Genomic DNA, 72,089 nt, shown 5'->3' on the forward strand with positions numbered 1-72,089 from the left:
TGAGAAAACAATATTTTTTAAAGTTATAATAAGGTATGACTGTTTTTCATTTTTATTATTAGGTAAGAGCCCCGGTCCAGAAATTTTCATATGGACCCCTTATTATCAAGCTGTGCCACTGAAAAGGAAATAGAAGGATAAGGGGAAAAGGTTGAGTTTGATCATTGAAATGGTAGATACATTTTTTTATATCTAATTGTTCACTTAATTTTTTTTTTGCAGTTAGATTACTAAAGATAGAATAAACAGAGTAAGTATGACCAAAATAACAACTTAATGTGTAAGAAGAGTCTTATTGATGTTCAGAGTACAACTTAATTAAATTTGTACACAAAAATAAGACAATTGATACAAACATTTTATGTTATGATCAAAAACATTAAAATTTAACTACTTGACTATTTTACATAAATCAAAAGGTTGAGTTGCACTTATGATTCATATTAATATCAATTCCAATCTTGGACAAATAAATAATTCTTATATTCATAGACAGATATCAGGGGGAACTTAGAGGGGCTTAGCCATTTCAATAGCTCCCCACCCAAAAAAAAATTGAATGTAATATGTTATACTTATGTATAGAAAGAGGGTACGGAGTTATATTACATTAGATTATTATAGCTCCCCTAAAAATTCACACAAGTGTCTACCTGTGTTTATATTGAAAGTACTGATAAAAAAATCACAATCCTGTCTTAAAATCTACTATTATAGATATTGCTTTATAAGTAAAACTTATATATATATTACATTTATTAAAGTTTATTGTGTATTGTGAATGAGTAAAAATATTTAAGAGGCCGCTACACCAGCATTTGTTTTCTCTGTCTATCTCCCACATAATATAGAAACAAAGATATTCCGCATTTTCATGATTACGACTATCTGGTTCAGTTTAAAGCAAAAGCACCTATTTTATATTTTATAAAGAAGAGTATTTCCTTGTGCACTGACCAGATAGATTTTTAATATTTACATTTTTGAATAAGTTAAAAATAATTGAAATTATTTTAAATTAAAACATGCTTTATTGTATTTATAAAAAATAATTGGTGCTTTTGCCCTAAACTGAACCAGAGAGTCGTAATCGTGGAAAACGAAGTACTTTGTTCCTATATTATGTGGGAGATAGACAAACAAGGACACCCATTAGGGGGTGCAAGAGGGTGAAATGTCACTCCCCTAGAATAGTAAAATTATTGTTATTATTTTAGTTATAAATAATAAATTAATTTTTCTAATGATAATATTACAAAAATTTACTTATAATTATGATTTTCACCCCCCTAGATTTTGACAGATGGGCGCCCTTGTAAAAATGTTTAAACACATGATTTGTAAATATTACACTAACTACTTCTCCTTTTACTTAAACGATGTACATATTTTATTTCTTTAAATTCTTAGGCGTAACTAGATTTCATCCGCAGTGGCAGCAAAGCTAATTACCAGCGCCACCTTAATGAACCAAAAAATGCCCAATTCCTCTCTTAAATTGCTATACGGTTTTTTTTCTAGAATAAGTTGTAAACCACTAGATTTAAAACTCGGTTGATTAGCTCCTTTAAAAAATTGCAGGAGCAGCCCAGCCACCCTAGGCTGCCACTGTAGACACACCTATGCCTTAATTATATAATCTGTTCTTGAATTAAATATAGATATATTTTTTTTATTCTCAATTTATAAATTTAAAATATTTAAAACCCACACAACATTAAATAAGTTTAAAATTATGAAATCCATGATTATTGAAGCTCTAGCATACTATTAAATATTTGTTTAGTCAAATTGGTATAAATAAGTTTAACATTTTTAATACTAGATACTTAATAATAAAGGTGTTGATTATTAAAAAACAATTATTTTTTATTGTAATTCATTGTTTTCTTTACATTTTTATTTTAAATATTATTTTCAGCATTTAATTTGAATTGTATAAAGCACGTCAGTGTATCCAAGCAGAACCTTCTATTATCTAATTCACATTTTAAAATGTATTTTATTATGGTTATTAATAAAAAAAAGAAAATTGTTTACAAAAAAATTAAGTATAAATATAATTAATAAACTGCCTATGTATTAAATATGAACAATTTCAGCTGAAATATTGGTCTGAGTTGACCAAATACCATCTCTTGGAGAAGCTATTTTAATATGGCCATATGTTCCTGGTAATACTTGTTTTTGGGAGTTATGCTTGACTAACTGTCCAATGTTGATAACCATACAACCATCAACTACCTGAAATATATAGTGATTTAATCAAAAATAATCAAACATACTATTACTTTTAAATTACAAAAAGAATAAAAAAAATTAATTTAATATGTATTTAACATAAATTATTACTCTTATAAATGTCCGGAGTTGCGAAGATGTTAATATAATGTGTGGAGTGTTTTGTTGCAACGTACAATGTTGCAACCAAAGTAGATGGTCCACAGCGACATTAGGATTAGCAATGTATGACGGGTGTAAACATCGTTGCCATATAATTTGTCTTGCTAGTTTAGTAAACAATTCTTCTCTATGAAAAAAAAAAAAATCATTAGAACACTCAAAGCTTAACTAGAATGAGTTTATCAGTGTTAGAACAAAAAATTAAAAATACAAATTAATAAAATATAAACAGATTGGAAAAATTAAAAAGTGTTATATAATTTTAGGCTTTTTAAAATTTAATTTAAAAAATATTGGGTTTTTAACCACATGCGTAAAGTTGGCTCGTTTTAACCTTTTAAATATCAAGATATATTATTAACTACTGTTAAAATTAGAATATATTAAAATGTATAAGAATATTTGAAAATAATTAATTAACTAAATGGAAACTTTAATTATTATTTATTATTATTGGAGACATGTTGCTAATTTAGAAAATTAAGTTTAGATATAAAAAAAAAATTTCATAAATTAAAATGATATTTTATTTATTTACCAGATATTTTTTCATTTTGAATCAGGTATAAAAGAACAAAAAAAAAAAACTGATTTTATATTAATAACTGTTATTATTTTAAAAATAAATTGTGTTTGATGTTTTTCTAATTTAAAAATGTTTGTTATACACAAACACAAGACAAGTGTTTATAACAGTTTATACATTCCAGCTCTGATTTAGGAGTGCTAAATATATAAATGCTCATGAAACTAACTTAGTTTGGTTGATTGCCGAAACGTGTAGACCCATAAGAGAATCGCTTGAATTACCGGCAAATATTATGTCGTTGACAGAAAACACACTTGGGTCAGATAACATGTAAACATTGTTAGGAAACATAGTTGGCAATACCGACTCAGTATTTGGAGGCGTTGGGTAGAAAGAATAATTTTCAGAATCTTTCCATGAACTTAACATCAACACTTTTAGGTTTTGAGTTCCAGGATTGCTAAAATTGGATAAAAACACATTATAATAAATTTACTATTTTTGTTTCTGTACACAAATATAACATAAATATAAGTAACGGACTTAAACAATGGTTTCAGAGTAGCTTCTAACACTTCGTCATAACATTGTTGAATGTCTTCTGATGTCCTTCTGTTTAACTGCATTCCAAAATCTCCATCAAATATTGGGCCCAGCAATATCAGCAACTGTACATCCATATCGACTGATTTTTGTATCAGGGATTTTAATAACTTTCCGTGTGGAGACAATTCAGTAAAAAATGGTCCTGCGGCGGCCATTAAGTTCAAGTTACCTGCACAAAATATTTCACGTCACAAAATATCTTCATTTATTTTAAAACGGGTTTTAATTAGAAGTCTACAATTATTCTAAACACTATGACAAATGCATTTTATTGCCAAGAAAATATAAATCTATAACAACAACCTTTTGAAAAACTTGGTAATTTGTTTGATAACGGCAGCGAAGCATCGGTATAAAATCGTTTGACTTTGAAAACTTTAGTATTAGGATTGATCCCAGTAACGACTAAAATCTGGTTCACAAATAATGATTTTATTGGTTGTTCGGCTTCGGACATATCTAGTTTTATAAAACCGTGCAAAGAATCGAGAAACAATTCTTTTTTTATTAACCGTAGACTGCCAGAAATGGTTATTTCTGTCTGAAATATCAAATAACATATATAAACTATTGTTTATTATAATATTACACTGTACATTGGCATTGTTGTTGAAGATAATTATATTACTCCGCTTTAGTAAGCATTATCATTATTCATTAGAAATTCATACACATACATAGTTTTTCTCCAATAAGGGAAATACTATTTGTATAATACTTAGTAAGAATTCTTATGCTAATTGTTTCATCAGAGCGAGAGACGGCATAAGACAACTTATTATTATCTAATTATTATTTGATATTGCTATTAAAATTAGATTAAATTTTAAATTGGAATTCAATATAAATTAACATAGATCACAATACATTTTTAATTTCATATTATGAGTCAAAATTTACTTACGAGTTATAAGTAACTTCAAAATTAGATATATGCATCAAACTACTCAGAAACATATTCTGATTAGGAATATAAAATTAAAAATGTATATTACTCGTAAAGTAAAAAGGAAAAAATTATAATACTAAAATAAAATTATATATATATATATATATATATATTTAAATTTTTTTTTAATATTTTATCAAATTATATAAAAAAATATTTTCAAGGTATAATCAATGATTATTGTTAAAATAAACACCCAGTACACATTGGTATAGTATAAACACTATAAACAATAATGCACAAAGTAGTATATACTTACATTGTTTCCACAGTATAATTCAGACAAAGATGTAACAGGTTTTAGGTCATTCTTTTGGACGATATCATTCACTAACTCCTGGACATGTTCATCAAATTTTTGATAATTTACATGACCAAATACGAAGTTCTCCCATAAGTCTTGTTTCGTTAAGCCCAATTTTTCCACGCAAACCGGCGGATCGTTTTTGTTAACATTTTCTAGTCCAAAATTGCACGTGACATCTCCAGTAGTAGAAAATTCATTTTCTCTAAATTATAATAGCAATATTAATGGTTTTACATTAATAAATCTATGTTTATTTTGATTTTGTTTATTGAATGGGTATTACTTATTGATTTTGTATTAGGTTAGGAATTAGGAGTTTTCAAGGGTTTATTATTAAGTATACCATAAATATGATGTCTATAAAGCAATTGTCTACATATTATATATTATATTAAAGTAAAAAAGAAACTTCTTGTAATATGTACAACTGTTTATACTACCTAGAAGTTTTGTTTTAAACTTACCTGCAAGTTAACAATAAGGAATATGTTCAATATATTTATCAATAAAATGCCCTTCGTGAAAATACATCAAAAGTTGAGAGCAGTAGTAGTAGTAATACGCAATTATAATGACACATTTTATAATACCTAATACAATTAATACATAACAATATTATGTGGGTATGGATTAAGTAAATGAACACTTGAACCTATATATAGCGTACAAGTACATCATGAGCATGGTCAGAGGACAGATGTAACATGATGTACAAATCAGCTATAGCAACTGATGAACATATATAAATTTTCATTTAGAAGTCTAATGCCAGGTACTTGTATATTAATCAATAAATATTAGGTCATATAAAGTAATTATTATAAAGTAAAAATTATAAATCAAATTCAGGTAAAAAACTATATTAAAAAGTGAAATTTGAATAAAATTTTAAACTTTGGAAAATAACAATAACATTAAAATATTGATCTATCAAAACTAAATAATTTGTAAATGTTCGTGATTATGACGAATTCTATCAAAATTTAAACTTCTAACACCCATAAAAAATGTACAAGAAATCTTGCATTATACCTAAAAAAATAAATATACCTCATACGTATTAGAATATATTATATACAATGTATATTATACAGGCATCTATCATGCTCAACCAGATTTTATCCTTTAGTAAAAAATGTAAAAAAATTCTGTTTTTAGAATGGAAACTACCTTTTTTATGTAAATTATTTAGTGGATACATTTTTAAAAATTCAATGTAATTATCTATCTACTTTTTCAGTTATTGAAATTTTTATACCAAAGAAAATAGTCTTTAAAAATGATTTTATAAAAATATAAAATACGTCATATTAGATCTAATATTTATTAAATTATAAATTTTGATATCATTATACCTCCCTTATCTTTCAAACCCATTATCGTGGACCTATTAACCTTCATACACAAAGTTAAGTAACTCAAAAGTTACACGTTCAAATTTTTATTTAGATTTTACGTAAATATTTTTAGAAAAATTATTAATCAAATAATTTACTGTAAAAAAAAAGAGTTATTTGAAAAGCAGAAGTTTTTATGTTTGCATATTTTAATACTCCTTAAGTAGTACAACAAATATGAAAAAATGGTATTAATAAGTGGGTAAGTAAATTTAAAAATTTAAAAAGTCAAATTTTGATTAATTGTATTATTAAAAACAGGAGACGAGCGGTGAATCATTCTGTGAATAAATAGTTCAAATAATTACGAATCTTTTATAAAGAATCTGGTTGAGCAATTTCAAATTCAAATAATGTACACAAAATTGTTTTTCATTTTACAGATAGAAACTATATAATATATAGACTTATAATCACACCCATATATATATATATATATATATATATATATATGCGCACACATTTACGGCAGCAAATATTTTGTGTAGCACTTGAATAAGTAATGGTTATTATCTACACAACTAATTAACATAAATAGCAATATAATTATTAAAGTTTTAAGCACACTATGTCTCTAACCAAATTAAATTCTAAACTTGCAAATACGCATTTATTAAAATTATTATTAGCAGCAAGAGAGTTGTACTATTTTTACTTACATTTAATACAAATGTTGATACTTATACAATATACATATAGCCGACTAGGTTCACCTTCCAACTATACTGGCTATAGCCAATATATCGAACCAACGTGAATAATTTATTATTTAAATTGAATTAAATAACATAAAAGCAAAGTACTTAAACTATCAATAATAACAAAAGACAGTACTTAAATAAAATTATACTTAGTATACATACTCATTTATATTATCTTCATCAATAATGTCAGACACTTTGAATTCGTTTTCGATTTGTATAATATTAGTTCCATGTGTACTCTGAAACGTAACAAGCATATTTGTCAATTCAACATAAATTATGACTTTTAGAAAGTATAAATCATACATTATTATTTATTATTTAAAAAGATATATAAATATATAACGACTAAAAATTATAATATCATTCAATACCCATATTATTTAGAAAAAAATTCAATTTAGTAGGCAAATAAAGCCATTTGACTATGGCGTATTATAATACTGTAACTGACATAAACATATTTTTTAAGTATTATAGATAAATCAGAGTATTAGACTATCTCAAATCTATCAAAATATAAGTTGATTAAAAAAGAATTCAAGTTGTTTACAAAATATAACTTACTAAGTAATGTAGTTTCCAAATTATAAAAAAAAAATTAATTGATTTTTTAGAATTACGACATTAAAGTTATGAAAAAATTAAATTAAAAAGTGGTAAAAACTAAAAACTACACATTTTTAACATTTATTTTTACGCTGTATTTTATAATTAAACGCCCATGCAGTTTAAACACATTAAAAAATTGAATATGTTCAAAATATAGTATACATAAAATTTGTTTTAAAACTATGAAGACAATTTTAATCCGTAGATCGTACACTGAATTCATTTATAGAATTCACAAAATAGATCATTAAGATGTCGCATTTTATACTATGGTTTTATTGGTTTTACTAAAACACATTTACCTACAGAGGTATGGTGTATCAGATATCTACAGTATTTTTTGAAATTTCAGTTTTTCGTGCTAAACTATTTATAAGTATATCTTAATTTATTCACTAATAATAAAAGCTATAACAACACATCTAAAAAATAAATAAAAAAAACCAATCAGATTATTTTTAATTATATGCACACGATACAAATCTCGTTCAAAAGGCACAAGTTCAATAAACTCATAAATAAGTTTTAAAATCCTTGACAGTTTTGTTATTTTAAAAGTATAAGCTGTTTATAGACAAGAACATAAAATGCGAAAATGTACAATTGTATGATATCATCTCTACACTATTATTTGCTGCAGAGGGATACGTCAGCAGTCCTCATCAAATTGTTGAATTAAATCAAAACCAGTTGATTCAATGAACAGTTTTTTTAATTATATCATAGGCGGTCGGATTGTGATAATTGGTTGAATTGATTCCATAAGAATAAATTATAACTCTTAACGAACGTGGCCTGTATATCTCACAAAGTCACAACTGTTAAAGTCGTTAACGAATGAATAAAGAAAACATTATTATTTAAAATGTCTTGTTGCGCAGTATTTATAAAATTTTATTAAATTATTGTATTTTGTACGTACTTTGTAAACACCAAATTAAGATGATGAAAAAATTGAACATTCTTAAAACCTTCACAAGATATAAAAAATATACATCGTCGACCTTACGTACTGAAGTCTCAAATCAATTATAAATCATTAGATATTGTAGCCTATTATTTAAAAAATATAGAAACAGTAATGTTTTCAACTCTAATATACTTAAACAAAGAGTCTTTGTAAAAAGGTTCTTATCGACTAAATTATAATATTTTTAACACACATTAGCATATTCTAATTGTTATTATTTTTAGCATATTGTTCCATTTTATTATTGATTTTTATTAATATACTACCAAATAATAACAAAACTAGCAGTCCGCTAAAAGTCATCAAGATTTATCACTTTTAAGCTTATACATTTTTATATTATGTTAACGTATACATACATAACTTAATAAGGGTTTGAATATCAACATACACGCATTGAAAACTAACAGAACTTATACAAGTCATTATTAACTTATATATTCAAATATACCTCTAAACATTATAATATAATCTACATTTGAATACCAATTGGTTAATTTTAAATTTTAATTATTCCATTGATAATCTAAATTATATTTTACTGAATAGTGAATATTAATCAATAATCACTATATGATTTACTACAAAGTTTTATTTAATTTATGTTTCATTTTTCATTATATTATAGTTAAGTTATAAAAACAATAACAAAAATACGATATTAATATTTTTATATATAGGTTCCTATCTAAAGTATTTTAGACCTAATAGACCCAAGAAACAATGAGAAGTCCTATAAGGTATATAAAGTAATTTAGATACATTCTACAGTCCTTACCCAAGTTAATTTAATTTATATTACAATTTTGTATACGTATAATTATTTAATTAAATATTTATTATTAATATAAAATTACTGTAGTTTTCGATCCTTCATTTTCCGTGTATGCCGAATCAATTTTGTAATCTAGAGAATGCCTAATCAACTATAAATAATGTATATTTTATTACTATATTCATACTACACACAATTTATGGATTAGGATTATGGCATCATAAACGTTTGCGTTCAACCAACAACTCACTCCAATTCTTTTTAGTTATTTGTGTATATTTAATTTAAACGACATAATAATATTAGGTATAATACAAGAGGTATAAAACAATAATAAATGCATAAAACATAATATTTGATAAAAATAATAATTCAAGAAAGATATCTTTATAGAGAATAACATCATAACAATAAATTACAACAATAATTTATAAATAAGTTTTGAATTATTTCCACAATTGACGTTATATTTTTATTTTACACATGCAACTGAAAAACGACACCGTATAAGACATAACGTATTACGTAATAAATATATATTATGTACAAAAATATAGTTCCAAGAAATTTTCAAACTCACAAAAAACATACACATAATAATTGGAACGAAATACACAAGTATAATATTAAAAATGATATATATATATATATAAACAAGGTGTATACCCAATTATTTTACAGTAGAGTGAGCGGAGTCACAACCGCAGAAAAATAAACAAGATGCACGTAAGTTGTCATGAAACAGGTAAGCAGTTGATGAGTGTAGATCTAGTCACAGCTTTGAATATTCAGTGTCGACTAGAAAAACACCCACGGACCGTCTAACCATTGTACATTACGCATCGTTTACATCGCTGTCACACGCTGGGCGGCGGCGGCGGCGGCATGTATCCGTGAAAAACAAAAACCGTTTACGTCACACATATATTGTATTATCATTGTACTTACACACTACAAAGAAAAAATTGGTATTACAAAAGACTAGGTTCTTGCGAAAACGACATCTTTATATACACCCGGCTTAACGTATCGGTAGAGAAAGGCGTGCAGCATAAATACAAAACGAAACAAAAAATGGTAATCACGTAAGCAACAAGTACAACGACCGTAGGTAATAATATTTCTACACGTGCTAAAGTAATAATACTATCATTAAGTTAATAGTTACACGCGAGTCGTGTAATAACGCGACGAAACTACGGACAACACACACACGGCAAAGGTATATGTTGAAATGAAAAAATATTGTTTTATTAAATCAATAATTGAACCGGGAATGAAAAGATTAAAAACAAAACGACATCGTAATCGTCTATTTATGTTTCGATCGTGACACGACGATGTTATATCGAAATGCAGTGGAACTACGTCGAGAACGAGAGACCGGACGACAGAAAAAAATCGTGAATCGGATTTGAAAAAAATTATAATATATCGTACGCGAAAAGAGAGCGGCGGCCGAGGGTTCTCGCTCGTTACGTGTGTGCGATACTGCAACGACGACGTGCGCGCGTCGCGTACTGGTACTGCGGGCGAACGAGTGCCGGACACGCCGGTGTGGAAAGAGTCATTACGTGTGTGCGTCGTACGAATTAAATAACAACAAACAACGTTCTACTTTCCCTCCACAAACGACGACAATTATTACTATAATAATAATTATTATTACCGACTGGCGTGTGTGTGGAGAACGGGTAGGAGAGCCGGCGGAGCGGCAATTGATTGCGGCGGCGGCGGCGACGATTACGAAACGTACGGGCCACCAAAGGGGGAAATCGTTATTGCTCGTCCTACGAGGGGAAACGCTGCGACGGCAGCAGCGTCGTCGTCGTCGTAGCGTTTTCGAAAAATTAACGAAATATCGTTTGGCCCGCTAAAGCGGATACGAGCCGGGAAAAAAGAGAAAAATATGTATTGTGCGTTTACCGTTAGCAGAGACGTGCGGCGATCCAGAAACAGCGGCGCGGACGACGAAGCGGACTTGGTACCGACGGGGAAATGAACCGCAGAGACGCAGACGCCAAACGGCCAACCGGCAAACCGGCGGCGACGTAGGGAACCGACATTCGACGCCGCCACTGGAAGGAGTAGTTACACTCGCGCGCGCGCACACACTCAGCCGAGCGGGATAAAACACAACCGACTCTCCGCGGCGTTTTGGCCTTGAACGATACACACACACACACGCACACACACACATAAACATATAGATGAGTGCGCGCGCGCGCAAAGACGACAACACACGGTAGAAAGGTAAAGAAGAAAAAAAACCGACCGACCAATCGGGTGACAAGGAGGGGACCGCCGCGCAAATGCCGTCAGGTAGGATGTGGCAGCGGCGGCAACCGGTGGATTCCAGTCGGCTTTCCAGCATAATAATAATAATAATATAATACATTATTGTAAGCGTGCGCCGCGCGCGCGCGCACACACACACAAACACCACAGAGTTCCCCATTCCACGCACACGTTATAGTACACCCAAATCAAAATATCTAAGTACCACAAAGTATAATATTATTCTACAACTGTTATTATTTGGCTAATTATCCGGTCGAACCCGGTGGGGCGACTAGCGGGAAGTCGGGAAAGTTGGGTACGTGAATCTTCGAGAGCGCTGAGGTACACACTACATGGTAAAACAAAATTGTATAAGTCGAAATGAATACAAATTGAAGATTATAAAATTACTTCAATTTTCATCTAGTAACCTAAAAGATGTGTTGTTTACACGTAAATACGATGCATTACGATAAATATACAAAATGACGTATTTCAAAAATATAAGTTGATTTTCTTTGATACTTTCAATTGTATATATTTTTGTGTATTTAAAAAGCAGCCAATTAAACAAATGGCCGTAAGTATTTAGATAAAATATAGGTATAGTAAGAAATCTGTTATTTTTTGAATTTTTAGTTCATTTACATTAACTAATAATATTTTGTGTAATTAAATGAAATACCACTGAATCCTATGGTTAGTGAAATAAACTATACCAAGGAAAAACAATCGAACATGCTCTCACATGTTCTATATACTACTTCTATTATGATTTTGAGCAGAACTATAAAATTTGGATTTAAAGGTAAGTGACACAATAGACATAGTTGTGCCACACCACTGCCAGTGAATTCTGACCAGGATGATGATCGCCCTGTGCACCGGAGCGTTTCTTTTCACGGCCCGTTATTTTATCGTCAACATCGCCATCATTATTATTATTATTCCGACGCACGAACGAACACCGCGCACACCGTTCACCACGCTTTTGTGTTACGTATACCGCCACCACCGAGCCCAAACACCCGTCTTTTTATATTCGTATTTCCGAACACGATTCAAAATTGTATACAACAAAATATCGTGTACCGGTGTGGCGATGTGTTATATTATACGAGGACGATACACGCGCGCACGCACGCGAATGCTGATATAGATAATAATAATTTAACCTTCGATCGATTTCGGTTTCTCAGATTTCACTCAGACAAGACAACCACCAGCACCACTTGTTGGCGGTGGTTACGGCCCGCTGAGCCGGGTGACGTTTTTTCTTGTACCGGTATCTCCACGCGCGTATTCAAAAATAATACGATACGATTACTGACATACTGTACACTATACAGTTTTATTTATAGCGTGACTTTCATTAGAATTCCAAAGTTAAAAATCCAATAATATTTGTATATAACTTATTGTTTTGTTAATTAAATGTGCACCAACGAATTCTGAACAGACGGATCTATGCTCTATTATGTCTTTATAATCGCGAGACAAAAATCACATTCATCTATTGATTTATTGTACGTAAAAATAAGCAACATGACATCAGTACTCAATTTTCGCAATACGGAGAAATTATTTAATGAAAAGCTATAAAATACAATCAGTTGTTACCAACCATTTGAATATTTTGCAATTTACGTACCTATCTTGTATTACTATATAAATAAACAGAGTATACCACTAGATACACCATAACTCCATGAAAGAACATTTGTATCTTCTTGAAGGCTTTTTTACTTAAAGAATTTAAAATGTTTAAATTTTAAATTTTAAATTTTATATTCAAAAAATTGCTTAGGAAATAGATATTAATATAAGTTGTTATAAGTTCAATATTATTTTTATAAAATAAAATAAATTGTATGTTTTGCTCACAATAATTTGAGATTCTTTTACTAGTGGAAGAAGACCAGAATAATTGTTTTAGGGTTTGCATTTTACCAATGAAATATAGACATGTCTAAAGCCTACATTATAATATAATCGAATCGTCAAGTAAAAATGTATTAAAAATAAATAACACAATAGCATTTAATATTTATACTAACTACGATAATAACATGTATATGTTTTGGGAAAAAGATTATTATGAATATCAATAATCTGAATAAGAAAACACTAACATTAATACTTTGAAAAAATGATAAACTAATAATAATTTAATCAGAAAATCAAATTTTTAAAGATCTAAAACAAATCGAAAATAATTATTTTATTAAACATTAAGTATGACTACCTAATATTAAAAATAAAGAGTGTTACAGTAGGTTTTCAGAGTAAGCTAATATTTTTCGGAGTATCCCCGGAGTGTGCTGTCTTTGTCTTTACCCTAAGGGCCACGTGCCCAAGGCGCCAAACTCATTGGATTCTCCAACCAACGGAGGCTCTGAAAAATATAGTTTACATCTTTGCGTTGTAAGTTTGTAACATATGGATGCGACTGAACTAAATAATAAATATTTGACCGTCAGGCTTAAATAATAAGTTATAATTTAAAAATAATATTAAATAATATTTAGCTCAAAATTGAAATGCTATAACTACGATGATTACTTCTTTAGCGATAAAATTGATTAACAAATTATCAACGTACAGTGACAGGCGGTTACAAGGTTATTTATTATTATATTTCCGTAATAAAATAATATCGCTGATACGTTTTAAACAAAGAGGTATGTCTAAAAATATAATATAGAAACCCAAATGTTTGTTCTAATTTGGAAATTGGTAAAACGTTTTAAAATCGATGTAAGTTAAATTTAATAATTATTTGTACATAACTATTTATGAAAATAAAATAATTTTATGAATAACTTATAATCTATACATTGTTTAAAGAAAAATAGTTTAATAAATCAATAATATATATATATATATTATACGACTTAAATGGACTACGTAATATGTAATTACGAAGTGACTTAATTTTTTTTTTTATTATTTTAATTTTCTTAATATGTTAATATTTGAATTTCAAAAAAATAATGTAATCAAACAAAAGAACATTTTGATGTTTTCATTGGCATTTTTTTATTTTTGCTCACCAAAATTTTAAACACTTAAAATTACTCGTCCAAATTTTGATTTTTTGTATCTACATATTCCAAAAATATTTTGCTTCAATTAAAAATGTAAGTCATTATTCAAAAAATAAAACCTTAAAAAATATAAAAAAAATACTTTTTTTAAAATTTTGTTTTACTTTGTTAATTATAAAAAAAAATAATATTTTTTAAAAATGTTAATAGTTTTTTAAATAATAAGTGATTCATGATAAAAGATTATTAATCACCTTGCATATTAAAGAACAAAATGTATTACATAGGTGAAATTAGAATACAAGAAATTCATAAATTCAAAATATTATAAAGAATTATGCATAAATAAAGTTAAAACCAAAATAAAAAATTTAAAATATCACAAATATTAAGTTATAGTAGAGAAAGAGGAATGAATAAAGTAAAATATCTAATATAAGTTATAATAAATATAATTATACTTTTATATTTTAATTTTTTTGGGGAATATAAATTGCGGTGTTAGGAGGGCACTTTCGTGGCTCTTTAGTGTAGCTGGAGACATTTGTACAAAAAAAGAGCATGTATAACTGATCAAAATTTTGAAGATACATTATTGTATAAAATAAATATAAAACATGATTGATTTAAAATAGACTTTTCTATGAAACTTAAATAACATAAGAGTAATGTCATTGTAACTAGTTACTTTTGAGTAAAAAAAAGTAATGTAACGCATTACTTTTGTTCTTAAGTAACTAACAAGTAATCTAGTAACCTTGTTTATTTTGTAAATTGTGACGTAACTTAGTTACTTTTAAAAAGTAACTTACCCAACACTGAGTAAACCAGTGAATAACATAGTTAAATTAAGCAGAATCAGTGGTAAATTACAATACACTAAATAATATTATTGCTTTTGTTGTTGTATTATTAGTTAAATTTTGTTATTAAGTTAAAAATAGAAACAATCAAACATGAATTAATATATTATTTAAGTTCTTATTAGTAATATATTTTTACTTTAAACCTATAAACGTATATATATATATATATATATATATAAGTGAAAATATGTAAGAAATTATAAATTTGTTTAATAATAAATGATATAGTATTTAAACTCTGTAAAAGGAACATAATTTCCTTTCAAATTTTTTGTGGTTACTTATTTTTAATTGTTGCCTTATACTTTAAAAACATTAGAAATAAACATATCACTTTTATGTTGTATATTAGGTACTACAGAGAACTTAACTTTACATCCGTGATGAAAAAAAAAGTCAATATTACACAATTTTCATGAAATAAAAACTTTTAATGCTGTACTTTATATAATAATTTAAATTTAAATTTGTTATAAATTTGACAAATGGCTAAATATTCTAATAATAATGAAAGGTTATTACTTTTTTCATTAAATAACAAAAAAACTCCTTTAACATCTATTGTATTTTTGTGTTGTTAATAGTTTTAAAATTAAATTTTACAATATTTTCAGACAATCATTTAAACATTTATTAAAAAATTGAAAGAAAAAAAAATTAAGACATATTATAATACTCACAAATAATGAGTATTAATACATATTTAAGCTGGGCATTAGTACTTAAAGACCAGCATTATTTATGTCCATGAGGACTTTTTAATATTTTATGACAAAAAATTCTACTTATTTGTTAAATCATATTTTAAGGTTAACAACTACAATATTATATACCTACTTTAAAATTTACCAAACTAACTAAATATTATTGATTCATAAAATTGTAGATTAAAGCATTTAAAAAATATCAACAATCTGCCTCTGTTAGTACTTACACGGTAAATACATAATAAATATTTGTTCTATATAATATGTATCTACATATCGACATTTTAATTTGCTGTATAAAACAATAACATTGCTTTTTTATACTCATTAGATTAGTAAGTTCTACGCATAAAAGTAACATGATGTATAACAGTTAATATGTGTTTTTTTCATTTTTAACGGTGTAAACATTATTTTGATAAGTCAGTACTCAATACTATAAATAAGGAATATTTTTTTCAAAAAGAACTACAAAGCATAATTATTTAAAAACGATAAAAACTCAGTGAATATATGTATATGAGTTTTTTTAGCAATATCATGTTATTTAGTATTTAGTGATGTTTAAGATGAAGTACTTTAATTGAATATTTTTAAAAAAAAAATAACCATTTAAATTAAATACGTTATTTTATATACAATGACTAACACAAATATCTCTATCGTGTTTATATAAAATATTTCAAGTACCACTATCAACATATTTAAAATGATAATGGTTCATTCCAAATAATGTCTCCAAGTCATTAATAATATACTAATTAATTTGCGATACGACTAAATAGTTGCATGTCAAGAGGTCAATAAAAATAAAAAATACTGCAATAATTCTATGCCTGTATTGACCGAGTATAAAAAAAAATTAAGAGTCCCATAGCCTGTTACCATGTTCAATCAATAAAGTTTAATAATAAATTAATTACTTACTTTTAATGATGATGGACTATCAACTGACTGTGTATGAGCTGCTGATTCATTTAAATTGGATTTATTTTCAATCAATTTCCTGTAAATAATAAATATGTTATATTATTGGCACTTAATATTTATAACATAAGGCAAAAAAAAATGTATATTTTCAATTTAAGATAGAATAGAAAAACCTTTAATCTATACTTATAAAATAAATTTAAAAAATTTACATATTTTGTCTACTAATATAATAGTTTAATTAATTTAAAACTACTATTATAGTACATTAAAAAATTACTTGTCATTGGCTTTTAATTTGTCATCCTCCTTGATGGATTTAACTAATGTAGCAAGCCTTTCTTTGTTTAAATCATTTGAATCGATTTGAGATGATGCACAATATGCTATCCAAGATCCAACTAAATCTGATGCAGATATTTTATGTGTATGACATACAATGACACCTAAAAAATAACAAAAAATATTAAGTTTAAGCTTTGTTAAGATATGACTTATACTAAACTCTATAAATATTATAAGTTTACTATATAAAGTATAAACCACAATAATTTTATAATATTTTTGTTACACTTAATATATAAATAGGTCCTTATGTTTTTTTTTTTTTTTTTTTTTTTAATAACAAATTTATTCATTCTTTTTTTAATATCAATATTTTAAATTTAATTAAAATATATTTATCAATTTGATAATTTAAGCTTTAGCGTATGGTGTCAGAGTAAGGTAATTTTTTTCCATTCAAATAATAATAATATTTTACATTTTACCAAATGTTTATTATTAATTTATCATGAAAGAAATTATAAAACATTTTTATTTTACTCTATATTGAAGTTTATTAGTTGTTATAATTAATTAGTTTTTAAATTTTGTATATTATAAAAATACTTTTTTTTTGTAATTGTTTAATCTGTCATCTATACAGTCATATCTTGTATCATGATTGGCATTATATTAGTGTTATAGTAACATTATCATTTTTTTGATCCTGCAAATTATTTAATGAACTTAGATTTAGAATAGTAAAACAAAAATAAAAATATTTATTTAATTATATTCATATATATATAATGGCAATTGTAATTCAAATTTTTATATCAAAAGTAAAAAAAAATATATTATAAAAATTAAACAAGTTAGGCTTAATATAACCTAGCCGGGTTAGGTCAACCAGAATATTTTTAGAGACATAGTAAAATTTCAAATTTATATATATTATATTTAATTATAACAATATGTTAGCGGAGATCATGAAAATTGTATTTGTTTTAACAGTGAAATAAAGTTAAAAATATTTGTGTACCTTTACATACAATTTATTGATTTATTCATCTAACAAAAACATTGTGCACAAAAAGTGTACTATGATTAATAACTAGACTATGGCCTATGGGAAATAAAAAAATTCATAATCCTTATTTAATTAAAATTATTACATAATTACACATTTACCCATACATTACTAAGTTTATATGTATACACATATATGCATTATTAGTTATGTATTAATGTAATATGTAATTTTATTTTGAACTTTAAAAATATATATCTAGAAATTAGCACATTAATGTTGTGTGAGCATATAATTTAATTTTACTTATTTTACTTATTTATACTTATAAATTGTACACAGTTTTTAATTTACAATTAGAGTGCATGTTAATGTGTTAAAAAAAAAATTAGGTGCACCGTCCAAGTATTTGGGTACTAATTGTTCTAGACTTAAAAATATATTTATATATGACAATTAATGAATTAAATATAAATATTTATCAAAACAATGTATTACACGGGTAAATATTTTCCTGTATCACTTTTTTTTTTATTGATAATAAAATATTTAACGCAGAATAGTAGGTTTAATTTTTGAAGTTTTTATTAATTTTAATGAATAAAACATTATTGATATACACCTCCTACTCTCTTAATAACAGCAACTTTTTTTTTACTTTTACAGTTTTGTTACATTATATAATCATTTAATATATGTATTTTACAAATAATGAATAATGTAAGAAATGCTAATTCATAAAGACAAGAAACTAAAAAAAAAATGTATCATGATATAATATATTGTCAGCAGAAATCCTAACCATTTATTAGTTAGTGTAATGTTGATTTTTGTGTAAACTTTTATAAATAAAATAAAATGTTATCCTCTTGCAAACTTCCACATTTGTTCAACAAACAAAGTAGATAAATAAAAATTTAATTTAATAGCTATAAGTATTGTGCCTGAGAAACATTTACATAGTTACTAAATTTGTAAGTATAGAAATATAATATTAATAAATTGTAATAGCTAGTTTGCACAATTAATATATTGCTATCAATGGTAAATTGAATAGAATGTCTAACGTTATATTATAATTTATAATAGCATCAATGGATCTATACATATATATCAGTGGTCGGTAACCTTTTTGGACTCTCGGGTCATTTTTTAACCACAAGAGTTCATAAGCCGGATAAAATAAAAATTTTATATTCTTCAATTATTTACAATAAAAATAAAAATACTGTCAAAAATTTAAATAATGAAATATATAAAAAAAATATTGTCTTTCTAAAATTTGAAGTGGGCTGTACACAATAGCGGAGCGGGCTGCCAACCACTGATATATATGATAAAAATTAAGATATAAAATCTAACTATATTTTATTAGGCTTAAGTACAATTTTGAAATTTAAGCTTATGTCCCAAAATTATTTGCGGGACTTAATTTAATGTCAGCCATTTTAATATTTATACTATTTGTCATTAGGTCATAAATATGATGTAGACAATATACACTAACATATTTAAAATAAAAAGACATTATGCCGAATGACAATTAACAACCCAAGGCAACGACATTAGATTTGTATTTTATTATTAATATTTAATAGTTACATTCATCAATGATGTCGTCGGATATCGACATTCCCATGTCTTCAAATTCGTTCACTAAAATCGGACGGTCCATGGCTCTGCCGATAGATCTTAGAAAAATCGTATAATGTAGACGATTATCTTGACAACAAGCTCAACATAATAATATTTAACCAGAGTTAACGTAAAAATTGAATAATTTGTTATCGTTTTCAAATCCAATTGTTAAAGATGTAATTCAAAGCAGAATTTTGTCGATGTTGCAAACGTTAATTCGTCAATTACGTGTAGAACGAATAATTTAGTAAATATCGTTAAAAGGTTTAAACCAAAATAATTCACCGAAGTTTCAAGCAAAATTACTATATTCAATGACAATCTTATAATATCGTTTATCGGAGAAACTAACGAAAAACGAACGTCGAACAGCCAATAGGGCATTTACGATTTACAATTCAAGCGAGCGTAATCACAACGGAAACAAAAATCGGCGGTATAACCTACAAACCCATCGTTTACGTAGGTAACGTTGGGAATGTGAACGAGGGAGTGAAGTTTTGTCGTGATTTCCTGTGCACAGACAATAGGTACATTTGATAATAGTACGAAAATATTCCTTCGTAATCTGTAATATTTTCTTTTTTTTCTTATCAATAAACAGTGACTATACGATATACATTAAACATTTAATGAAACATTAGACATTAATGAACTGACGATAGGTAACTAATAAGTAGTATGGTGAACCATTATTACCTATAATAATGAAATAATACTATGTAAATATAATACTAATAATGACTTGTCCAATACAATCATTACATTTTGGTGAACTATTAATAAATTAATATTTTAATATATATTTATTTATTTTTACTCACTTAGTGTAAGACCATTAAACAAGACAGTACAATTTTAAGTTATTCATATTTTTTGTTAAAAAATTAAATTGAATATTTATTAAATAAACATTTTATATACAATAGATATACGTATTATATGTAGGTACCTATGACCTATAGGCTATATTATAATATTATGGCGAGCCAAATTAATACCTAGAAATCTACAGAATAATTTTTTGAATGCATAAATTGGCACACCTTAAATATACAATAAATTTTATAGGTAACATTTATTATCTCTAGTCTCTAAAGGCTGTACAGCGTACTTACATTGTAGGCAATAAATAATAATAAACCCTTACAATTGGGTATTTAACAATTATATTATATTTATTAATATAATTCTGTTCCAAGACAAAGAGTGAATCGAGAGATTTTTATCCTGTTTCAATTTTTAGTATGTCTAGTTATAGTTTTTATACATCATTCTTATTTTTTTTATTTTTTTATTATTTTATCTTGGAACTTAGATTACGAATATAATCTTAAATATATACATATAAAAAAGTAGAGGTACCTAATTCTGTAACTAATGCAAAATGTATATTATGTAACAACTAACAATTACATTTTTTCGTGGAAAGAAAAATTGCTAATGTGACATTTTTTAGTACGTAGTATATAGGTATCTCGATGACGCACAGTAAGTATCTAGTAAAATTTTAATCAAGAAAACGTGCTTACGATAGTTACGAAAATTACTTAAAAATATATTATTATTGTTATCAATATTCATAAAAAATGTAATTACATACCTACTCATTATATTATGTTTTAATTAAATTAAATGTGTATCAATATTTCATGAAAAAAACATATGTAAGCAGACATGCAGTTTAAAGTTGTCAATATTTGTCTAATCTAACCCTAAGCTTTTTTACTCCTTTGTAGTATTTAAATTTAAAGGCTGCAAGTACCTGATAACCTAAATTAATTTTATCAACTTCAATATACTCAAACAGAAAGGTAACTATATATAACATAATATATAGAGCGACTAAGTTAAGACGATGATCAGCTTATTATCCCAAATTGGTCGTCGTATTATCTTGATCGCACTATAAATATTAAGGATAATAAATTAATAACTAATAGAGATAAACAAAAACAATTTTCCTTAAATAAATGAATATCAGTGTAAGTACCTGTGTACCACTATATTGTTGTAACATTTGTAACATTTGTAACATACAATTATATTATTATATCAATTATATAATATACTCTTATATGCATTATCCATGTTACCAATTACCATATATATATATATATATATATATACAGAGTGATTCAAAATTTATAAGACATCGATATTCAAAATAGAGAACAATTTATGATACGAAAGTTTTTTGATTTAGAAACATCGAAAATGATTTGTGCATTTAATAATTTTTTTGAAATATTTTAGAGGGTTTTGAGGTGTTAACTTTAAACATTTAAATGGGAACCTATTATTTTTTAACAGACATAATATAATGGCTATAACATAAATTTTGAATCACTCAGTATACATCTTGCATAATAAATACAAAAATAATGTGCTAATTGTAATACACTTATAATTGGTCTAACCTATCGGCTGTACATATACATAATACACTAATTTATTAAATCTATCTACATTAATACATAAATGAGTAATACATTATATACAGTGTAGTCTGAAATAGGTACTGCAGAAATATCATGATTTTGAACGAATTTGTTCTTAGTTTTATTTGTGAATAGAATATTAATCAAGTTCAGTCACTATTGCTAGTGCTTGAGTATTAATTTTATTTTACTTGATTTTATAATTTGGTTGAGCGTGTGTGTCATTGTCACTGTCATTATCTTTTGGAGCAATATAATTTATTTAACTTAGATATTTTTTTCTGATAGAAAAGTGAATCAAACTGTAACTTAGGGAAAAAAATGAAAAAATGAACAATTATTTTCTTATTAATTTTAAAAAATAAATAAAAAGGTAGAAAATCCGGCTATTTTTATGTAAAACCAATTTTTGACCAACATTAATCTTTTTATTTGGTTGTAATTTAAAAAAAGGGTGAGCAAGTGGGTATTGCTCTATTGTATAGTATAGATGAAGAGTAGGTCACTATAATGTATGTGTTAAATTTGAATGCAATGATAGGTATCGTTGTATACGAAAAACGATTCTGAACGGAGATAATGTGTCAGTCTAAGATAATTAGTAGGATATATTATATTATTACCTATATTTAAATTGTATAACATATCGTTATTCGTAAAAAATTAAATTTCATAAGTTCATAAAATGTTTTCTATATTGACGCTGGAGTTCTTTATTATAGTTATTTGAAGGAAAACTTATCAAAAACCTTGTATTGGGGTTTTTAACCTTAGGTATAAATCACAAAAATTGTGATTAACAATTTTTAATTTTTTTTTAATACGATAAGTACAACTTATAATAAACTTTCTACAATGATGTAGTATGTTTTTAGATTCTGAACAGAGGAGGATTTTACAATAATGTATGTGTTTTTTTTTTTTTGTGTCTGTCATCACGTTTTGAAATAGAAATAATGCTTTGATTTTTGACTTCAGCCCATCTTTAGAAAGAAAAATGAATCTAGTTGGTTACTTTGAGGGGAGGGGGGATCAAAAGTAAAAAATTTCTAATAGTTTTTAAAAGCGTCAGGAAAAACCGTGAAAAAGTAACGGAAAAACGGGAATTTTTATGCATAACTACTTTTCAAAAACATTGATTTTTTTTATTTTGCTGTAACTTAAAAACGAATTATTGTAAATACTTGAAATTTTCACCAAATGTTATATATTTACGATTAAATTTTTAAAATATTTTGACTTTTTTTAAGCTATTTATAGACAATTGAAATTTTAGATATTTCTACATTTTTTTTCTTCAAATGCCTATAGAAAAAATTTGACAATCTAAAAATCTTTAAAATGTAATACAAGGTTTATTTTAAGTTGTATTTATCGTATTAAAACAAAAAAAAAACAAAAATCGTTAAAGTCACAATTTTTGTTTATAAGCATTTAAAGTTAAAATATTTACGAAATATGTCAAAATCGCTAAAATTTGTAAGTAATTTTGAAGTTAAAAATTCATAACATTTTTATGATTTATACCTAAGATTAAAAAACCCAATACAAGGTTCTCCATAACTTTTTCTTTACATAACTGTAAAAAACAACTCCAGTGTCAATATATATATATAAATATAATAATGAATACAATTGTTCGTTAAAAATTAATTCAACCTATCGTATTAATAAATTAATAAAATAAAACATCATAAAATATACTTAGTATCTTATGGCTTATAATATACCACCTTCGCTTAGAATCTTTTTTGTATTCAATGATTTATATGCCCAGTATTTTTTTAAATAATTGAGAAAAACTAAAATAAAAATTTATAAGAAACCAGTGATATTTACGTAACATCAATTTTTGAAAGGAAGACATTTATTAATTATTATATAAAAGTAAGAATGCTCCGATCTTCGAGGAATTTTTCTGGTGATAATTTAAATCTAGTTATTTATACTAGTAAAGTTTTCAACATCTAATTTATAAGACAATTGGAAAAATAAATGATTAATAAAAATAATTATAAATGGGAATATTTTCGTAAAATCGGTTTTTAAAAAAATAAATATGGTTTTTTTATTCTAATATTGTCAGTCTATGTGTAAATACGGGAGGGCTACTTTTTGCTGGTGTAACTATCGCACATGTAACTTTTTGAACACACGATATTAAATTGATAAATTCTAATTTCTTATTTGGAAATCTTGTATTATAATATTTATAATAGCGAATAGACAATAAGAGCGTTATTAATTAATATTCTACTGTTGATTATTATTTAGTGAATTTAATATTTATTATTATATTACTTTTTTTTATGATGACACGACATACCCACTAAATAAGGGGTTTAATGTAGACAATTGTCATGCAATTTGAGAATTTTTAAATACTAATTTTTAAATGTATATGCGTTCCGTATTTGTAAGACGAATACAATCCATGTATATAGGTATAATAATTATTCTTAATAAATAAACATTAGGGTAAAAATGTTCATCTGTATATATTACAAAATAAGCGATAGTTCAAATGTTAATATTTAAAACTTTTTGAACTTAATATAATTTCAATTTTTTTATAGATTACAGCTGAAAGAAGCATTATCAGCTAGTGTATGAATTAGATAATCTTAAAAATGTTCTCTAGAAACATAGAAATATACCAAACTTTCCTTCAGTAAATTTAGATAAGAATAAATGTAAGAAAAAGTTTTCCATTTAAGATGTTCAAAACTAACAGTTGCAAATATATAATTTGAAAAACAATTAAAAGCTCGAAAAATTCAAATAATCTAATTAAACCTTGTTCATTAATAGTTGATACAACAATGATTTTTTTTGAATAATTGGTGTACTTGTGTACCTTGATGAATTAAAATATAACTTTTTTAAAATTTATCTCGTTTTTAACCTATTCAAATCCAATATTTATAAATGTGAATAGTTATTTATTCGATATTATTATTATTATTATTATTATTTATTAAATAGAATTACTATGTGACAAACCATATTGTCCTACTATAAATAAAATTATCTAAATTAAAATAAAGAATAAGCTATTGATTTTTTTGAAACGCAGGTCAAAATGTATGCATATTTGTCATATTAAGTATTATAAACAATTTAAAATTCGTAACATGCAATACACATAAAAATAAAAATTAACGTATAATTAATTAAAAAATATATAATAAATATGATGAATTATTTGTGTTAATAATATTTGTAGTGCAATTAATTAATTAATGTTATATTGTTATAACTAAATTATTTAGTCTGGTACTGTGATTTTTTTTTATTAAGAGGACTGTTTTATAGCATGCACATCTTATCGCATTGTAATCGGCATATTATTTTAAGATTTTAAGATCATTCCAGGATCCAGGTCAGCCATTTATTTAAATTAAATTCAAAGTTCGCTTGACTTTATCAGAATTAATTATTTCGCATTGAATATTCCTACCGCATGTCTGCACGCCATCACCTATGTGTTCGTACTCCGCGTCTCTACTTGTTATGTAGTAAGACGATAGAAGATGTTAGTTATAATTTTATAGATATAAAATTAACTTATTACTAGTTAACACAATATACATAATATAAATACTCTATAGCATTAAATTCATTAAAATGAGTCATACAAATGCTTTAGATTCTGAGTCAAACAAGTAATGTAACAACTATTAGTTTTACAATAATGTTTTTGTATTGTGTTTTTCATAAAATTATTACATTTTGGACTAATATTTATTTTCAAACTTTTGCATAAAAAATATTATATAGTTGATACTTTGGTTATAAATTAAAAATTAATAACCATTGATACTTAAATATTTCACCAAATATGGTTTTCCTTTTTTTTTTTAATAGTTAATAATTAAATATTATACATTTATAAATAGTAAATAAATACGGTAGCCATAAGCCCATAATATAATTTTCAGCTTTTTGTGAATTAAATAACGAAATGATTTTATTAAAAAATGCTGACCTACTCAATGACGAGATACGCTTCACACACAGTAACTTCATAGCTCTACTATTTAATGTGTATTGGTTTTACAATAATTTGTATGTTTTTAAAAAATACTATTTTTTGTATGAAGGCATTATTATAGTAGAAAATAGGCTACGAACTATGAGGGAATTTTCTATTTTACAATAGGATCTAATGAAGTCTACGCGAAGTTAGCCATCCAATAATGCCCGAACGACCTCCGGGTCAGCGCTAATATTTTGTAACTCATTTGAGATTATTTTATACTTTCTCCTTTGGTGGGTCCAAATTAATTCTTCGTACTATTCCCATTATTTCGTAAAGTTGTACTTGTTTTCCTATCATTTACAAAAGCATTGTGAATTTTTAGCCCTACATTAGCAACTTAATTACATTTTCTACCAATATGATATGATATTAAATTATATAATATAGTATATAACAATTAACAATCATTAATATAATAAATGCTTTAAATGTTTTTGTAAAAATTTAATTCAACATTTAAACATACTAAAATAAATCTAGAAATGAAGGAGACACAGCTTAGAATTGTTTTTTGTAATCAATAGCTTATTATTTAATTCAAATTCAAATTTAACACATCCTAATGGATTACTGTTAAAAATTCAACAATGAGGTACATCTTAATGACTATTGATTACCTACTGGCTAATGTGAAGTGGCTACAGACTACAGCAGAGTTACTATTGATTCACTACATTGATTATAGAATAGAGTGAAATAGTCAATGCTTCCCTAGTTTTTTTTTTAATTATAATATTATGTTACACATATTAATATATTATTAAATCAATACAATTTACACGCTTATAACTTTAATTCGTGCAACCAAGTGGTGGTGAATAATGAAAATATTATTCGTGATTAATAATGTTATTAATAATTAAAAAATTATTCACCACACATTCCATCTAACATTTCGCATTAAACATACCTGCTTCACATTCTTACCGGTGTCCGTACACGGCGTACCGCGTACATCTATATAGAGTTACTAGTGTTACTACTTAAGTCAATAGTTAAATAGATAAAACGCTGTTTTATTATTTGACTTATTTCAATATTACTGTAACAGTAGCGTATTTACGGGGGGATATATCCCCCCATTGGTCTTTTTTTTTACTTGATAGGTTTAATAATATCGTACATATATTACAGAAATACAGAATAAAATTATTTAAAATGCTACATTTTATTATGATATTGAAATTTTAAGAATTTAGAACTATTATGGTTAATGCCGTAGTCAATACACCACTTACTGATAAATATGTACATGATTGAAAACAATTCGTATTTGTAAAATTCCGTCAATCGTCATTATTGTCAATAAAGATACGGTTATTATTATGCTTTTAATAATGAGCGTTTGGTTACTATTTCAAAACATATTGCAAGGCGAAGGTATATATATAAATAGGCATTCTAAACAATAAGTTCTAATAATTAAATAGTATACAAATAATAAACAAACTTAAACACTAAATACGAGTTAGGTATTACTTATTTTTATAATATTTATTATTGCATTAGTTCATTTTTAATCCAGCATAATAATTCACTATTCATTATAATCGAAAATCGAACACTCGCGTTAGTGCCAGTGCCGAACTTCCACCTAGGCAAACTAGGTAGCTGCCTAGCGATCTTTAGTCTTTACTTTCCCATGGTCCAGGCCCCCGGCCAAGTACCAAAAAAGGGCCCTAAGTTCGGAGCACTGGCTGGTGCATTATTTTTTACTGTTTTGATTTTTCGTCCTACACAATTATGTATATTTATCAATAAGCACTGGATACTATTGTATTCTTATGGTTTCCTCCAATTTATAAAAAAATTACAATGAATTATAAATCTTCAAAACAAAAAAATAAAATCTTATTTATTTATGTGTAAGTACTTATTGTTAATAAGTATATAAATTTTCAACATTTTGGTGAGTGTACCCCTCCCCCCCACTGGTAAAGGGAAATTTTGTTTACCAACGTATATGCCCCTTAGACAAAATCCTAAATACGCCACTGTAATACTATCGAAAACTGTCGATTGCCGGTTAGCGGTCATTTTTCGTGTCCTCGACTAACTGTTGGTTGTTTTTCCGTCCGAAACAATAACCAGGATTCTATGCTACCGCGTCGGGTATCACCGCTGTTACCGTACTAGTTGCTTTGTCGGCTTCCTCTCTCAAAACATGCCAGCTAAGGAACGACGGATTTTGATACTTGATAGCATATGTCGGGACATATTTGGTTCATAGATTCAACTATTTAGTTCAATTTTACACATTATCATTAGTTTTTTTTTATAGATATCAAGTATATATTTATATGCGGTAGGCGGTAGCTGTTAAAGAAACAAAAAATTGAAGAAACTATTAAATAATTAATTGAATTTCAAAAAATATTTTGATTCTTTTTAAACTATTTATAGACATGATAAATTATCAGAATTTTATTTATATGTTCTTGAAATGTTTACTAGGTCATTAAGCTCAAAAATGCAATAATAAAATAAAGCTCCTTATAACTTATAAGTTGTTTTAATAGTTTATTGTAAACATTAAAGATACACATAGTCATAATTTATTTTTATAAGCATTTTAATTTCAAATTTTGACAAAATTTTACAAGATAATTAATATTTATAAATAATTATTTTGTAATTAAAAATATATACAATTTTAAATATTCATACTTAATAGCATTTTAAAATTTAATACTACGCATAAGTTTTTAATTTTGAAACTAAAATTAAAAAAATTGTGATGCATGATTTTTTTTATAGACATTTTTTTTTTAACATTTGTTAGAATATATACAATCTGTAATAGTAGTTACAATAAGCATGTGAGCGGGAAATACAAGTTTACTGTGAAATCATGAGGGGAGTAGCTACTCAGCAGTAACATGACGATTACAGGCATTTAAAATTAAAATTAAGATAAAAAAAACATGTTTTAACGATGAATAAAATTGTTTGAATGTCTGTAATATTTGTTATTATTTAAAACCATGGGAAATATTTACGTATATTACTATAATATTACCTATTTATAGTACCTATATTATGTTACTATACGCATTACGCATGGCATTTAAAAAATAAGTAGATTAGTTTAACTTTTAATATATCATGAATTCATGAATCTAATATTTACACTGTTTTACAGTAAGTTGATATTGATAATTGACTCAAAAGTTAATAGTACTATCACTACTATTATAATATCATAACATTCACAACTCATAATATGTTTTAATTAAGTATTAATAATATAATAAAAATGTAATATGTTTTCGACGAAAATTAAATCAACCTACTGTAAGACTGCAACACTACTAACATTAATAGTAAAATAAATATCAAAAAATATATATTATACTTGACATACTTAGTCACTCAGACATTTAATAGTGTGATATAGCTAGTCTAATAATCTCTCAGAATCGTTTTTTTATACAATGATATATCATTGTACATTTGTACCTATATCAAAGCGGTACCCACTTGCCCACCTTTTTTTTACATATAATTATATAATAGTTAGATGTTATAAACATAAATACAAATCATAACTAAAAATGAAACTATCTTAGAAATAGATACTAAATTTAAGGAAAAATATTAAGAAGAGGGGTCAAAAACATTGTAGGTATCCTCTGAAATAATTTAAGTCTGCGCACGACTATGCTGCGGACAACATTCTAAATCTAATTTAACATCGTTCAATTCCTGCCGCTCGCTGGTGTTAGTGTAAGTAGTGTAAGTAGTAGTAATATTAGTGTAGGTATTTCAGTGCAGTCGGTTGTTTTTCCGTCCCATACAATCAAGATTCCATACTGCCCGAATCACGCGGCTCGTTGCTATATTTCCCAACAGGCTACAGAGTCGACAGTATTTCGACGGCTCGCGATTAAATAAAAACTTACTTAATTTTATAATATGTGTTTTTTCTTTAAATTCGAAACATTACTTTATTGATATTAGTTTAGTATTGGTCATGTTTTCATACTGAAAAATTATGTGTGTAACATGATAAATTAGTAGGACACTAATAATAATTATAAATTTTAATGCTGTATATATAATACTGTAATAGTATATTATAATGTATGTATATTGTGTATAGTAAATATATCAGAGCCGGTCTTAAAATAGAACGAACTTGGGTCAATTTTTTTAAAGAGCCCCTGTCTAAGGCCCGCTTTGTATAGTATAATATAGTGTATATTTATTAACAAAAAAAAACGTTATACTCGTAAAACAGGCTCATAGTAAAAATAATGTATAAATATTGTATGTATACATAAATATTAAAAATTAAAATTTTTATTTACGACAAGTATAACAATAAGTTATTAAGGTTAGGTACATAATAATTATGTTCTGAGTACGACTGTAACGTTGTCATAGTGATATCGCCATGTATATTGAATTGTAGTAAGTTACATTTTACAAAAAATGTCATATGATATAATGATAACATTAATTCACAGCCTATCATGGGTATAATGCTAAAAAGATTCAAATAAGTCTTATATTTGGATTTAAAAAGAGAATGTACTGTGGTCTCACAATTATTTTATAATTATGTTAATATCTATGACCTAGATTAAATAAAAATTTATTTCAATATTCAAAATTGTAGAAAATATGATATATTAGATAGGTACTTATTTTGGAGTTAAAAATTAGAAAAATCTAAATATTTTTTATAATTATTCACTACACTTATATACATTTGTATACATAATGTATTATTCATAGATATACATTTTTGATTCTATATCTAGTATCTTTAATGTTAAATCCATAAAATATCATCTTTTTCCAATATGTAAGATAAGTACATAGGAAAAACATTCAAAAATATATTTTTCCCCTGATATTAAACCACTTTTAGCCATATTCATAACAGAATTATTAATATATTCTATTATGTCTATGTTTTCAGCTAATTAAAATTTATAAGTATCTTGAGACTAAGTCAACAGAAATGAGTTATGTGTTTGAAGTAAATAGGTACACGTGGTATATTCTGGCTGTACCGAATAAGTAATGAATATGTATTATTTCGTACTACAAACATTAGTAAAGAAAAATCGTTGGTAAATTTCTGTTAATTCATGTTTTTATAAAAAATTAAATAAAAGAATGGATCTTAGGGAATTGAAAAAAATAAAAACACAAGTTGATTAAACAACGGTTCATTGCTAACTGAAGTTTTACATTTTTTAAATCTCTACTAAGAGTACAAATATACTCAACATAATAGTGACTATCCGGCATCCCGACACTTATATTAGGTATATGTGGTAAAGCTGTACTCACTTATTGCTCTGTACTCATCTTTTATTTATAAATTAAAATCATTTCAATAAAAAATATTTATTTGTATATTATTCTATGTGTATCTTCAGATCATTCAAATACTGACATGTACTCGGATACTTTAATAGAATACGTGTTGGTGAACTACCGATGGGTGTTTGTAGTATTCTTCCTCTTGCCTTGCACCGTTTTGGGAAAGATGTGGGCTGCCTTCGAAAAAAATTCATGGTCACGCCGCCGTTGTACCGGAATTGACCACGATAAAAAAGTTGAAAACATTCAGCGCGAGGTGAATGCGCCATATATATATATATATATATATATGTGTATATTATAATATTACATTTAACATTACCTAATTATAATCAAAACACTGTGCTATTATTATTGTACTTACTTTGAATGTTATCTGACGTTACTTGTTTATACTTTTTCTTCCTCTGCAGATACGGCATAGAAATGTATACGCTCCAGACCGTGTAATGTGTACGGCCAGACCTAGTTGGAGAAGCATGACTCTGGCTGAAATGACGTACAAGAAACGCATGTTCAACATAAACATCCATTTGGACGAGATGATTTCCATCGATAGTCACAATCGGGTAAGCGATTATCGTAATTGATGTAGCCATAAATTATAATTAATAATCAATAATCATCGGCCTTATTCTATTTCTAAAATATATTGCAGTAAATGTTTACTGTGTTAATTTACCACTTTACCAGGCTTACGTCTCTATTCTATACTGACCGTTTGAATAAGGCCTGATCATTGGTTTAAAGTAAAAACAAACTTTAGTTACCTCGATAATCGATCAATTTAATTTTTTTCTGTTTGTTTTAATTATTATGAATATATTTATAGACAGTCAGGGTCGAACCGTGTATTACAGTGGGTCAGTTAATTCCAATACTGATCCAATCGGGGTGGACAATACCCGTTGCCGTGGAATTGGAGGATTTGACTATCGGTATATCGTATATATGTATATTATATTATACTTATTACAACTAAAAATATTTTTGAGATAAAATAAAAATGGTTATAATACCTATAAGTGATATAAGCGTCATGAGTGACATGAGTATTAATATTATATTGTATTCGTGTGGTTTAGGTGGATTAGTTATGGGCATAGGACTGGAATCTTCGTCTTTTAAGTTCGGGTTGTTTCATAAAACGTGTACGCAATACGAACTCGTCACAGCTAACGGTGATTTGATCACATGTTCAGAGGTAGCCTTATAATAATAAATAATATATAGGTAGTACCTACCTACCTTATTTCGTATAGTATAGTATTTAGTATATTTTATGAAAAATTATTTAACGCGTGTTTATTGTTTATTATTATGTATTCTAGTTAGAGAATCCAGACGTTTTTGAATGTATTCCATTTTCATATGGCACACTGGGATTTTTGACGGCTATCAACATCAGAATAATACCGGCGAAAACGTAAATATAATTGACTTAAAAATAATACTTTAAAGTATGCCCAGAAATTTTCAATTTCTAATATGAGTATATGGTAATTTGTACTCATAGTATCTTATTACAGACCTTTTTAATTCGTCAATGTCAATATATATATTATTTTGGACGCTGTTGAACATAAATTAGTGTACAACTTAAACGTTCATCGCTATATAATTGTTACCTACGTTATTGTAGATATCAATGATTTTATTATTGCAGCACCATGAAATATAAATAGATGAAAATGATGTACCTATTACCTACTTGGTAATTTACTAAGTTAATATATTATTATTATTATTATAATCTACCTCTAGATATTTATCTTATAAAAAATGTTTTAAAACCACACATTTATTAATACATTTAAAAATTTAATTATATCTCGTTGTGCCCTTCGGCTAACGAAAAATAATTATCATAGAAATAATATGATTTAAAAAACTACGGAGCGTCATTTACGACATGGAAATTAATACTTGAAATGTATTGAGCGCAATTAACAATTTTTTCCTTTTTTGGGGCACAATTTACGTTTATTCATTAACGCCCAACACTATATACAAAAAGGCAGAATAATTCATAAATTTGGCGCTTTGTGATGAGAGTTTAGAGATAGGTAGTAGGACCTACCTATACTATTTCCGTATTTCATGGGTTAATGTTCTGCGGTAAATATAAGTTTATTATTATTGTTAATGAGAAAAAAAAAATATAATTATTTTACAAAATATGTTTTATTATTATATATTATTGTTAAGTAGTTGTGCAACTTGTAAACATACAACAAAAAGTGATTGTTCACGCCCCCCTTCTTACGTATATAGGCGTAACTAGGGAAGGGGTTGGGTGGCTTCAGCCCGCCAGAATTTTATGGGTAAATGAATGTGCATATAAATATATTAATATATTATAGTATTAACTTTATTTTTGCCTGAAATGTAAACAAATATATAATGTTTCATATAAACGAATAATCAATAATCATTCAAATCAGTTGTAAACACCAATAGAAACAATAAATAATATTATAATAATCAAATAAAAAACAATTTGCCATACAATTTTTTTTAGGAATTTAGCTCCCCTAACTTAAAGCACTAGTTACGCCTATGCTTACTTACGTATAACTACAGACTACAGTACTACAACACTATAATATAGTACCTATATTTATCTACCAAATCGTACATTGAAACTTGTTTAGATATGTCAAACTTAAGTATCGTCCGATTAGTTCTTTGGAAAAAATTCAATCCAGCCTTATCTCGGAAACACTTGATGTAGAAAACAATGATTTTATTGAGCTATTAATGTTTAGTAAAAATGATGGAGTTCTGATGACTGGAAAAATGACAGACGGCAATCAAGACACGGTAATAAACCATTTACCTATTATACATGTTTACCAATATACATACGATATAGTTATCGTATTATTAGCATATCTGTGAATTTAATATGATTTTAAGTGTATATGCACTTTATTTTAAATTCAATATAAAATATATTTTACATACTCGTTTTAAAAAAGACATTAGTGGGTCTTGGGTACTATAAGTGCGTTTTATTATTTTGCACATTATTATAGACGTTAGTGCAGAGGTTAACATACTGCAGGTTATATATTTTTTATATCATCATTAAATATTTAACAATTGAAAAAAAGAATACATTCATTTTACGTACCTATATTGGCAAATATGATAAAGTAAAATAGTAACTATATTACACATATTATATACATTTTTGTTGATGTCCATATTTTTTTAGTCTTAACATTGATAAAAGTTCACGAACCTTAGGACCTACGCTAAAAAAAATAAAATAGTATTAGTGACATTAGCGTAATTGTTCAGTCTCCTGCATCGATTTTTCTCTCAATTTAAGATCAGATTCTGTTAAAAAAATATTTTTGTTTTTTAGTAATCTTGTAACTTATGTAGGTATATTTACTTATTTTGTTTGAATACATAATATTATAAATAATAGGTTTAAATGTTTAAATATATTTATAAATTATTAACTGGACCCTTTCAATCGTTAATCCACATATATGTTTCTGATTGTGAATATACATTGTAGCGATTTTATTTTGTATAATTTTACAAATTTTGGACATCTCAATTATGTTTCCATTTTAAGTGCATAAATTAATTTGGATTTAAATCATGGTTTTTAGCGCATTAAATTCACAGTCCTAAATATTATTTGTATTTAATAATTGTTAATCTGAATAAACATTTATATTTTCTAGAAGAATGTCAACGAAATTGGTCGATTTTATAAACCATGGTTTTTTAAACACGTCGAGTCATTTTTATTATCACCGAAGAATGCTGAAGAATTTATTCCTTTAAAAGATTATTACTTTAGACATAATAATTCTTTATTTTGGGAAGTACAGGTAATAGCTGTTATAATAACATTTGTAGTATTTAATATTTTTGTATGTATTAACTATAATGTAAAATGAAAATATGATATCTGTGCACAGGATATTATACCTTTCGGAAATCATCCAGTATTTCGTTATCTATTGGGCTGGATAATGCCAGCAAAAGTGGCACTACTAAAATTAACACAAACAGACACTATTAAACGATTGTATGATGAACATCATTTCATAGACGACTTCATACTACCTATTTCAAATCTGAAAAAGTCTGTGGAAAAATTTCATGAACATTTGAATGTAACTCAACATTTATATTATCATAATATAAATACGATAACAAAAGTTTAAATCGTGTTTAGTACTGTTTATTGTAATTTTAGATTTATCCTATTTGGGTATGCCCAACTGTTTTAAATCCAGGCCACGGTCTTGTACATTCACATGCGCCAGTAGACAAAATGTATATTGACATTGGTTTATATGGAGAGCCCAAAGTGTCCAATTATAACTCGAGTATCACTAAGGATCTAGAACTATTTGTACTGAAGTTGAAAGGGTAAGTTTAATTTTACAAAATATGTATAATTAAAAAAACGTTATTTTTTTTTTTTTAATTTAAATTAAGGTTTAAGATGATGTATGTTGGCACTTCTTTGAATGTATATGAGTTCAAGAAAATGTTTAATCATTGTTTGTATCAGAGTACAAGAATGCAGCTTAATTGTAAAAACAACTTTCCGGAAGTCTACGACAAAGTGAATAAGAAAGTTAGAAGATAATAGTACCTCATTACTTTTTATGAAATCAAAATCAAAGAATGTTAAGAGGATGTTTGCGCACTATTTATTTTCTTTCTCTGGCCCATGCGCAACATAGACAAAACACATTTACGTAGAATCATTTTTTTTATGTTTTTGAGTTACCTTAGAGTAAAATTATCGATGGAGAATAATATTTTAAGTGTATGACATATCAATATGACTAAATTTTGTCTCAAAACAATTTGAACATCATTTAAATATACATTTTTTTTTATTTTGAAAATCATATACACAATTAAATACAATAAAATATAAAACTGATATGTCATTCCCTCAAAAAAGTTATCCTCTATAATTTGTGATGTTACTCTAAGATTGCTCATAAATCATAAAAAAAAAAGAAAAGATTTTAGGTGAGTGTTTATCTATGTTGAGTGTGGGTCTGAGTGAGAAAACAAATATTGCGTTAACATCCTCTTAACATTTAAGATCATCTCTGATATTCAACTAAATAACATTTAAATTTTCATTTTGTATCAAGTGATGTATAGTTTGACATTTCACTATACTTACTAAATAATTGGATACTTAAATATATTGTTGATAGCATTTAAATACAAATGAGTTAAACCACATAAATAATGTTTGCTTTTAATTATTTATTATTCAAGATCATCATTTTACCTATACATAATGACGAAAATTTAAATTATAGGTTTTTGTGTCTTATTCTTAGTCACAATAGGGGAATACAATCCAATCAAATTGATTATTTTTTATAATTGAAAAAAATAAATAAATAATAAATGAACTGTAGAAAAAAAAAATTTAATCATTCAATATTGAAAAAAAATCACTTATTATAGTCAATTACACACAATGGTTTAAAAAAAGTAAAAATAATAATAAAAATAATATACTCAAAACAAATTGATGTAAATTATAATTTGAACTAATTTATGTAAACCAAATTTGGCAATTAAAAAATTATAAAAAAATATGATTACAAAAAAAAAAAAAAACTTAAATTATATAATACTGATTGACCCTAAATATCTAGTGATCAATGGTTGAACTCAAATATTTTTAGTAAACACACCTTATGGAATACAATTTGGTTAACTATTCAAGATGACATTTATACAGCTCAAAAGTTCATAAGAAAAAAAAAAGTTTTTTCTTAGGATAGACATTATTTTGAATGGAATTCTTTGATGCACAATTTACAACTCCAGCAACCTTCAGGCGGTGATGTAAGTGGTGGTGTTAAGCAATACACATGATAACCACGGTCACAATCATCACAAAACAAAAGTTGATCCTATTGATTAACAAAAAAAATGATAGCTTTTAAAATATTTTACAAAGTATAAAAACATTATTCTTACATCATTATCGGATGTTCCACAAATTGAACAACATTTGCACTCGATGCACTGCCAACGATATTTTCCAACAGAAATGATCATGTTTGCAGTAAATTGAAGACAGGTTGGATGGCCTAGAAAAACATAAAAAGTTTAGTATATTTAATAAAATAAAATGCAAGACACTTCTACCTGAACGACCACAGTCTGAACAAGAAATCAATATTTCTGGTTGACCAGATTTATTAGATACTTCATCGCCCAAACAAAAATCACAATACGGTGATGGATTTGCAGATTTATTATTGCCTCCAGATTTTGTTTTCGTATATCCCTAAAATAGAATAATAATTATAATACTTTTTTATTTTATTTAAGTTTTATAATACAAATTATTACTTCTCTTGAAACCGCTTTATTATGTGATGTTTTTGTTGGAGTAGTAGTTGATGGAAAAGTTGAACTTGCAGTGCTTGAAGCTGCTTCATTTGGATTTAACGTTACCAGCGGAGAATTGTTTTGATGGTTTGACATTCTAGCTGAAACCCGTTTTGAGTGAGGAGCAGGAGAAGCCACCGGAGTATTGTTGCTGCCTGAAGCACCTGAAACATATTACCATTGATTCGGTCCAATTGTACCTTGACCAAACCGTGCATTTGGGTCTACAAATCACAATGCATACTTCAAATAGTCTTGTAGTAGGGAAGTAATTATTCCCAGAGGTGTGATGCACTGCAACTTGCACAGTTAACTTTATTCCCTACTCTTATAATTTATTATTATTTATATAAAAATAATAATAAAAGAATAATATAACATAATCATATAATAATAATAAAATTCTATGACTAAATAAAACCAGCTGAAAAACTTAACTATACTAAGTATAACTACAAAAATAAATATAAAGCTATTTTATCTTGTTCCTCCGTCGTAAATCAACATTTTATTTTTATATATTAATACACATACACAATTTTGATGTAGCAATGAAAATATAATATTAAAAATATTTCAACAGTGGTTTTTAATGTTTCACTACTATTAAAAGTTTAATAACTTCAATTTATTACAAATTTAAATAAAAAATTTCATTACTAATTTATTGTAATAATACAATAATAAATAAGTATGAAAAAATTATTCTAAAAAAATACATAATATGCACATATTTAAACATTTTAGGAAGAAAGAAAAGGATTACTATAAAAAATAAAACAATAATTATTTATAACTTTATGGTTTATTTAGATTAAACAATTTGTTATACATAACCCAAAATATGTCCAAGTACAGCACCCCTTGCCTTAATGAATTATATGGACTTAAAATAATCAGAGTATAACTCGGAACTGAACACAAAGGGACAATTTCCAATTTTAAGACAACTTTATAATGTATGATAATAAACTTAGTTATTTAATTTAACTAAAAAAGATATGTGTTTGAAATAATTAATTTATACTACACAAGTTTGAATATATTATTTAAAATAAAATAGAAATTAAACTCGGAACACTTGCCTATAACAAGTCATCTTAAAAATGGATTTTGTTCAATGAATTATGATTGATCAAACATAATTTAACTTATTTAAAAACAATTAATGACAAATTCACATTCATTGCTCATAACATATGTTTACTCAAAATTAACCACTACCAGGTACGCAGACAATTGTGTTAAAAACAAAAACATATTATGATGTGTATATATATAAATATATTTATGGTTTTAATTATTGTTATAGTATTTGAATAACTAAAAATTGTAACATGAACAATTTAATTATATACTATAAATATAGAAATAGAACTGATTAATTAATGTTTCTTAATCACAAATATTCATCTATTTTATATTATAATTGATTGGTTTTTTTCTCATAAAAAATAGGTGAATTAAAATCACTCATTGAAATAAAAAGGTGACCAATTGATAAAAATACAATTTATAATATTAATGATGCAGGTCAGGCAAATAATATTTTAGTAAAGATAAATATTTATTTTAAAACTTATTTTTACTATATAGACTGTACATATTATTCAAAAATGTATGAAAAAATAGGTCCCATTTAAACATCTGTATTATCAACAGTTGAGGTATAATTTTTTTTTCAAATTTTGACTGAAATAAATGATAAAAAAAATATACTCAAGATATTTTATAGGTAATAAGTTTAATTCATTTTGTGAATAAATAATAAATTAATTTGACAAAAGTTGTACTATTCAATATGTAAATATAAATTTCAAAAATGATAAACAAAAAAAAAAAATAAGATTGCAAAAACCGACTAGAGAAAACTAGAGATTACTTAAATAAACAATAAATAATACATTTGATGGATTTAGAATGTATTCATGTTTTACTTTATAAATTAGAAGAAATTGTCATATGAATAAGTAAATTTATAAAGGAAAATTGTGTTTAACAGATTTGTCTGCATCTTTAAAAAAAATAAAAATCACATTTGTTTGCTATAAATTATATAAAATTGCTTGTAGATGTTTATAAATAGTCAATAAGATATATTCATTTTATTGCTTAAGTTTCAATTTTTTAAGTTTTATTTATTTATTTTATAATCAAATTTAAATTGTTTAAGTTGAACCAATAAGATTCAAAGAATTCAAGTATAATGTAACATAGTAAAATAAAAAATTCCAGTACTAAATAAATAATATAATATACTTTATAACATTTTAACTCTTATGAAAAACTAAGCATCTCATATGCTCTAACGACAATAACATTTGTAATAAAAGAATTCACTATATTCTTTTCTAACTTGCCAATAAATAATAAATAGATGTTTCTTTATCCTATTGTAAATTTAAAATAAATAAAAAGTCAACTGCCTAGTTAAATGATTGGTGTAGTTATAAGATATCACATTTTTTTTTTTTTTTTTAGAATTTACATCATTATAAATTACATAATTATCTATATATTATAATAAATTAAAATTCATATTTGACTGTACAATGGAGGGAAGCTCATGATTTGTCCCAGATTATTTGTGTAATACTGAATTTATAATGTGCTACATATTAAGCATTTATATGCTGATTTAACATGTTTCATAAAAGGCAATAATTATTTAGTAGTACACAAGGAAATATTTTTACAAAACATCTATACTAAGTGATTTAATTCAGTACAATATAGGGTTAAAATTCACTAAAATAAGTAGGAATGTCTGATGTCCACAAAATAAAAAAAAAAAAAAACATTTAATTTTAACAAAATAAAACAAATTATAGCTATTAGAGTATTCTATGCTATTGTGATGTTATTATTTTGGTTTAAGGACCGTGGTTAAGTCACTGCCACCAGCATTATTATAATGATAATGTTGCCATAAATTGATGTACACAAGGTATGGCCCAGACCTTCACCACTAAACCCATAAATAATATTTTCTGTCATTCGGGACGTCTGCCACCTCCATCTTATCCTTCAAACAAAAACAAACAAAAAGAGGGGCTTTATTTTATTTTTATTCCTTGAAAATTAATTATGAAATATATGTTTTTGTTTAACGTCACATTCAAGCGCATATGCACTCGCCACACATGCATACACAGAGCTGGGACAAATCATGATTTAAATTTGAAAACAATTTGTATTAATAAGACAAACAAACCAATCATCAACGGACAACGAAATATTCTGATTAAAATAATGAGTTAAATCCTAAATCAATTTGTATTCATTACCAAGGGTTATCAAAGTCGCTGGTAAAGCATTGTCGTTTTAAAGGTCGATAACTTTTCGAAACATTGTTGGTTCGAAGATATGGAGCTTAAAATCACAACCCCTTATCCATATAACCAAAGAGACTTTAATATTACAAGCCCACTGAACACTTGTATTAAAGTCTTTTTGATTTTAATTCATGCCCAGCTCTGCATATAAATGAGAGGTACAGGGAAAACACCCCATATCTATAAAATGTTGAATTGAAATATTGAAAAACTATTAAAATTTTCCCAGTATATTATTAAATTAACTAAATAACTTAGAAGTTATAATAATATACAACAATATGTGTATTGGAAATAATTCAACAATGTTGCTAAATATTTTGAATAAACACATTATACGAATTAATGATATTTTATGTTCATCATTAATATTACTAGTTTCCATGTACCCCTCATAATATGTATACTGTTGATTATGTTGTTAATAAGCAAAAATTACAACATAAATTACAAAGTACAAACTACATAGAAAAATTAAATACTAGTACAAAACTTTTTTTTGTTTATGGCATAAAACGACTAACGCTTACCAAATTTAAATTACATTATTTCTGTGTATGATTATATTAATTGCCTTAGATTTAAGTGAATACATATAAATACCAATAATAGCCCACAAATTAAGTATTTGGATAATACAATATTCATAAATATATGGTAGTCATATAAAATACAACTAAAAATAAATTTAAAAGCAAGTCATAATTGAGTTTGTTGAACTATAAAGCCAATCAAAAAACAAATGTATAAATATAGTTTTGAAAATTAGGTGGTATTATTATGGGATTCAATATAATTGTTTACCATTTAGTTCAGGTAACATCATAATTAGTACCAATTTAAATTGTATACGTTGTTTTAAATCAAACTAAACAAAAACTGAATACTATTTTAAAATTCAACATTAAATCTTAAGCAATTAAATATTTTAAATAAGTATGTCAATAATATAGTTTAATGCATTAAATAGCATTCACATGCAGTAAAAATTTAAGGTGGTATTTAATTTATAAATACAAAGTTGATTAAGACTCAATAAAATCCAGCTTCAAACTTATGGCCTTAGTTTACTTCACACTACTAATAGAAATGCAATACTATTATTACAATGCTCAAGAAGTCTATATTCATTGTAAGCAAAAACTTTTATAATTTACTAAATACATATTCAATAGAAAATAATTGTGACACTCGTGAGGGCTAATCACATAAAACAAATATTGGACTATGATCTATACTCAGATTGCATAACATAAACAATATGAATAGAAAGGAAACCCACTGGTAAACAACTAAGAGAGTTATTGCATGCAAAGCAAAAAGCATAAATTATTTTTTATTTATTTTTTTAATTTATGAAAGTAAATATTGGTTTATCAATAAAATTATGAATTTTTAGATACTAAAAAATAAAATATTAGAAAAACTAAAAAAAAAACTAATAATTTATTTAATATTTTGAGATTTTATAGTGAATAGTAGATATTTGGATATGATATAAATTTGACAACTAATTTTAATCTTAAATGATAAAATTTGAAGAAAAAGGTCTTGTTAAGAATGCGTAACATAACAAACTTATGCTTAACAGCTCATGTTTAATTTTGTTAGTTTTGATATTAGTATGAATCAACTTATTATATTATTATCTAAAACTTAATGGTATGGATATTATATATGTTTGTATGTCAGTTTTTTACGATAATTGTATTTGAGCAAGTTATGAGTAGACATAATAAACATTATAATTTTCTTTTTAGCAAAAATCACTAAAATATTCAATTATCATAAAAATCCTACATTCAAACACAGATAAAGTTCTTACCATTAAGTTTTATAATAAGTCCATACTCACTCTAATATTATTAAAACTACTGAAACTAAGTATGAACTGTTAAGCCTAGATTTGCAATGTTATGCACTCATAAGACAGCAACAATAAATGCAAGAGTAGTAATCCTCATAAGATAGTATACTAAAATAAAATAAAACCTATGTTATTAAATGTCCTATTATCAAATAATTAGAAGATTTAAAATAACATTGAAAAGTAAATAAATGAATCTAACTGAAATCACATGTTAAAGAACATAATAGTTAAAAAATTGATCAAAAAATTACTTAAATAAGATCCAAATTTAATGAAAAACTATTCATTACTACTTAATTTATAGAATTATTAAAGTAATTTTTTTTAACATTTCCATGAATACGACTAATATTCATGCAAACAGATAAAAAATTTTTTTAGTTTGTTCAACAACCATTTTAACTCTAAATATTATAAAACTTCTAACAATAATAGTTTCAACAACCTTTTACAATTAAAATTTTAAATATTTCCTATCATAATAACAATATTAAATATTCTTATAAATCATTTTAAAAATAAGTAAAAATTTATCAAATTTAAACCTCATACTATTTTTTAATAAATGTATTAATTATTACATAATAAGATGGGCTGAGGTTACACCCTAGCTTAACTAGGATTAATTGGTCATAAGCATATGTTTTTGAAATTGTCAACAACAATGTTTCTGACTATAACTATACCCTAAACTATAACGTATCAAATGTCTGTAACAATCTTGCAAACAAATTTCCTGACAAACGTAATTTTGGTCTAGATGTCGCTTAACAATGAAAATCCTTAAAAAAATGTTCTAGAGCTTTACATTAATTTAATGTTAAAAAGAAAATGAGGTCAAAATTATTTAATTCTTATTAGATTTCAATGTAAACAAATGCTTATAGATGTTTTGATTTTATTGAAATTTTTTTTTAAAATCAATAAGAAAAATAGTATAATAAAAGCTAGGGCTAAAGAGCGTGCAGCCAGAAGAATGTTTTTATTTTAAGCGATTTAGTGATTACCAGGGGCATTAAGGAAGGTGACATAACTGTCCTGGAATTTGCTCCAACCTGTTGTAGTTTGTTGTTGTTCAAATGGTTGAGACTGTTGTGTTTGTGGAGACACAGGGGTTGATACTAAACCACTCTCTTGACTGGCCTCTTCATCTGCTACAGGTATATTGGCAGCAGGTTTTTCCTTGTGTGAATGAGTGTAATGATAAGTAAGACCAGGTCGAGTCTTGTAACGAGCTCCACATACTGAAACATTAGCATACGCTAACACCCTCATACAGCCGGAATAATGGTCACGACAAACAAAAACACTCAAACGCAAACAAGTTAAACTAGAGTACTAACACGGTGTGACAACCGCAATACAAATTACAAAATCATAAAAAAAAATCCAAGTAAATATAAAATAATAAGTCTTTAAAATAAGTAAGAAAAGAAATATTTTTTACATAAATAAAACACCATATTTAAGTAAAAAGAATGAACTGTTTATAAAAAAAATGTAACATTTCTAAAAAATAAATCTATAACTCTTTTTTTTTATTAATGCTCAACCCAAAATACTATTAAGGATAATGACTATAAAACTTTGTTTATGAATTTTTAGACCCTTAAGACTAATATTTAAAATGTTTTTAGCTAGAAATTTTAATAATAATTCTTAGTTTAAAGTTACAATAAATTCAAGTTCTTATTTTATTATACCTGCCTAAAATCAAAGTATGAATCATATTTTATGAATAATACCACCTCATTGTGCTTTGCTAACACAACATGCATTATGGTATAGTATGCTCATTTGACATAATTGAAATAATTAGGGTAAAAATAAATGCAATAATTTATTGCAAGTTAATGTTTAGGTTATGGTAAAGTTTGTGCACGACTATAAAAATGTTAAAACCACAATAGGTAATAAAAATGACTTAAATAGCATTAACCAAATATAACACAAATGCAAAAATGTACTTACGGTCGCATGCATATGGTTTATCAGGATCTTGAAGATCAATGAAACCACTCATTCCTTTCTTTCTTCCTCTTCCAGATGTTGAACCCTTCATAACAGTAAAAAAAATTATAAAATATTAATAATGACTCATGCCACTTTGCCAAAATTAAAAGCAAGCATTTGGTCATATCAATAATAATTAGGCTTATATGCAATAAAAACGGTAAAATATAAATAAAAAACCAGAAATTTATTAATTTTAATCAGTTTTTATATATTGACATAATAGGTTAAATTTATAAATTATTATTTTTTAAGTGAAGTATAAACTACAGGCAGTAATTATGTAACCTAAATGAACTATAAAATAAAAAATATAAAAAAAAAAAAATGATTTAAATAGCTTAGGTAATATGATAAATAGAAATCAGTTCCCTAGTTGTAATAACTTATTATCAGCACAATAATTATTTAAAATTTTTTTTTATCAATTTTATAAACGATAGACATTATGCTCTAGTGGTTATTATTTAATATACTAAAATAAGATTTTTATTTAATTATAGATTTATTATATTTGTCATGATTATATTTAAACATTTTAAACCTTGGTAAATTTTTTTATACCCAGACATTGCTTCAAGTGGAAATTAATATGATATTTTATCATAAATATCATAAATATTATTAAGATTTTTAATTACAATTATATATTTTTATTTATTAAAAATAAACATAAATATTTATATTTATTAATTGTTAATAATTAATATTTTCTCACTTTTGTACTGCGGCGACCACTTGTACTTTCATTATTTGTACTGTTACGACCAGGCTTTCCTCCTTTTCGTCTTTTTCGTTTAGTGTAACTTTCTTCATAATCATAATCTGAATCTGCATCAGGTTCTTCAAATCCTTCGATTTCTTGCATTTCAAATTCATCATAGTACCATTCCTTAAACAAAAAATGAAATATTTTCATACCTTTAAAAGAAGTATTTGGATGGTTTGGACCTCAGAAAATGACTGTTTCTAATTTATTTTCTATCATAATACATAGAACAAATTCTATTTAATACTTACAGAAGATACTTTAGTGTTTGAACTGTTTTGGTTAGTCTGATCATCTTTAGATACTATGGTATTTGTTCCAAGGCTATCTTTACTATCTTCATTGTTTGAAATTGCATTTTGACTATCCCCAGTATGTAAATCGATATTAAATGAATTAGTTCCATCTCCGGAATCACCACCACTTGCTAAACCTTTTAAATAAAATAATTTAATAATATGAATAAACTATTTAATTATACATTATTTCACAAATAAAATTAATATAGGCAATATTTTTATTTAACTAACCAGATTCTTTACGTCTTCCAGAATTGAATACAGAGGAATTTACAGAACTGGTATTGCAGGTATTTAACAAATATTGTCTTCTTTTCTTTTTCCATCTTTTGGAAGGATATGTATAAACTTGACCATTATTTAACCCGGGCATACGTTGTCTTTCTAGCATCAATAGACTTGAATGTGTTTGAGCTACACCTAATAAATAGGTAATTATAATCATAATTGATTAAATGCATAGTAAATTTTTTTTATAAATTATATTGTCCGTTTCATGAGAGAATAAACAATTTGCCGACCAATTTTTGTTTGCGTTCACTCATGCAACTCTACTCTGGGACTGCATTCAAGCGGCAACAATGGTATGTCTCAACTCAAGCTGGCAAGTTTGGTACCGTTTAGTATGTTTAGAGGGGAAAATAAGGGTTCAGTATCGACAAAGTCATCAATCGAGATGCGCAAAATGTGATTATTCTCTGATGGAACAAACTATAAAACCATACATTATATTATGTCATAGCCTCATAAGTACCTGTTTGTGTATCTAAAAATGGCATTCTCAATCGCCGTTCTATGCATAATCTTGTATTATAATTCACAGAATTCTCAACAGCTTCACGGTACGATAAATCATTAATAAAACTAAAATAATAAATAAAATACTGTATTAGAAACAATAATTCTTATTTTCATAAGTTATCATTAAACATTTTTTTTATATAACATAAATAACTTTGAGACTAACTATATAGGTACTTTGAAAAATATATATATTTGGTAGGGACGTCTTTTAGATTTATTAAACTCTTGTTTTAGTTAAGTATATTTGGCACCTATATACCACCTATTAATAACAAGGATGATTTATATATTATTAGTAGTCTAGCAGTGTAAAATTAACTAAAAATACCATTTAGCAATGTAATTATGCAAGTTCATTTTAAGTTATACAAGATAAAAAAATCCCCCTTATTAATTAAAATGGAAAATAATAATCCTTATAGATCAAAACATTTGATACTAGGCATATTAATAAATACAGCGTAAACTCTCTATAACAAATTTGAAGGGACCAAAAGATTTCTTTTGTTATAAAGTTTTTGTAATAGAGATGGTATAAAAATTATATAATAGGTTATGAATCAAACCAACCATTATAATGTAATATTTACGTTACATAGAGTTTTTCATGGTATATTTTACATTAGATTTAAAAGTAGGTACAGTGAAATACCTAATAATTAAAAATATTAAATACAATTATATTTATTTGTGAACCTAGTAAACGTCAAACAGTGAGGAGTTTCATTTAAAGATAAATTAATAATATTTTGGTGTACTAATTTGTTATCATTAATGAAGGTATGGTTGGTACGGATATAAAAATAAGACATATTAAATATCAATTGATTTTCTTTTTCTTTGAGAGGACTTATGAATTTTACATTGTCATTTTATATCTTATATTACAGTGAATTGACTTACTATGAAACTTAAAGATAAGAATATTATAATTAAGTATATTTTAGAATATTATGCGCCAGAAAGACAGAGAAAAACATTTGGGTACAGTGTCCTCTTAATTGAAAATCAAAAAGTATTAGGTTTCCTTCATAGTAAGATAATTATATGTATTATAATATAATAGTTAATTAGATACCTATTGGTTATTTGTACTAATTAATTGTATGCAATATATATTATAGCATTGTTAGATATTATATATATTACAAAGAGCTTGCCCCGTTGTAAAATAAATAAATAATATCTAACTGATGTGTTATAAAATTTTGGAGTTAATAATTCAGTTAAAATTATATGCATACGTAATACTAGGTAAGTATATAAAATAAAACTGAATAAAAATTGAGGGTCGACTAATTCCGTCTAGATGTTAACATTTCATTGAATTTTGTCTTTATATACAAATCATAATGGTTAGCATGTCAAATATAATGCCTTTAATCAAACATAGTAAATACACATGTATAAAACTAGAACAAATCCTTAACAATAGCGGCCATTAAACAAAAAAAAGGTTAAACAGTGCTATAAACAACACTGTAGTACATCAAATCGTTGACAACATCAAAGCACTTTGTTCGGCGTGTAGAAAGGTAAAAACAGATTTTTTGATCCCTGTTAACAAAAACTAAAGAGAAATAGAATATGATAGTTTACCAGGAGACGCTTTTCACGAAATTGGGTTTCATCTCGACGACCGCCATGGTGATGTTTTGTTGTCCCGGAGTGATGGCCACCGCGACGCGTTACGACAGTGGCATATGTGTTGGCGGTAGCTGAACCGGACGCTTTTGGCAATGGCGCGCGTGCAAAGAGTTGTACGCGAATGGGAAAAAAATCGGAAAAAATGCAGTTACGAAATCACAAGAACGAATTGATCGGTCGAACGGCAAAAACGGAAGCACCGAACAACGGACGATCGGCGAGGAGGAGGGGGGAGACGAGAATCGTGTGTACGTCGAACGCCGAGCGATGGCGCATTGGCCGTCCAATGACCAATATATATGCTGCTGGGCGTACCGTTCGCACGGCGTTTAGGCGTCGGCTTCCTGCGGATCGATCGGCGACGACGGCGTCTGAGCCTGCGTAGTGCGTATAGCTGGTTTGGTGCGTCCGCGTCCGTTGTGACGCGGCGTACCAACATGACGTACAAGAGGCGACTCCTCCGTGACGAACGCATCGTCGTCGTCTTCGTGCGCGCGCGAGCGAGTGCGTGCGTGCGATCTACCTCCAACGAAACACGGCCAACTGGCCCGTTCTCGCTACACGTAGTCGCCGTGTCTCGACCTCACCTCCTCTGGCCTCGTGTACAGCACATGTCATATTATGACTGTAATAAAGTTCTCTAGCCGTGATACGGCACTACGCCACTCTACCGCTGGTCACATAGCTACGTACCAACGATTATTAGGTACCTACCCGTTGTCCACCGGCTACATAATCCGAGTCCGTTTATTGTCTACCTATCGCGAGCTGCATTAAAATAATACCATTAATATCTAACAAACGCTTAGGTACTCGTACATAAAAATTCGGTATGTGTATCTAAAATAGAAGCTGAAAATCATAAACATTTGTGCTTAACCGAAATTTAATGGATAGCTTAAAAAAATTGATCGAGGAAAAATGCACTCATGTTGCCCAGGTGGCTAGGTACAGTTACATACACAATGTCTACAACACAATTTTAATTTTATAACGAAATAGCGTAAGAAAGCGACAAAGTGTAGTGGGTAAATAAGTAAGTTTAATATGTTATATCGTTTGACAAAATTGTATGGTTTTATTCATTCAAAAGGTATAAATTGTATTATTTAATATTTTAAAATAGGCATAAGCGTCGGAACTGTTTGGAGTTAAAATGTTGACGAAATTGGATATTCAAATGAAAAATAAGTCGACACCTAATGATTTTTTTCTGAATCGATTTTAGTTTTATTATGTTGTAATTCAAAAAATAATAAACGAAGAGATTTGCGAAATATTTTACAACTATTTATCTCTATATATTCTACTTACTTACATCACCTATATATGGCTTATATTATGGGCTATAGCTATAAACAGTACTTAATGTCTTAACTCTTAATGCAATTTTTAAATATTTAGATTAATTTATTTTAAGCTGTAAATAGCTGTTGATACTAATAGGTAATATTCAGACCATTCTAGTCTATTACTTAACGGACTAGAATAAATAGTTGGTTGGCATAAACGTGGTTTTTAATTTTTATTTTAGCCTTTAGGCTATGTTTGTACTAAACGTACATAGGAAAATCCATTTAAGAGTGGACAGTGAATGCAAAAATGTGCTTGGTATAAATAATAATAATGGTGATCAAATTATATATATATGTAATCGATGTTCGCTGACAAAAAACAATTTCAACTTTCTTTTTTAAAACTAGTTTTATACAATAGGAAGTTTATCCAAATAGATATGTATAATATATTAATTTATTATTAAAGACCGCATTCGCTATACTTTAGTTCGGAAACATATGCATATGTGGACAATATTTTTATTATTTAAGAAAAATAAACAAACTTACATCAGGTTAGTCTCTGATTCAAAGCAAATTCAGAGATCTGAGAGATCTAGCTATAATAAATAGATATAGAAAGATATTATTATCTAATAATATAATTTATATAAATATATAATGATAATTAAAAAAAACATTTGCATTTAAAATCTGGCGTACACATAGTTATAAAATCTATGGGTATTATACGTACTTATTTTAATGTTAACAATTTATTTTTAATGTCAAGTGGGAAAGGGGTGCTTTGACTATCATTTACTTTCAATTTTCATTTTACTAGAATCACTATGATACATAACAAGGTTTTTCTTATAGATATCGCTATATCGGTACACTCACGGGGCCACGGCCCACATGCACAAATTTAATACAGTCTTTCCCTTAAAAAATTTAGTCATGACCTGTTGTACGCCAAAAAACTCACTGTTCAAAATGTTCAGGAATCAGGATCATAACTAATTATAAAGGTTAAGTATACTACCCAAAACACACGAAACAATTATTTGATTTTGACTAGTAATAATAATTAAAAAAATTGGTGCTTCGAGTTACTACACTCAATAGATACCCACACAAATACAAAATACAAATGTACTTCACTTTAAAATAAAATTTTTAAATGTATATTTTACACCTATTTCACATATAAAAATAATATACTTATGTATTATGTTTAATATAATAATATTGACATTTTCGGTTTCTTTAATCCATCGCACCTAATTTACGTCTCTACCGAGTCTACCATGTATCAGTACAGCCGAGATTCAGTATATACGTATAGTACAGGTCTCCATATAATGTACGAATGAGAATTAGTCTAAAATCCCAGATTTAGTGGCGTCAAACTAGGAATTTTTTTGTGAAGCGAAATCTAAAATTTTTGTCTATTTGACTTCTAACTTCTATAAAGAAATTAATTACATTTTTATAGGTATCTCATCGGTCATAGACTCATAGACATATAAATTGTTTATGGTATTTATGTTCCTATAATACTTATTAAAATATTTGTAATATTATAAATAGTATAATGATCGTATATATCACAACTGTACTGTGTACTTAAATTTAATTATATAAAACGGGTTTGCTATAGTTATTAGTTTACTACTATATTAGTAACTACGGTATAAATATATAATAAAGACATTAAGTACTTATATTGTGTTAATGTCGAACATATAATTTCAAAAATAATTGAAAAACTGATTTCATAATTTTATAGTTTGTTATTATTTACTTATTTCGTAGTTAATTTGTATTTGATAAAACAATAGTATTATATCAAGTTTAAAAAAATAAAATAAACGTAGAACTATATTACATAATAATGTTTACAATTACAATCAAAAACTAATAATCCTTATAACTATTTGCATTTTTAAATTCTAAATTTATTTAAACTATAAATCCTTATGGTTATTTTAGTTCTCTGCCAATTAGATATTTAGATCCCGCTTGTGTCAGTCACCGAGATTTAGCTGTCGAGAGATATTCTATGTGCTTGTCGATTCAAAATCTTAAAATTAAAATCAGGTGATTTCCGTGTGTATCTAATCACTTTCTTATGGCATCGCTGTATTATCTATGATAATACGGCAACGAGTTATCAAATATAAATAATCGATTACAATGTACTACCAATTCTTTATCTGTCAAACGACAAATAGAAACAAAATTCGTTTCTTTGCTTTTAAATATATTTTTTCAATAGTAACTGTATCGATTCGCATTCCTATCGACTAAAACAAGCTTTATATACCTATATTGTATCTAGTTGACTTCGATACAAGCAAGAAAAGCCATTGCATTTTCACTATGGTGATTCAAAAGAAAGAGCTGCTTGTCTTACTAAAACCTTATTATTGGGTTAACATAATACTTACGTGTTCATATGTGTTTTGCAAAAAGACTGATATCTTTTGTCAATATTTATTTTCACCGACTGAAAAGATTTGCGAACTAGACGCTGTAAGTAACTTTTTTATTGAACAATCAATTAAAGATTATGATTTTCAGTTTTGTATTGTTATAAATTCTTGTTACTTACAGAAAGAATTGGAAATATTACTATTCCTTATGATTGTTGTAATGATTCGGACAAGAAAAGCTGGAAGTGTCACAATGTTAGCTTATCTTTCATCTAGTTTCTTGTATACTAAAGGAGCAAATGTATTATTATGGTTCTATGCAGACGTTCGATATGGTTTACTCTTCACTGCTCTTATTATTGGTATGCTGTTTTTATATTTTTCATAAGTGGTTTAATTGCTGTCAAAAATCTTTGTATACATTTTCAAAAAATACGGGAAAACTAATAAAAAAATATCTGGGTTGGTCCATGTAATTTCTTAAATAAACACTCATATTTTTTACACTCATTCTTATATATTACATTACCTAAGTTTTCTTTAAATTTTACATTTATGTTTTTTCAACCTATATTTTTTGTGATCATAATACTTAATTAAACAGATTTAATAACTTCATTGTGTTATTGATATCTTATGTCTACTGTGCATCAAAATATTGGCTTCCACTTAAACATATTATTAATTTTGTTTTAAATTGGTATTTAATTTATAGCTGTAAGTTTGTGTCTACCAGAGCCAACATATTCTGGCCCAGAAAATGTATTGTACTTCAGATCATTGGCCACTTTGGAAGAAGCCCTTAAAGAAGATAAACAGCATACTGTATGGATTATTTGTTTTTATACTGTTTGGAATCCTACGTGTGCTACTTTTGCTCCAATATTTTCAAAATTATCTGTTGAGTATGTATTAATTATTAACAAAATTAATAAATAGTATAATAATAAATTATATATAGCATATGATATATATATATACAGTCTATAAAGCTTTTATGGTTACACAATGGATATTATCACAAGTATATCTAGATATCTAGGAATGAACCATGCCTCGCCTAAACAAATAACATCATACTTAAAATCTACAGAGTCAAATAATACAGTTAATTCATTAAAATGTGCCCTTATACTTCAAATATTTAAAAAAAAAAAAACTAGACTAATATTATTTTTATCAATATTACTTAAAGAATCAATATCTAACGTACTTACTACTTATGTTATTAATACAATGAATGTTGTTAGTTAAATTTTCAAAATTATGCATAAATTTAAATTATTTTAAGTTACTTGGTAAACACTAAAATTAAAATAATTATTTGTAGATAAGGATAATTAAAATTCCATAATTGATCAAATGATATTTCAGTATTTATAGACATTAATTAAGATAAATTACTGATTCATACACCATGCAATCCTTCTGTTTTTTTAAAAATTACTCCGCTACCGTTGGTCTAAACATAATCATACTTGTATTTTTTTGATGTTTGTTTTGCAAGCCAATAGTTTAACATTACCTTTTTTCTCTTTAACTTAATAACTAAAATATTTATTTCTATTCTTTGTACATACTAATATTAGGTTTGATTAAGATATTAATAAAAATAAAAAAACATTTAATAGTAAAAATTTAAATTTTAATAATTACTGATCGATGAATAACCATTTAATTTTTCTTTACTTGTGATTACTAAGATAACAATGGTTATACTTGTTTTTGTTGCTGGGTTGAGTATTTATTTCATTATTCTTATTTTTTTGACTAAAGTAACTTTTATTGTAATTATATCCCTCACATTTACCAGAAAGATTTTATAATTTTATAATTTAAAGTACAAAGAATGTTCTTAAATAGAGGGCGCTTTTCGGTGACTGAGTGACTGTAAAAGTATCGTATACCATAAAATATGTTATGTTATTATAATATTATGCCACAAGAAATAAAAAAGAAATGATAATAGAACCATATTATTGTACAATTGTACATTAAACTTAACATACAATAACAACATTGATGTTATTTTACGGTACATCACTGCGGTATGTCTGACCGGTTACTACCACAGCTATGCTATAGGCAAGGCCAGTCTATTAGTATAAGGTATAGACTATATAGCAGCAATCTAATATCCCAGTATTTTCTAAATATTTTTAAAATTAAGTACTTGGTGTTTAATATTAATAATAATTTTCATTTTTTCTAAGTCTTGTTCTAGTTATAAACTTACTATGTACAGAATGTTATAATCATACTACCATTTTTACTATATGCAGTATTGTCAATACAGTCTAACTGTAATCATAATTTATTTACATAATTTAGTACATTAACTAATATATATAGAAATAATCATTGAAATAGTATTCTATCCCACGGTTTTCTCTTGTTTTCTCTTATGCATACCATAACCATTGTAATGACTAATGAGTTAGGGATTTTGAATATAATTTTAATTTGTTATTTTTAAGTAAAATACATTTAAAGTATTTGATAAAAATTGTATTAATATTTTTTACATTTCATTTTTTTGATTATTTTTATTTTTATACATATTATATTATGTATTATTCTGTTCCTTTCTTAAGTTTTAGTTTTGATGCATGATGTTTAATCTAAATAAAATAAATAATTTGCATTATTTAGTGATTTAAATTATAAACTATTTCAGATATGATACCAAGTATCTTAAATTTGGTAAAATAGATATTAGTCGATATCCTGATGCTGCTGCTAAATATAATATTAGTGATTCATCATTAAGTCGACAACTGCCAACTGTGATAATGTTTAAAAATGGAGTAGAAGAAATTAGAAGACCAACATATGATAGTAAAGGAAAAATATATAAATTTTTTTTTACAGAAGTATGTATATTATAAATAACTAGAAATAGATTTTGTACTAGAAAATAAATACATTTTTTTATATTCCAGCCTAATTTCAAAGCAGTTTTTGATTTGAACAATGTGTATGGCACTTGCGTGTCAAATAATAAGAAAAGTAATGTAGAAGAAAAATTGAAAACTAACAAGAAAGAAAAGAAAACATAAGTAATTTTGAATAACAACAAAATGTTTTAAAATTATATTGACGTGTGTTTGTGTTTTGTTTTTATTACCAGTATATTATTGTCATTAATATTGAGTAAAACTATGTGAACGCTCTGTTCTTGAAATGCACATGTTCTTTGTGCAATTGATGATGTACTGAAAACAGTTTTGAAACTTTTGAATGTAGTTGAGATCATGGGATTATGAGGAATTAGCAATTTTTTTTTTCTGTTACCTAAATAAATACAATTTTAAGCTTGTCACTTTTTTAGCTAGTTATCATAGATTTATATTAATTTATAGTTAGAATTCAATATATTTACAAAATATTTTACTATTTATTCTATACTTTATAGTATTATAACCACTTGAAAAATATTGTATAGGTAAATCATGAAAAATTTATTTAAACTTTTGTTTGTATTAAACCTATTTAATAACATTTTAAGCAATTAAAGTAATGTGCAACATATGTATTTTTTTTAAGAATATGTATAAATAACAAAATTTGATACAATTAAATAAGATTGCAAATTTTACTTAAATGATCTATTTTATAACTTATGCTATCTATAAAAATTAAAAAATATATTAACTGACTTTATAACAATTATTTATATTTTGTTAGTGTTTTTATTTTGTATACAATTCTTATGTAATATGAGGACATAGGCAAAATGCAACCAGTGCTTTTAAAAATGTTATTGTTTAATAGTTTTATAACAGTAAGTTTAATATATCAAATTATTAATGTAATTGCCTTTTATTTAATATATAATTTTTAGTCATAACTAACTAATCATAATTATGATTAAAAAGAATTCCATGTACAAATTTAAGTACTTACAGATACAGCTCAAATAAAATTATTTTATCAATAAAAGTCATCTATAAAGAAGGCAAATAATTAAATTTTAGTGTTGTGAAAATAAAATAATAAACTGTATGTAATTAATAGATACTTATACAGGATATAAGTGGGTCTTGGTAATTTGACTGTTGGTACCTAGTAATACCAGATATTTTTTAGAACATAGATAATTATTGATACCGAGCGTTTTTATGTTTATGTATTAATACTTATCAGTTGCATATATTTAATATTTTGGAATTATTTTAATGTAATAAAATGTTTAAAAAATCATTATATAATTTTAAATGTTTTCAATTACCAACTGTATAGTTCTTTGCATTCAATTTGTAATGATAAGTTAAATAGGTAGATACTTAAATACTTAGTAAATTAAAATGTACCAAAAAACAGAACAGTTTAAAAATAATAAAGTATCTTTGAATCTAAATAATATGTACAGTATCACAGTAGCGTTAAATTATGATAAATAAACATTTAACATATTTTGTGCATTAAAATAGTGTCCCTATTTACAAAAATATTTAAAATATTATAATAGGTATACTTCTATAATAAGTAGGTATGTATTCAGATACATTATAGTAAACAGTATAATGTGTATTTAGATTATTAAATAACATACAATAAATACAAGATAACATAAAAAAAAAGTTTGGTTAACCATTTTTATTCTTAAATGCTATTGGTAAGTGCAGGTTTTTTTAAAGATTAGTAAGAGGACTTCAAGTCAACTAGTTCATTATATTTTTAACTAGCTGACTTAAAAATTCCGAATACTAAGCTCTGAGATATGAATGATCAACGGTCAGTTTCCATAACAAATCCATGGCATAGTATTTACATGGCATATTTATTATCGTCCATGTCCAATGCAAATGCTAGGCCTTGAATTGATTAGATAGTAGATACACATCCAAAGTTTGTAGACAAGTAAACTGGAGCTTTATAATATTTATAACAATATAACATTAAGGCTAAAGGATTTGATCTTATTCGTGTTTTCTACAAAAATCTACCAATCTTATTCCAATAAATATATCTAGACACCTAGTTATTACACAGTACACACTATCATAATACCTAATTATTGTATAAACCTTCTAAAAAAATTTATCTTGAAGTTTATATGAAAATAACTTTTTTACTCTTGAATTTAAAATCATTAAGACTTTTTTTTTGATTATTGTCATACTTATTTTAGGGCTCGGAAGTTGATGACCATAAAAATATTATGTTTATGATATGTATACTTCTAACCTATAATGAGTAAGTATGTATTCTGATGTATAGTAAACAATATAATGTGTGTTTAGATAATGAAATAATACAATAAATACAATATGACAATATATTTCTTACATATAAAGTTTGGTTAACCATTTTTATTCTTAAATGCTATTGGTAAGTGCAGGTTTTTTTAAAGACTAGTAAGAGGATTTCAAGTCATCTAGTTTATCATATTTTTAACTAGTTGACTTAAAGATTCCGAATACTAAGCTCTGAGATATGCGATGATCAACGGTCAGTTTCCATAACAAATCCATGGCATAGTATTTACATGGCATATTTATTATTGTCCATGTCCAATGTAAATGCTAGGCTTTGAATTGATTAGATACATCTAAAATATGTAGACAAGTAAAATGGCGCTTTATAATTATAATAATATAATATTAAGGCTAAAGGATTTGATCTTATTTGTGTTTTCTACCAAAATAAACCAATCTTATTAATCTAATAAATATACCTAGTTGTTATATACTATCATAGTACCTAATTATTGTATACACCATCTAGAAAGATTTTTCTTGAAGTTCATATGTAAATATCTTTTTTGAATTTAAAATTATTAAGACAGACCTTTTAAATTTTAAATACTATGAATTCTTAATAGTTAATAATATTAAATTAAAAAAAAAAAACATAGTATCAACTATAAACATTTAAGGAAGTTGTACACAAGCAAAATCATGAAAACTTTAAATTATTTATCTGAAATTTTATTAAATAATAGGTTATTTAATAAAAATGAATAAAAAATGATAGTTGACAATTGTATGAAAAAATGAATCCAAAATAATTAATATATGTATAATGCATTATAAATATGCATTATTGATATGCGAGAACACTTCCCGATTTTTTTTTATTGCCATACTAATGACTAAATGACTAATCAGTATGGCCTGTAAGTTCATGTACTAAAAACTATCAAAATATGCACTTAAAATCATTAAAATATGTGCTAAATATTTTTTATTTTGTTTTTTTTTTAAGATATTTTTATCTGAAATAGTAGACACTAGACATAATTAGGTGATTATTGATTTACACATACAACAAAAGATATTTTTCAAATTAAATACACTGAAAAATTAATTATTTTCTATTTAATCTTAATCTCTATTAAATTGATGTGATAATACCATTGCAATGAAAAGTTAATCATTTTAGAATTGAAAAGCACTAAAATAAAAAACTGTCCACAACTTATGATATATCATTTACTTAAATTTATTTCAACTATAATTAAACATTAGTTAAATTAAATACAAAGTACCTATGCACATTTTAAAATGATGAACATAATTATTTACACATTTTTTTTTTTTAAAACGAACTAAATGTTTTTAAATTACCTAAATGTTTTAGATTTTATATTATTTTATGAATGCAAAGAAAATGGCACCATGCCACCACATCACATTAATCAAACAATTGAAGATGGAAAAAAGTTCAGATAATTTACTTATTGGCACAATGGCACTTAAAATATAAAATATGTAGAATTATTTCTAAGTTTCTAATCTTTGAATATTTCTTCAAAACATTTTTTTCAGCTAGATGCCAAACATCTTTCACTTATTAGTAGTTTGGACATTTGGAATCAGTACATAAGACAGACGGGTCTAGCCGTCTAGATGAAAAGATCGAAATCATTTCAGAGGCGATTAATTTAGCGACAGTATAACTGCGGTAATAAAATATAAAGCCATGTAAGTAATAATAGCGATAGGTAGTAATATATGGCTGTAGCTCATTTGCGCCCAAAATAAAAAATTTAATACCCTGATTTATAGCTTAAATGCGCCCATTTTGCATGCAACGTTGCCGTCAGTTATCGTTTAAGATCGTTTAAAAAAGTAAAATTAAAATTAAAAATCATTAAAAATAATCATTTTAAAAATAGTAATAAATACTACCTACACAGTATACATATTATATATCTAAATATTATTTATATTGCATTAAATTATAAATATCAAACAGTTAAATTTTTACGTAAAATCAAAATAATTAATAAATGCAATTACAATAATATACGTCATGTTATATATCTAAATTTTAATCGTATTTAAAATCAAAATTAATAATACACATAAGTCAATACTACAAAAATTAATTACCTAGTTTATAGTTACAATAATAATACAGTTGTTATAAATTGATTTTCCGAAATTTATAAGAAATTTTTTTTAAGTATTCTGCTATATTTAAATGTTTTTCCTTGTACTCATTTCACGCTTCATATAAGTAAATTATACTCGTTTTTTTCGTCTTTACGTCTAGGTTCACCTGTATTGACTCTATTAATTTTAATTTTTCAATAACACTAGTTAATGGAGGACGAGGTGAATGAAATTGAGAGTTAAAGTGTTTGTAAAATGATTCAGTGTAATTTGTGCGTTATTTGGAGGTTCAGCTCAAATTTATTATTGGTGGAAATGGACATCTTTCAATGATATAATTAGAAAATTCGGATAAATATGCCAAATTAAAGTCTGGACTCTGGAGTTAAGTTTTGTAAATCAAAAAAAGCATCTTCCACTTCATTTGACGGTAAAAATGGTAACCCAAAAAATACTATTAACCATTTAGCGATATTGCACGACTGGTTCTTGTACAATTTTTTAAGATCTGACAAAGAATTTATTTTTTGGTATCAAAATTGACCTAAATGAAATTTACAGGTTTTTATTTTGCTGTATGGAAAATACGTTTAGAAATGCTCTGTGTTATGTAATAATATTATCTTTATCGATTTGCCCGATTTGAATATTACCTAGTTTCGATTAGCATGGGAAACGATCAAATATTATTTTAGATTTTATAGTTACAAACCAATACACTCAATAAATGGCATTTATAACGTGTATTAACCGTTGCACGATTTTCACTTGATCTGAACCGGGCGCGTATGGGCTACGATAAATGGGTTCGGGGCGTTCAGTTGCAAATTGGTTGAGCTGTAATATATATATACTTATTAGTAATTTAGTAATTAGTATTTTATTTCACAAGCTTATATAATTGATTTAGTTAGTGGTGACTGGTGATATGATGATATGTTCAATGTTTTAATGTGCAGTATTTTATATAATATTAAATTAGTGAATTTTCTGTGTGTGCCATATTAACTTAAAATAAAATTTATAAAAAGTAATAAAAATGAGAATTTATTAGTACACAACAATTATACATATAGAGTGGATTGTAAGACAGACGAAACAGTATAATGTACTTCTGGATATGTATAGTTAAAAATTGTTAAATCTAGATCAAAGCCGTGCCGTTAAGATTTGGGGCCCAGGGCAAAATTAAAAATATTCGCCTTCTATTTTATTTATCATTATGCATTTCAATTGTTTTGGCGCCTCCTTTAGACCACGCGCCCAGGGCGCATGCCCCCTAGGCCCCCTCACGGCATTAATACAAAAGTTAAAGTATAGCCGATATTATAAGTACCTAGGTTAACTTTTTACTTAAAAAATAATTGAAATTATTTTAAATTAAACATTGTTATTAATTATGCATAATTATAGGTATTATTGAATATGTATATAATAGGTACTATTATTAAATTTAGTTTTTATTTAAAATGGAATATCAATTAATATTTAATTCTCATAGTAGGTGATGGAAATTGTTTATTTCGTTCCGTGGCTTATGTAATACATATTTGATACGTTAGAAAAACATCGATATATTCGATTACAAGTTGTTAACTTAATGAAAAATAATAAGAAAATGTTAAAGAATTTGACATTACTCATTGGTGATCTTTCGTATAGATTACTTATTTATAATTATAATAACAATGATTACGAATATTTGATGAGCACAGATATGCTGGTCACGTCGTACTGGAGTGCATTAAATATATTATATTAGTCGACTTTATCCAGATAATACATTTCGTGTATATAGATCTAACGATCTTACTGCATTTTTAAGTTATGGTTCAGGTGCTATAATGTGTAATTTATTTTTTTCTTGCCCAGTTGACGCAGGACATTAAAGTGTTAGTTTTTGATAATAATATGAGTATTCAAAATGTAATTATTCTACTTAAAGAAAAAAAAAAATACTAAATCCAAGCGTAATACCTATTCTTTAACTGGAAAACGTGCGAAAGAAAAAAACGTAATGAGAATCGTTTAAACCAAAATCAGAGTGCATTTAAATTAAGTTATAAATTCGCGCTTTATCACATAATATACTTTATAGTTCACGTTACTTCCTATAATTTGGGCAACTTAATATTTTAATGCAAACATTGTTATTCGTTACACTTTGAGTGTGAAAAAACGACTAGAGGACATTTTAGTTTATGTTGTGATAATGGCAAAATATCTTAATCGGGATTCGGGATGCTGTTTGTCTAATAAAATATTTGATTTGTTTATTTGTGAAAATAAAGAGTAAGATTCTTTTGTATCCATTAATTAAGTCATTAATGGCTGTTTTAAACAATTTAAATTTAATCTTGTCTACTCCCTAATCATTGTTATTACTTAAGATTATTTTGATCATTAATTTTCATATTATTATTATTATTATTATTATTACTTTGTGTATCAACAGTATATGTAGTTCTCCTGTTGTTTTATTGTTATATTTGAATATTTCACTATCTTATTGTTGAGCTATATATATTATCTTGTATCAATCTGTAATTGTTGAACTATAATAGTTATTACTAAAAGTTCTAAAATAAAGAAAAAAAAGAGTAAGAGTTTATACAATTTAGAAAAAATGATAAATACAATAGGTAGGTACTTAAATACTTAATAAATTAAAATGCACTAATTGTATATTGCAATAGAAATTAAGTAACAAAAATATTTAAAATATTATGTTAGGTATACTTCTAGCCTATAATAAGTAGAGATATCTATTCAGACATATAGTAAATAGTATAATTAGTATATTTAGATTATTAAATAATACACAATAAATACAATATGACAATATATTTCTTACATATAAAGTTTGGTTAACCATTTTAATTTTTAAATGCTATTGGTAAGTGCAGGTTTTTTTAAAGACTAGTAAAAGGACTTCAAGTCAACTAGTTCATTATATTTTTAACTAGCTGACTTAAAAATTCCGAATACTAAGCTCTGAGATATGCGATGATCAACGGTCAGTTTCCATAACAAATCCATGGCATATTTATTATTGTCCATGTCCAATGTAAATGCTAGGCTTTGAATTGATTAGATAGTAGATACACATCCAAAATTTGTAGACAAGTAAACTGGAGCTTTATAATAATATAACATTAAGGCTAAAGGATTTGATCTTATTCGTGTTCTCTACCAAAATCTACCAATCTTATTCTAATAAATATATCTAGACACCTAGTTGTTATACAGTACACACTATCATAGTACCTAATTACATATATATATACATCTTCTAAAAAGATTTGTGTTGAAGTTTATATGAAAATAACATTTTTACTTTTGAATTTAAAATTATTTAGACTTTTTTTGATTACTGTCATATTTATTTTAGGGCCCGGAAGTTGATGACCTTAAAAAATTTAAAAATTACATAAAAAAAAAATGCAAATATGACATAAAAATGAAAAAAAATATCCTTAAAAATGACCTAAAAATATTACAAATATTTGTTTTAAATTAATAAAATAAATTTTTTAAAAATTATTCTTTATTTTATTTTACAATTCTATGTACATTTATCAAAGCTTATACAAATTACTCAAAATATGACATAAAAATGACAAAAACGTCCTTAAAAATTAAATAAAAAAATTATAAATATAATAGACGTAGACGAGCACTAACCGACATTTTAATTTTCGGCATTTCGAAAATATTACGAAAAAATAATAAAATTTAGTACAATAATATTCACTACAACACGACAAAGACGACTGTAATCGGTGAGATAAAATTGGATAGGTACTAATCTTAGTCCGTGGTAAAAGTTTTAAGTAAGTTATCGGCATAATATTGACAAGAAACAATAAGAAGTAAACTAATGTGAAATTATTAAAAATGTGGTAAAGTGACCTAAAAATGTCAAAAAATGACTTAAAAAGTAATAAACTCCAAAAAATGCAAAATGCATCATCTTCCGAGCCCTACTAATAACTAATGCCTAATAATAACGTGGTTCTCAAACTTTTTTTTCATCGGGCACATTATTATTAGTTATTCTACCTATGTCACGGCACACTTTGGATAAATATTATCTACAATCTACTTTAAAAATATAAGTGGTTTAGAACCAGGAAACATAAACGTAGTAAAGTTTTGCCATGGCATACCCTTTGGGAAACATATCCACGCAACTTGCCTACATGCAGAGCCGTAGCTAGGAATTTTCTATGGGAAAGGTTCAGTTCCATGGATAGGAATTTTATAACTTACTAGGTGCTTTTGTTCATCAGTCAAACTACCGCCATTAGCATTAATAAACAAACCAATATTATTATTTTGAGGATCAATAACCTTTAAAAAAGCTTAGATATTAGGCAAAATGCACTGGAAAGCTAAGAAAGTAAACTAATAAACTATAACTAATATTAAAAAAAATAGAAATAGAATAAAAATATTGTTTCGGGTTTAGATAAATAGTAAGCTGAATAGTAACTAGGGTAAAGTCTCCAGTAGTAGTATAAATAAAACGAAACAAAGACAGATCTGTAGATAGTCCTATTTTTTAAAACAAATAGATCAAAATAAAATAAAAAGATCTTTTATAACTGAATAAATAAACATTTTTATATTTTAAATAATATTATTATAAGATATTTTTATTATATTTTTAAATTTATTATAATTTTATATTTTATATATTTTTATATATATATAACGTGAGACTTTTTACCAGGGACTTTTTTCCTTCTATCAGTCACTAGATAGAAATATGCAATATGTATGCATATGCTATGCTAATTAATAAATAAAATAAAGAGGTTTTTTGAGTTTTTTCCACTTAAATTTTGAATTGTCACTGATTTATTAGCAAATGCATATCAACTTTTCATTTAAAAATACTGTTAAATATAAATAACCAATAATAATACTGTATAATATTAAATTATTTTAACCAATTTATAAGAAATACTTACTTGATTTTAATCAATATCATTGGGTGCTAATTCAAATGATCGAGAAATAATTTCATTATTATTATCATTAAAAGTAGTGTCGACTTCAAAAAAATAACTTATGATGATATGATTTGTGTGAGACGCTTTTTTAAAGTATTTGAATGCATTATAACTACACATGCTAAATATTTTATAAAAAGTTAACTAAAAAGTACTTCGTGGATCTGTAAATACAAAATTGTGAATGATATCATCATCAATATACACGTTGAGCTTGAACACTATATCTACAATAAAATACGTACCTACTATATTATATTAAGTATTTATTCAGTTAAAAAAAATGGTTTGAAAATTTTTTAATTTTAGAATATACTAGACATTTTTATATTTTTTACTTTGTTAAAGGGGGGGGGTAGGGGTTGAACCCTCTAAAGTTTAGAAGTTTAGAGCAGTGGTTTTCAAACTGGATGCCGATTATCCACTAAGAATGCCGTGGTTTTTCCAAAAATTATCGATTGTATTGAATTATGATATAAGAAAATGCGGGTATGTGTCAACTATTCGTCCAAGAATTAAAAATATTTGTTAGCCCATCAATCATATATTTTTTATTAAATGTATATATAATTATAATTAATTCAAAACAATTTTGTTCATCTAAAAAAAAGTCAGTGTGCCGTGAAAATTTTTTGAAGTGTACGGTGTGCCGTGTATAATAAAAGTTTGAAAACTACTGGTGTAGAGTCTAAACCAAACTATATATATGAACTTAAAAAAACGCCTATATCAAATTTTTTAAAAGTCGGTCTATATCAAATCCTCTAAAGTATAGTGAAATTAATGTTTAGTTATATAATTAATGTACATAATATGTATATATTTGTGATTGTTATTTTTAATATAAACAAATAAATTATAAATATTTATTAATGCTAAGATATTGTTATATTTAAAAAGTTAAAAATGACTCTATTATTGATATAAAATTATTATTTTAATAGATATTTTACATTTAAAAATATGGTATGATACATACGTGTTAACATAAAATCTCATAAAAAACTAAAAATCAAAGTTAAGTTTTAGCGTAAATATATAGATTATTAGCATTATTTCCAATCTAAATTTTAAGTTATTTAAAAAATATTGTATGATATTGTTTATTTTTATATTAATCAGTTGGATACATTTTATATGCTAGGATTATTTTAGTACGATAAAATATTTAAAAAATCATTAATCCCGTAATGCCTATGCATTTATAGATGTTTTTAAAATAATTATATAATTTAAAACGTTTTCAATTACCAAGATCAAGTGTATAGTTCTTTACACTCAATTTGTAATGATAAGTTAAATAGGTAGATACTTATATACTCAATAAATTAAAATGTACCAGAAAACAGAACAGCTTAGAAATAATAAAGTATCTTTGAACTTTGAATCTATATACAATATACAATATACATATACCTAATTTATATATAGTATCACACTATCATAGTGGCGTTAAATTATGATGAATAAATATGCAACGTATTTTGTGCATTATAATAGTAATTAACAAAAATACTATATTTTGGTATGTATACTTCTAACCTATAATAAGTAAGTATGTATTCTGATGTTAGTAAACAATATAATGTGTGTTTAGATGATGAAATAATATAATAAATACAATATGACAATATAATTCTTATACGTAAAGTTTGGTTAACCATTTTAAATCTTAAATGCTATTGTTAAGGTTTTTTAAAGACTAGTAAGAGGACTTTAAATCAACTAGTTCATTATATTTTTAACTAGCTGACTTAAAGAATCCGAATACTAAGCTCTGAGATATGCGATGATTAATGGTCAGTTTCAATAACAAATTCATGGTATATTATTTACACTACATATTTATTATCGTCCATGTAAAATGTAAATGCTATACCTTGAATTGATTAGACACACATCTAGAATTTGAAGACAAGTAAACAGGAGCTTTATGCCTAATATTTATAAATTAATAACAATTTTAATAAATCAAAAAGTTTTGGTTCAAACTTTCTACTTAATTAAAAAATTAGAATAGGTATTAAGAATTTTAAAATGTTAATAATTTGAATATTTTGAACTCAAATAAATTAATGTTAATCTGTTTTAATCATAAATCAATGGTAATTTACAATACAATAAAATAAGCTACCTAGGTACTTATACGGTTATACCTACAAATCTATAACTTATAGGGCGTAGTATGCACCTTCAGGCTGTAAAGTATAATAGGTATGTGATTAGATTATTAAAATATAGGTAATACTTACAATAAATGCAATATGCCTTGTACGAAAAGTTCGGTTAGAAATATAATTTAATGAATATAATTTTTTCGCATTTTTTAAAACGGCTAGCACGACTACTTTAAAACATCTAGTACTTACATCTTGTTTTAAATTAGTTGTTTTAAAGCTTTCGAACACATTCTGCGCTCCACGATGTTTAGCGATTAGTTATCATAACAAACTCATGGTATAGAATTTACCTGGCATATTTATTATTGTCCACGCCATAGTAAATACTGCACCTTGAGTTGTTTAGATAAATTAAAAATTTGTTGACAAGTTAACTGAAGCCTTATAATATATAATGTTTTTGGTTATAACTATACAGTTGAATAGATATATATATATAAAGTTTGATTTGAATAGAAACAACTATAGCTGTGTTTTATCGTTTACTGAATAGCAAAACTGGTTAACTTTTTTAAGTATTATAATTATTTTGAAGTGAACCTAAAATTACGAAATAGGAATAAAAACTTTAATTAGGTATTATCAAACTGAAATAAATATTTTATATTTTTATTATTGAAATTTAAAACAATTAGTTTTTTTTTTTTTTAATTATTAAGAATTGACATACAAAATACTTGTAATAAAAAATTGAAATTTTTATCTTAGCTGAAAGCTTCATTAATAATAATTAGATATTTACAGATTGTCATAAAAAAAAATCAACGTTCCAATCGAGATTTATTAAATCATACAATTCGTGATTTGCTAGGTAACAACGTGGTAAATTTTATTCAATTTTGATATTGTATTTAACTATTTTAAAAACTCGATGAACAAAATGTCTATCTTAAAAATTTAAAAAATTTAATTGTATACAATTTATTTTTTAATTTTAAAAAAAAAACATTAATATTTGTTAATATTATGTGCACGAATGCTCTGCTATTTATAAACTGTATAGTCATACATTCATATAATATTGATAATAATACAGTATTTATGATAGTCATTTCATATGTAGAATTACTCATTTAATACATTCGCACTACTTGTGTTCGTTTTTTTAGAAAATTGACAATATTGAATGCCGAATGGATGATATCGAATGTTCTTAATTATTATAATACGTTATTAATTAATTTGTTTTTAACAAATACTTATTAGTTCTTCCTTAAGCTTATGTGACATGTATAAGGGGTTTTTCAAAGCTAAAGTTAGTAAAATTAAAAATATTGACAATATTGACAATTTTAGTCTTATCAACGGTATCGTCTGTAAAAAAAAAAAAAAATTGAAATTGATCCGAAAAATTTGTCAATATTGCATTGCTATCTAGTTTAGTTTTAGAATTTTGATATTTAAAGAGTTCATTTATACTATTTAATTTAATATAAGTTTCTATTTTAATTTCTTCTTCACTTATAAATACATCTATTAAATAATTTGCTAATCATGTCATTCTTTCGCAGTCAAGCTTTGATTTCATTAAATAATTTATAAATTGCTTAGATACACTTTTTGGCTTAGAATTGGTGTACCGTAGCAGTGAAAGGCGCAGCTTACATTATACTTTCTTGACGTAGATCAAAATTCGGACACAGTTTACAAAAATAAGGTCGCCTGGGCTTTGTTTACGTATGTATGTGCTAAGTACTATACACTGTATATTTGTGGAATATTTCCCTTTAGAGTTCCAATTTAAATGTGTTAATGGTGAGACAATTGTTATCCATTATAGTTTTAGTATTTAAATTTATGGAAAGAACTAACTAAATGTTTTCTTTTCCTTTTAAATTTTAAGAGAAGTCACTGTTTAAACTGATTTACACGTCTTACAATTATTATTATAGGTAACGCACCTATCTACTGAATGTAATCACTATTCACTAGAATTTATATGAATTACATTGCGGTTCATGATTTTAGCTTTAATATAGTTTTAAATGTATTTAAGATTTTTTCATTGTCTTAGAAATTATATTCAATATTTATTTTTTTGATTTTTAATCAAGTAAGTCTGGTAATTGAAATGAAAAAAGTCTGAATTTTGAAAATTTCAAGAATTTGTGTTAAATAGGAAAATGATAAGAATGTAACTCAGTTGTAACGAGTAAGTGGATAATTAACCTAGCTTTAACATAAGATATTAATGAGAGAGATCCGATATCACATCCAAACGGTATAACGATTTGAATCCATAAAAACACCGGCGTTAACAGTCCCAAAATTTATATTTTTAACTTTTCTCCAAAACTATTATAGCTAAAAAGTTCATTAAAATAGTTCGTTAAAAAGGGATTATCAAGTAGATACAAAATGTGAGATTAACAATTTTCAAAAAAAATAGTTATTTTTTGCTAGATATTCATTTATCGTGGTAGATTACCGAAACTGGAGAACGGATTTAAAATCAAAAGTTGTTATTTAGGGTCTTGTTAGATTCATATTTAAAAAAAAAATAATTAGGTTTTTTAATGTTTATGATATATTGATATAGTCAAAGCAAATGATTGACGAAAGGTTGTAATGGGAAATAGTTAAAGCAGATGGGTTATGCCCTTCATAGATGTTTTATAATCTATATTAGTATATTATACCTATTTTAGATTGTCAAATAATGTAGCAAAGAATATGTCATGTATCGTATTACAATTTAAACATTATTGCTAGTAAAATATTATATATTTATCAAGTATAAATATTATAAAATTATAGATACCTCTATCAATCGTCATATTAACGTAATATTTTGTTTTTACACCCCTATCAGGATTTTATAAAATAGATTATAATCCTGGTTTTTTTCCAAAAAACATAATTATATAATATATTTTAATTAGTTTCCTATTCTACATAATTTATAAACTATATACCTATAAAAAGCGAATTTGCAATTTTATCTCATATTTAAAGCAATTTAATTGTTAGTTTAAAATTAGTGACACATCTCTTGAAACTGCTAGTTAGTGGTATGACGAAGAGATAATCGAGAGACTCTAGGTTTTTTATAGGGGTTACAGATGAGTAGGGCCGTATTTAGGTTTGGTGGCGGTCCGGAGACTCACTAAATTTGCGCTTTCCCTTTTCAAAAAAAAAAAAAAATAATAGGAAATTTGCATTAGTTTAAATTATAAATATTACAGTCCGTAATAATTATAATAACTAGTAATAATATTATACAGAACCACTAATCTGCTACTTTCGGCAGTCGGCATTCGCTACTTGGATAGTTTTTATATTTATTCGGTCGGCATGTTATTGTCTAAAGACATATAAATATAAATAATGTGATTTAGCTTACGTTTATCCTAAGTTTAAACAACATCTGTCGACTACTTTTACTAGATAAAATAAAGTTTTAAACAAAATATAATAATCATGATATAGTTAGTTGTTACTAGTTAGTAAATATACATTTTTCAAATAGAAGAAATGATTAAAAAAGTAATATTGAAATTTGTGTCCTTAGAACTGCATCCCTGGCCTATGTCCTCTTACTTTGCCTTAAATACAGCTCTGTGAGTGGGTGGGTAATGGTAAACTGATAGTTATTTAGTATTAATTAGTATTTATTACGATAGGTAATTAAACAAAAAAATAGATGCTTTCATTAAGTTTTATATGAGACAGGTGGGTGTTGGTAGAATATTAGACTATGGTCTCTGAAAAATTTCAAGTTCAACATGCCATTGCTATAAGTTATGTATAAATATTACACTTAAAATTATAATATTATTTATTTTAAATAATAATAATAATGCATTTTGTAGCATAATAATCTTTATATATATACAAACATTTTGGTTCGTTATCATTGAATTAAGAAATCAGAAATCAAAAATTAGATTCTATTGTTGTAGAATAGAAAAAAAATTATTTATTATTAAAAAACAATTTCTTGTGTCAGTAAATAGATGAATTTCTTATTGAAAACCGACTAGGATACTAATTACTAAACGATTACATTTCCATTTATTTAATTCATAAAATAATATACCTTACCTGAGGTACCAATTGCAGCAAGGATGAAGACTTCCAATATTATGTAAAAAATAAATGATACAAAACGATAATTTTTACTGAAGAATAACTTTTGATTTGGAACCACTTTATTTAAAAAAAGAAAAGCAAGTTACTAGTAGCTGCTCACGAGTGCTGCACATGGTCCTTCTCTTCGGAGAGCTCGTATATAAATGGAGCACACTAACGTCCGCGAATACGAGTATCGATGTTTGACTCAACTGTCGATGAGGTTGTCCACGCGACCACGCACACTCGTCAACAAGGAGGCGTCTTCGGTTTCGCCAGGTCTCGCCTGATAGGACCAGCCGGCCCTATATACGGTTTGTTTTTGATCGCATTGTCATATTTTGAGTAATCCTTCATATGCTATATTATTGAATTATTATCATGATTATATCCCCGTCAGAGGTTTAAGTCAAAGATTATTATGATGTAATAAATGATAATTGATTTACAACCAAACATGACAGTGCGACATAAATTGTATACACACATATATATATATATATATATATATATTTATAACGTTCTTTATTATATTTATATATCCCTTTTTCATTCGGTTGTTCGGGAATTATTGTTGTGTTTGTTTTATGATAATTTAAAAAACGCCTAATAAACATAGGGGACATCACCGACATGACTATAAAATATGTGACAATTATTTGTTTTGGGCGATAACGTCGTCATGACGAAGATATCGTGCTAACGCGTATTGTATAATTAGGTAGGTAGGTAGTTGGTGCCTACTTAGCGTTAATGTCTGATGTTAAATTGTTATAATAT

General features: G+C 26.0%; 4 protein-coding genes across 6 annotated transcripts; 2 read left to right on the forward strand and 2 right to left on the reverse strand.

The window, feature by feature from the left end:
• Positions 1–1,848: 1,848 nt before the first annotated feature.
• On the reverse strand, positions 1,849–20,420 carry LOC113556913 (DNA polymerase alpha subunit B). The gene is made up of 10 exons (XM_026962136.2): positions 19,979–20,420; positions 17,363–17,528; positions 17,080–17,158; positions 7,055–7,134; positions 4,747–4,996; positions 3,842–4,079; positions 3,476–3,707; positions 3,159–3,392; positions 2,353–2,530; positions 1,849–2,244 (listed from the first exon to the last, which is right to left on the reverse strand). The coding sequence occupies exons 1-10, from the start codon at positions 20,049–20,051 to the stop codon at positions 2,083–2,085; spliced, it is 1,692 nt and encodes a 563-aa protein (XP_026817937.1). The 5' UTR covers positions 20,052–20,420; the 3' UTR covers positions 1,849–2,082.
• Positions 20,421–21,658: 1,238 nt separating this feature from the next.
• On the forward strand, positions 21,659–37,310 carry LOC113557349 (delta(24)-sterol reductase-like). Of its 2 annotated transcripts, XM_026962817.2 has the most exons (11): positions 21,659–21,828; positions 31,891–32,090; positions 32,248–32,403; positions 32,667–32,772; positions 32,920–33,038; positions 33,166–33,260; positions 34,489–34,657; positions 35,539–35,688; positions 35,779–35,976; positions 36,060–36,235; positions 36,305–37,310. In XM_026962817.2, exons 2-11 carry the CDS (start codon positions 31,908–31,910, stop codon positions 36,456–36,458), a joined length of 1,506 nt encoding a protein of 501 aa, XP_026818618.1. In that variant the 5' UTR covers positions 21,659–21,828; positions 31,891–31,907; the 3' UTR covers positions 36,459–37,310. The 2 variants fall into 2 exon arrangements, with proteins under 2 accessions (XP_026818618.1, XP_026818619.1); XM_026962818.2 differs by lacking the exon at positions 31,891–32,090.
• Positions 37,311–37,402: 92 nt separating this feature from the next.
• Positions 37,403–49,364, reverse strand: LOC113555566 (zinc finger protein neuro-d4). Of its 2 annotated transcripts, XM_026959995.2 has the most exons (11): positions 48,935–49,364; positions 47,286–47,395; positions 46,763–46,951; positions 46,484–46,665; positions 46,182–46,355; positions 45,422–45,506; positions 44,506–44,694; positions 38,207–38,409; positions 38,000–38,141; positions 37,829–37,941; positions 37,403–37,761 (listed from the first exon to the last, which is right to left on the reverse strand). In XM_026959995.2, the coding sequence occupies exons 1-11, from the start codon at positions 48,979–48,981 to the stop codon at positions 37,633–37,635; spliced, it is 1,563 nt and encodes a 520-aa protein (XP_026815796.1). In that variant the 5' UTR covers positions 48,982–49,364; the 3' UTR covers positions 37,403–37,632. The 2 variants fall into 2 exon arrangements, with proteins under 2 accessions (XP_026815796.1, XP_026815798.1); XM_026959997.2 differs by lacking the exon at positions 44,506–44,694 and having other exon boundaries at positions 48,935–49,363.
• Positions 49,365–52,465: 3,101 nt separating this feature from the next.
• LOC113555567 (thioredoxin-related transmembrane protein 2 homolog) lies at positions 52,466–56,137 on the forward strand. Its single transcript, XM_026959998.1, has 5 exons — positions 52,466–52,797; positions 52,879–53,059; positions 53,413–53,602; positions 55,375–55,570; positions 55,640–56,137. The coding sequence occupies exons 1-5, from the start codon at positions 52,645–52,647 to the stop codon at positions 55,754–55,756; spliced, it is 837 nt and encodes a 278-aa protein (XP_026815799.1). The 5' UTR covers positions 52,466–52,644; the 3' UTR covers positions 55,757–56,137.
• The last annotated feature ends 15,952 nt before the right edge of the window (positions 56,138–72,089 follow it).

Source organism: Rhopalosiphum maidis, chromosome 3 (genome assembly GCF_003676215.2).
Source record: "Rhopalosiphum maidis isolate BTI-1 chromosome 3, ASM367621v3, whole genome shotgun sequence".
Taxonomy (NCBI): Eukaryota; Metazoa; Arthropoda; class Insecta; order Hemiptera; family Aphididae; genus Rhopalosiphum; species Rhopalosiphum maidis.

What these genes read in the sequence shown, in the direction of transcription:
- LOC113556913 (XM_026962136.2), bottom strand. Translation starts at nt 20,051, where the DNA reads ATGGACCGTCCGATTTTAGTGAACGAATTTGAAGACATGGGAATGTCG. An exon ending in ATTACCAAGTTTTTCAAAAG is followed by an intron (nt 3,708 to 3,841) that starts GTTGTTGTTATA and finishes TATTTTGTGCAG; the next exon opens with GTAACTTGAACTTAATGGCC. An exon ending in AACTCCGGACATTTATAAGA is followed by an intron (nt 2,245 to 2,352) that starts GTAATAATTTAT and finishes TATATATTTCAG; the next exon opens with GTAGTTGATGGTTGTATGGT.
- LOC113557349 (XM_026962817.2), top strand. Translation starts at nt 31,908, where the DNA reads ATGTACTCGGATACTTTAATAGAATACGTGTTGGTGAACTACCGATGG. An exon ending in CCATCGATAGTCACAATCGG is followed by an intron (nt 32,404 to 32,666) that starts GTAAGCGATTAT and finishes ATATATTTATAG; the next exon opens with ACAGTCAGGGTCGAACCGTG. An exon ending in CTTTATTTTGGGAAGTACAG is followed by an intron (nt 35,689 to 35,778) that starts GTAATAGCTGTT and finishes ATCTGTGCACAG; the next exon opens with GATATTATACCTTTCGGAAA.
- LOC113555566 (XM_026959995.2), bottom strand. Translation starts at nt 48,981, where the DNA reads ATGGCGGTCGTCGAGATGAAACCCAATTTCGTGAAAAGCGTCTCCTG. An exon ending in CAAACACTAAAGTATCTTCT is followed by an intron (nt 46,356 to 46,483) that starts GTAAGTATTAAA and finishes TTTTTGTTTAAG; the next exon opens with GAATGGTACTATGATGAATT. An exon ending in GTGGTCGCCGCAGTACAAAA is followed by an intron (nt 45,507 to 46,181) that starts GTGAGAAAATAT and finishes ACTGTTATGAAG; the next exon opens with GGTTCAACATCTGGAAGAGG.
- LOC113555567 (XM_026959998.1), top strand. Translation starts at nt 52,645, where the DNA reads ATGGTGATTCAAAAGAAAGAGCTGCTTGTCTTACTAAAACCTTATTAT. An exon ending in AGATTTGCGAACTAGACGCT is followed by an intron (nt 52,798 to 52,878) that starts GTAAGTAACTTT and finishes TGTTACTTACAG; the next exon opens with AAAGAATTGGAAATATTACT. An exon ending in CTTCACTGCTCTTATTATTG is followed by an intron (nt 53,060 to 53,412) that starts GTATGCTGTTTT and finishes TTTAATTTATAG; the next exon opens with CTGTAAGTTTGTGTCTACCA.